The sequence below is a fragment of the Amblyraja radiata genome, chromosome 1, assembly GCF_010909765.2.
Source record: "Amblyraja radiata isolate CabotCenter1 chromosome 1, sAmbRad1.1.pri, whole genome shotgun sequence".
NCBI lineage: Eukaryota > Metazoa > Chordata > Chondrichthyes > Rajiformes > Rajidae > Amblyraja > Amblyraja radiata.
Window position 1 is genome coordinate 163,745,603 of NC_045956.1, and position 72,089 is coordinate 163,817,691.

Here is a 72,089-nt window from a genome sequence, read left to right on the forward strand (position 1 = left end):
TGGGAACATTTTTCCTGCATCTAGCTTGTCCAGTCCTTTTATAATTGTATATGTTTCTATAAGATTCCCCCTCATCCTTCTAAGCTCCAGTGAATACAAGCCTAGTCTATTCAATCTTTCCTCATATGGCAGTCCCGCCATCCCAGGGATCAATCTCGTGAACCTACGCTGTACTGCCTCAATCACAAGGATGTCCTTCCTCAAATTAGGAGACTAAAACTGTACACAATACTCCAGATGTGGTCTTACCAGAGCCCTATACAACTGCAGAAGAACCTCTTTACTCCTATACTGAAATCCTCTTGTTATGAAGGCCAACATTCCATTAGCTTTCTTCACTGCCTGTTGTACCTGCACGGCAACTTTCAGTGACCGGTGTACAAGGCCACCCAGGTCTCGCTGCACCTCCCCCTTATCTAACCTAACCCCATTGAGATAATAATCTGCCCCCTTGCTTTTGCCACCAAAGTGGATAACCTCACATTTATCCATATTATACTGCATCTGCCACACATCTGCCCACACATTCAACCTGTCCAGGTCACCCTGCAACCTCCTAACATCCTCTTTACAATTCACACTGCCACCCAGCTTTGTGTCATCCGCAAACTTGCTAGTGTTGCTCCTAATTCCCTCTTCCAAATCATTAATATATGGTAAACAGTTACAGCCCCAACACCGAGCCTTGCAGCACTCCACTCGCCACTGACTGCCATTCTGAAAAAGACCTGTTCACTCCTACTCATTACTTCCTGTCTGCCAACCAATTTTCTATCCACGTCAACACACTACCCGCAATACCATGTGCTCAAATTTTAGTCACCAGTCTCCCGTGCGGGACCTTATCAAAGGCTTTCTGAAAGTCTAGATACGCTACATCCACTGGCTCCCCTTCATCCATTTTACTTATCACATCCTCAAAAAATTCCAAAAGATTAGTCAAGCATGATTTTCCTTTCATAAATCCATGCTGACTTGGACTAATCCTTTTACTGCTATCCAAAATGGCCCATTATTATCTCTTTAATAATTGACTCCAGCATCTCCCCCACCATCGAAGTCAGGCTAACTGGTCTGTAATTCCCCGTTTTCTCTCTCGCTCATTTCTTGAAAAGTGGGATAACATTAGCCATCCTCCAATCCACAAGAACTGATCCTGAATCTATTGAACATTGGAAAATGATCACAAGTGCGTCCATTATTTCTAGAGCCACCTCCCTGAAGACATAGAAACATAGAAAATAAGTGCAGGAGTAGGCCATTCGGCCCTTCGAGCCTGCACCGCCATTCAATATGATCATAGCTGATCATCCAACTCAGTATCCTGTACCTGCCTTCTCTCCATGCCCCCTGATCCCTTTAGCCACAAGGGCCACATCTAACTCCCTCTTAAAATATAGCCAATGAACTGGCCTCAACTACCTTCTGTGGCAGAGAATTCCAGAGATTCACCACTCTCTGTGTGAAAAATGTTTTTCTCATCTCGGTCCTAAAAGATTTCTCCCTTATCCTTAAACTGTGACCCCTTGTTCTGGACTTCCCCTACATCGAGAACAATCTTCCTGCATCTAGCCTGTCCAACCCCTTAAGAATTTTGTAAGTTTCTATAAGATCTCCCCTCAATCTTCTAAATTCTAGCTAGTACAAGCCTTTCCAGTCTTTCTTCATATGAAAGTCCTGCTATCCCAGGAATCAGTCTGGTGAACCTTCTCTGTACTCCCTCTATTGCAAGAATGTCTTTCCACAGATTAGGAGACCAAAACTGTACGCAATACTCCAGGTGTGGTCTCACCAAGTCCCTGTACAACTGCAGTAGAACCTCCCTGCTCTTATACTCAAATCCTTTTGCTATGAATACTAACATACCATTCGCTTTCTTCACTGCCTGCTGCACCTGCATGCCTACTTTCAATGACTGGTGTACCATGATACCCAGGTCTCGTTGCATCTCACCTTTTCCTAATCGGCCACCATTCAGATAATAGTCTATTTTCCTGTTTTTGCCAACCTATCCAAGTCACCTTGCAGCCTCCTAGCATCCACCTCACAGCTAACACTGCCCCCCAGCTTTGAGTCATCCAACAAACTTGCATTCAATTCCCTCGTCCAAATCATTAATATATATTGTAAATAGCTGAATTACAGACCAGTTAGCCTAACATCGGTAGTGGGGAAACTGCTAGAGTCAGTTATTAAAGATGGGATAGCAGCACATTTGGAAAGTGGTGAAATCATTGGACAAAGTCAGCATGGATTTACAAAAGGTAAATCATGTCTGACGAATCTTATAGAATTTTTCGAGGATGTAACTAGTAGCGTGGATAGGGGAGAACCAGTGGATGTGGTGTATCTGGACTTCCAGAAGGCTTTCGACAAGGTCCCACATAAGAGATTAGTATACAAACTTAAAGCACACGGCATTGGGGGTTCAGTATTGATGTGGATAGAGAACTGGCTGGCAAACAGGAAGCAAAGAGTAGGAGTAAACGGGTCCTTTTCACAATGGCAGGCAGTGACTAGTGGGGTACCGCAAGGCTCAGTGCTGGGACCCCAGCTATTTACAATATATATTAATGATCTGGATGAGGGAATTGAAGGCAATAAGTTTGCGGATGACACTAAGCTGGGGGGCAGTGTTAGCTGTGAGGGGGATGCTAGGAGACTGCAAGGTGACTTGGATAGGCTGGGTGAGTGGGCAAATGTTTGGCAGATGCAGTATAATGTGGATAAATGTGAGGTTATCCATTTTGGTGGCAAAAACAGGAAAGCAGACTATTATCTAAATGGTGGCCGACTAGGAAAAGGGGAGATGCAGCGAGACCTGGGTGTCATGGTACATCAGTCATTGAAAGTGAGCATGCAGGTGCAGCAGGCAGTGAAGAAAGCTAATGGTATGTTAGCTTTCATAGCAAAAGGATTTGAGTATAGGAGCAGGGAAGTTCTACTGCAGTTGTACAGGGTCTTGGTGAGACCACACCTGGAGTATTGCATACAGTTTTGGTCTCCAAATCTGAGGAAGGACATTATTGCCATAGAGGGAGTGCAGAGAAGGTTCACCAGACTGATTCCTGAGATGTCAGGACTGTCTTATGAAGAAAGACTGGATAGACTTGGTTTATACTCTCTAGAATTTAGGAGATTGAGAGGGGATCTTATAGAAACTTACAAAATTCTTAAGGGGTTGGACAGGCTAGATGCAGGAAGATTGCTCCCGATGTTGGGGAAGTCCAGGACAAGGGGTCACAGCTTAAGGATAAGGGGGAAATCCTTTAAAACCGAGATGAGAAGAACGTTTTTCACACAGAGAGTGGTGAATCTCTGGAACTCTCTGCCACAGAGGGTAGTCGAGGCCAGTTCATTGGCTATATTTAAGAGGGAGTTAGATGTGGCCCTTGTGGCTAAGGGGATCAGAGGGTATGGAGAGAAGGCAGGTACGGGATACTGAGTTGGATGATCAGCCATGATCATATTGAATGGCGGTGCAGGCTCGAAGGGCCGAATGGCCTACTCCTACTCCTGCACCTAATTTCTATGTTTCTATTCTCTTCACTTATCTATAAAAACTTTTGCAGTCTGTTTTTATGTTCCCTGCCAGTTTTCTTTCATAATGTATTTTCCCTTTTCAAATTAAGCCCTTTGTCCTCCTCTGCTGGACTCTGAATTTCTCCCAGTCCTCTTGTAGGCTGCTTTTTCTGGCTAATTTGTATGCTTCATCATTTGTTTTGATAATATCCCTGATTTCCCTTGTTATCCACAGATGCACTACCTTCCCTGATTTATTATTTTGCCAAACTGGGATGAACAATTGGTGTAGTTCATTCATGCAGTCTTTAAATGCCTTCCATTGCATATCCACCGTCAACCCTTTAAGAATCAATTGCCAGTCTATCTGGGATGCAGACCATCAGGCCCAGGGGATTTATCATCCTTCAGTCCCATTAGCCTACCCAATGCTATTTCTCGCCTAATGATAATTTATTTCAGTTCCTCTACCCCCTTTGATCCTCTGTCCTCCAGTACTTCTGGGAGATTGTTTGTGTGTTCCTTAATGAAGACAGATCCAAAGTACCTGTTCCTCTGCCATTTCCTTGTTCCCCATAATAATTTCACCCGTGTCTGCCTTCAAGGGACCCACATCTGATTTTGCTACTCTTTTTCCCTTAACATATCTAAAAAAGCTTTTACTGTCCTTCTTTATATTCCTGGCCAGCTTTCCCTCGTACTTCATCTTTTCAGCCCGTATTGCCCGTTTTGTTTCCTTCTGTTGTCCTATGAAAGTTTCCCAATCCTCTGGCTTCTGGCTACTCTTTGCTGTGTTATACATATTTTCTTTTAATTTTATTCTATCCCTAACTTCTCTTGTCAGCCACGGTTGCCTCCTACTCCCCTTAGAATCTTTCTTCCTTTTTGGAATGAAATGATCATGTGTCTTCCGGATTATGCCCAGAAAATTCTGCCATTGGTGTTCCACCATCATTCCTGCTAGGATCCCTTTCCAGTCTACCTTGGCCAGCTCCCCTCTCATGCCTTCATAGTCCCCTTTGTTCAACTGCATCACTGCCACTTCCGATTTAACCTTCTCCTTCTCAAATTGCAGATTAATACTAATCATATTATGATCACTACCTCCGAGCAGCTCCTTTACCTCGAGTTCTCTTATCAAATCTGGTTCACCATTTCACCAAAACCACCATTCACTAAACAATGCCACTATTCCAAATCGATAGAGCATCCCACATTTGCAGGATTCTCTGCAAGCCCACAAGGTAAGCGGGTGTTCACAATCATCGATCACGTGCGCGCATATTATTAAATTCTGGTCGAGCCTGCCGATATTCCCAAGATAGCCGTGGTCACTCCGTTCGGGACACACAAAATTTCTACGGATCGACGAATATGGTATTGTCATTAACACTAACAAATGCGTTTGGCGCCTGAACTCACTTTCGTCGGGCATCACGTGACGGAGAACGACAGCCTGCCCGGCGAACCAAAGGTGCAGGAAATCCGAAACTACCCAGTGCCAAATTGGTTGATCCAATTACGGCAAATTTTTGGGGATGATGAATTTCTACCGCCGCTTTCTACCGAACGCCGCAGGTTCCCTATTACCCTTCACCAACTTACGCAAAGATTCAGACAAATCGTCTTCAAAGAAACCGAGGATGGAGTGCAAACCCTCGATGCCGCTAAGAGGACTCTCGCCGACGCAACTATGCTGGGCCATCAGAGGCCCAATGCCTTATTTTCACTCACTACTGATGCCTCCGTCAGCGCCGTGGGAGCCGTCATGGAGCAGTGAGTCTATGGCAGGTGGGAGTCTCTGGCATTCTTTTTGGAAAAATTATCACCCACTCAGATGAGGTACAGTACGATCGGGCAAGAACTTTTGGCTAGGTGCCCCGCCGTCAAGCATTTCCGCCATCTGTTGGAAGGCCGTCCCTTCACTATTTATACAGATCACCAAACGCTCACGTACACGACTCGTACAAGTGCGGGGACTTATTCACCATGGGAAATCCACCACTTGGACTTTGTTCTGCAATTCTCCAGTGACATCAGACACATTCAAAGAAAAGCAAATCCGGGTGCCGATGCCCTAAGACTGGAGGTGGATGCTCTGAATGTGGCCTCACTCATCGATTCTGATGCCATTGCTCATGCGCAGCATACTGATCCCGATCTTATCCATCACCAATGGACGCATACAGCCCTAAAATTGGAAGACGTACCTATCAGTGACATAAAATAAACCATCATATCTGACACTTCCACTGGCAAACCAAGCCCATTTGTGCCTACGATGATACGTCGAGAAGTTTTCAGCGCGCTGCACAACTTATCACATCTGGGCAATAAGGCTACAATAAAACTAATCTCCGAACATTTAATCTGGCCTTTCATCAAGCGTGACGATGGACTATGGGCAAAGACTTGTCTACCGTGTCAACAATCCAAGGTCCCCTTTCGGTGAGTTTCCTGTACCGAACACACGTTTCGAGAACATGCACCTGGACTTGGTCGGCCCACTCCCAGTCAAGAAACTACACATATCTGTTCACTTGTGAAGGCCGGTTCACAAGATGACAAGATGCTATCCAAGTCAGCAACATCAGCAGAAACAATAGCCCACGCTTTTGTTGACCGATGGATTTCAGTCTTTGGGGTCTCAGTACGATCACAACAGACCGATGACCGCAATTCGAGTCTGCGCTGTTTCAAATGCTAACCGACCTCTTGGGAACCGGATTCGAACAACCGCGATTCATCCACAAGTGATTGGCCTGATTGAACAGCTCCATCGCCAGTTCAAAGTCGCTCTGGCAGCGGGAAGAGACCCATTGAACTGGAGTGAACAGTTGCCTCTGGTTCTGCTTGGCATTCATACGGCGATGAAAGCAGACCTAAGATGTTCGTCAGTGGAAATGGTTTACGGCACAACTCTGAAGCTGCCCGGCAAATTTGTCGAACCAATTCCCACTAATAAATCCTATGATCCAAGCACGTATGTTGATCGATTAGGGCAAACTACGCAGCAACTCAGGCCAACAGACACAGCAAACATCTGCAATGGTCTACATGCCTGCTGACCTCCAAAGCTTCACATTTTTGGTCTGACAACACCGTTCGCCAACTTCTTCAGCAAACATGCCTTACGAAGTCATCCAATGCCTACCCAAATGTTGTGATCTAGCAGAACATAAAAACTGGCACCATATCCGCCAGACCCATACGGAAAAGGACAAAGCCAGGCGGTCGCCACCTTGTATGACTGTGGCTCAGGGGGGAGCTGTGGTGCCTTCCTGCCTACGTCAGTTTTGCATACAGCCTGTTACCGCTGGCAACTGACCGGCAGCCTCACGAGAAGGTCCAGCCACAGGAGCTCAATAACTCCAAGGTCAGACGCACTAATTGGCCTTATCTACACATGGGTTATGATTAGTGAGAATGAAGGTAAAAGAGGCTTCTGGAATAAACCAGACACAAGGAGCCTGGCTCAGTTAAGTGTCGCTTGTTCTTTACTTTGTTGTGGGATATAGTATATTCTACAAGACTGACTACTCTAAGAATTTAGTGTAAAGAAAGCGCAGAAACAGGCCCTTCAGCCCACCAAGTCCGCACTGACCAGCAAACCCATGCACATTAACAGTATCCTACACATACTGGGGACAATTTACACTTACGTCAAACCAATTAACTTACAAACCTGTATATGTCGAGTGTGGGAGGAAACCGAAGATATCGGAGAAAACCCACATGGTCACAGGGAGAACGTACAAACTCAATACAGACCATCCATAGTCAGGATCGAACTCGGGTCCCCTGTGCTGCAAGGCAGAAATTCCACCGCTGCACCACTGTGGCGCACACATCAATTCAGAATAGTAAAATAAATATTCTTACAGAGCTTGATGAGGGGGCTGCAGAATGGATGTCTCCCAAGACAAACTCCAAAAGCAGGGGTCACTGTGTGATGTCCGCTACCAAGTATAATCCAGGTGGAGTGAAATGTTTAGATGTTAAAGGAATGGCAGGATATGGGCTCACGCAGGAAAGAAATGCAAAGATGTAGCCATATTCACACTGAATGGGAGAGCAGACACAAGGGAGAAATTTGCTTTATTCCTAATTTTATTTATGATTCATAATATCACAAAAACCTCAGAAGAGTTTATACACAACTACAAATTTCAAGTATTTGAACTTTATTTTTAGTAATTTAGACAGATACAAAAGACAACATTTAAAAAATAGTGCAGGAGGTCGACACAGGATATTTACATCAAGGAAATCAGATTTTTTCCATCTTGGAAATTAGGTCATCACAGAGCTTTGATAGTTCTGCATTTTGTTTAGTCTGTGGGAGAAAAAAAAAAGCATTACAATTTACAAAACTGGTACTTGCACCAGAATTTAGTTCTACATTGCCCACATCTTATTATAAATCACAAGCAAAGCAGTTTTATTGACCATTCTTGTTGTCTATTAAGTGTGCCATCTTCAATTGCTTGCCAGCTTGCAAGACAGGTGGCAAAGAGAATATTATACAGTGCATGTTAATCTTTTCCCTCTACGATACAAATGGCCAATATTATAGGTTTAAGGTGAGAGGGGGACGTTTGTGATGTGCAAGGGATATTTTTTTTCAATGCAGTTGTAGGTGCCTGGAATTTGCTGTCCAGTGAGATGGCTGAAAAGAAATGATAGCACTCTTGAGGCATTTGGACAAACAAGAGCAGACAGTGGATGAAAAGATACAGATTATGTGCAGGCAGATAGAGTTAGTTTACAATCAGTGCAGTCGAGCCCATGTGAGAGACTGTTCTTATGCTGGACTAATATTCTACATTGGTCAGAATTCGCTATGGTTCAGTAGGCAGGTGTAATGATCTAGGAAACCAAAATGTAGCTCAAATCCTTTCAAAGAACAACAAGAAGTTTGCAGAGGGGTCCTGACCTGAAACATCACCTATCCATATTCTCTAGATGCTACCTGGCCCACCGGGTAACTCCAGCACTTTTTTTTTGTAAACCAGCACCTGCTGTTCCTTTTTTCAACAAAGATCAGGTGTGGGGAATACACATGCTCTAATCTGCCTTCAAGTATTAAAGTCACAAAGGTCCACACACTTGTTCAAAAGATTTGTATATGTGCCTTTTAACAATACTGGAGAGATTGAGGATTATTATTCAGGTTTTTACACCATTACACTGTTCTTAACAAAAATCACCCATCATGTGAAACCTTACAAATAATAGATATAAATTACATTACTTCAAGGCTGAAAGTCAAAAGCTTTTTCCATAACGGACAAATGATCATTGTTTTCCCACCATTGTGACACTAAAAACGTGACACTAAAAGCTCTGCCACATTTAGTCACAAATAATTAATTCATAAATAAACTTTATGTGGCCCCTCATGTATATACATAAAGATCTAGGGAAATATTTTCATCAATACCCAGAGAAAAATACAGTAACATGTCTGGAATTCTGCTTGGCAAAGTTTCCCGTAATGGTCATTGTGCCTGGTTTCCTTTGTCACAACGACCGTTATCGGGGTCGGTACGTCCGTAAGTTAAAACACGGAGACTCCACGAAGGAGGGCAGAGAGGGGGGGGGGGCAGAGACGGTGGGGGGGGAAGACAGGGAGGGAGGAGAGGATGTGAGAAGAGGAGGGGGGGGGGGGGAGGAGCTGGGGGGGGAGCTGGGGAGGGGGGGGGGGGGGGGGGAGGGGAATGAGTGGGCCTCCTCCACTGCCAAGACGAGGCTAAATGCAAACAAGAGGAACAGCACCTCTTTGGTTCCCACCAGGCGCTGGGCCCGAGCTAGGCTGCGGTAGGCGTGGACCAGAGCGAGGCCTGGAGTGATCTGAGGGTGGTGAAAAGCAGCGGGGGGGAGAGATGGGTGGGCCTAGAGCAAGGGTGCTTCAACTGCTCGCTATAGGATCTTTGGCTTAAGCACTCAAAAAGTTCTCGAAATGCTGCGCGCGAGTCTCATGCACAGCAGCACACACACAGCGGGGAGTGGCGTGACCACAACAGAAAGCAGGTGTCCTCGGGATCTGAAGAACATGCTCGTTCTTTCTGCGCCTTTTAAAGAACGGGACACGGTGGACGGACACGGGGAGGGACACAGAGAAACAATAAAATTCAATGCTATGAAAAAAGAAATGAACAATGCTTTAAACAGCAGGGGGGGGGGGGGGGGGGGGGAAAGCAGGAGGCCGGTGGGCCTCGATTGGTGGGCATTGTGACGTCAGCAGTTGGCAAGCGGCAATTATTTTTTTTTAGTGAGTTTCATGAACAATTTCATTCAAAATCTGGGGAAATAATTGACCAAATTTAGAGAGTGGATTTCCGAAATCATAAGGTAAATCCCAACTGAAATGTAAAACTTTAGTTTTTGCGTCTGGTTTTCGAGGAGATACATTTCAAAGGCAAAATGACACACACACACACACAAAGTTTTAAAAGTATATAGATATGATATGATGTGGTATTCATAAACATAAAAAGGAATAAGAAATACGTGTACTTACCAACCAGGTCACTGGTGGACATCAGGCAACAACCGTTACATAAAATGTAAATGTATTTGTGCATTCTGATGCCATTTTCAGAAACTTGCCAACAATATTATTTTTTCTTATATTTGTTGTTGATACTATGTTAGTCATGAACCCAATAAAGCGCTTGTCAACTTCTGAAGGAATTTGCAATTTGACCCCCTTCGTCATATGGTGTGCAATATTGTTTAAAAGACACATATGCAAATCTTTTGGCAGGGAAGGGGGGCGGGGTGGAAGAGAAATTGCACATTTAAAATAGTGCATGACTGGAAACCGCAAAAACGATCCAACAAGGCATTTGCTTCTTGTACACAGGCTGCAGCCTCCGCAAATTATATTGATTGCCTTCCTTAATTGAAGCATGCCTGCCATTCCTCATTCCAGTGTAGGGAGATTTATAATGATCTTAAATACAAATCCACAAAGTTTTTACAGTAAAGTGCACCTGTAAACACAGTGGAGAAGCAGTCTTCAACTAAAAAGTCACTCATCCTCCAAGAGATGATATTGTACCAAAATGTTGGCAGGACTAAACCTGCTTTGACATGGATCGGTGCAGATAAGCAGGGTGAAAGAGAGAAAACAATTATGGAGGATGGTTAAGTGCTGGGTTTAAAATCAGCCCCCTTTCAGATATCAGAGACAAGATTCAGTTTAAAATGTGGCCTGTGATAGAAAAAATTTGCTGCGACTGATAGGAAAAAAAGATAGCCTGAAGAGAAAGATTGCAGCATATTTTGGATTACCATATCTTCGAGACTGCTTTCCAAGGAATGGGCTTTCATTTGTTCCTTGCGCTGTAGAGCCTGGAGAGCGCCGACCTCTGCCTTGTATTTAGTGCGAACTAGTGCAATTTCTTCACTTGCTCTGCACAGAACAGGAACAATTGTTACTCAATATCTGTAATTATGCTGTTTAAATCTGGCTCGTTATTACAGCAGCATGCACATGTTTACACAACACCCAACCCTTTATATAGCTACTGATTTATGTTTGATTCTATACCATTTGGAGGTCAATTGATCTCAAATTTCAGTTGATCCAATGTTGCAGATTACAAATGTGCCTGCCATTTCACCCCTAAATGACGAGAGATCAAAGATTTAATAATTGGTCATGATTTCAACTTAATTCATATGATTTTAGATGCATCATCTATTCTCAATATTCTAAGAGGAATTAGTGTCAATTTCATCCAATCGTTTGTTCACAGGCAACAACGTGCCAGTAACAAAGTTAAATAGTGAAACTAGAGCTAGACGTGTTACTTACCGATTCAATTTTTCTTCAGCATGAGCTTTCAGCGCCTGATATCTCTGTTCTTCCTTCCCAATCCTTGCCAGATAATCCAGAGCACATTTCTTTAAACTCTCTTCATTCTAACCATTCAGAAAAAGACGTTAAAATATCCAGTTCTTTCTGGATTTCCCAGTCCAATTGGCAGAAGATACATTTACCACATTGTAACAAAATTTCAAAATGGAAGTTATTCTGGGGGGGGGGTAAAAAAAAAAAAAGGTTCGCAGATTCATAAAATGGGACTGCAAATAGACATAGAAAATAGGTGCAGGAGGCCATTCGGCCCTTGGAGCCTGCACCACCATTCAATATCATGGCTGATCATCCAACTCAGTATCCTGTACCTGCCTTCTCTCCATACCCCCTGATCCCTTTAGCCACATCTAATTCCCTCTTAAATATAGCCAATGAACTGGCCTCAACTACTTTCTGTGGCAGAGAATTCCAGAGATTCACCACTCTCTGTGTGAAAAATGTTTTTCTCATCTCGGTCCGAAAAGATTTCCCCCTTATCCTTAAACTGTGACCGCTTGCTCTGGACTTCCCCAACATCGGGAACAATCTTCCTGCATCTAGCCTGTCCAACCCCTTAAGAATTTTGTAAGTTTCTATAAGATAAATAAAAGAAATAAGATTGAATAAGCGAGTTCGGTATTCCGACCCCACATGCCCAGGTCATAGGTCACTCGCGATGAGCATTCTTGGTAGCTGTGCTGCTGTTGCTGGGCCGTTCCCATCCCGGGTGTCCCGTCCCTGTTCGGAGGTGGCCGGAAATGTCCGGGGTGGCCCAGGCTTGCAGCCGGTGCAGGGAAAAGGCTTCGCCTCTCGCCTTGTCCAGTGGCTGTCAGTTGGCCCGCTCGGTGCCGGCGGGGATGTACACAGGGTGTTGCGGTGGCTCAGGCAACATCTCTGGAGAAGAGTCTCAACCCGAAACATCTGCAGTATTTTGTGTGACCCCATTGATGGCTGGTGCTCAGCATTTGCAGGGGGTCCACATCAGGGGGCTGGTTTCTCGGTAGTTGAAGCAGGGTTGGGCTGGAGTCAGCGCTTCTCCGCACTGGCTGTGGGCCTGGGGTCACCCTGGGGGGACTGGGGGGGAGAAACACAGGGACGGTCCAGTGGCGGTTCCACAGCGCTTGCTGCGCCAGGATTTGATCCTGGCTGCGGATGAAGCACAGGTCTGTGTGCGTGCAGCTGCTGATAATGTCTCTCCGCTGCTCCAGTTTCTCCCAGTCTCTCGCTATTACACACCACTCTCCCGCTACCTGGCACCCATTTTTCTCAGATTAAATATATTTTTACACATTAATTATCAAAAGAGAAGAATTTATACAGTTTATACAGCCAGCACTTTGTTCGCTTTTACTTTATCGCGAATGACCTTTGACAAATCCCATGACTCCTTGTGTTTTGTTGGAATAGCGAACTCGCTTATTTACGTGAAGCATTGAATATAAATTAGGCTGGTCATAGTGCACATTGCTATCAAGGCTTGTGTATCCTCCACAAACAGAATTCCTTTAAAAGGCAATGTTTGCAGACATTTAGAAAATACCAATATTCCTAAACCTTCGAAAAATTCAGTGCTACAACTTCCAAGAGGGATGTTTTTGATTTAGTGACATGTTGGCAGGTTGAATAGAATGAAAGTGAAAGATCTTCAAGAAATTTCAGAGTTTTGATGCATGCGTTGATTGCTTGATCACACATGTAAAATAGGAAGTGATAACTGCATGTCTTTTAAATTTTCAAAGCTTACCATTATAGGGAACATTTGAAATCAGGACTGACCACTTTTATAATGGAAACCACAAGATTTCTTGCAAAAAATTAGACCATAGACAATAGGTGCAGGAGTAGGCCATTCGGAAGAAGGGTTTCGGCCCGAAACGTTCCCTATTTCCTTCACTCCATAGATGCTGCTGCACCCGCTAAGTTTCTCCAGCATTTTTGTGTACCCGCCATTCAAGGTGATCATCCACAATCAGTACCCCGTTCCTGCCGTCTCTCCATATCCCTTGACTCCGTTATCTCTAAGAGCTCTATCAAACTCTCTTGAAAACATCCAGAGAACCAACCTTAAATGCAAACTTAAAGCACACGGCATTGGGGGTTCAGTATTGATGTGGATAGAGAACTGGCTGGCAGATAGGAAGCAAAGAGTAGGAGTAAACGGGGCCTTTTCAGAATGGCAGGCAGTAACTAGTGGGGTACCGCAAGGACCCCACTAGTTACAATATATATTAATGATTTGGACGAGGGAATTGAATGCAACATCTCCAAGTTTGCGGATGACAAGAAGCTAGGGGGCAGTGTTAGCTGTGAGGAGGGTGCTAGGAGCCTGCAGGGTGACTTGGATAGGTTGGGTGAGTGGGAAAATGCATGGCAGATGCAGTATAATGTGGATAAATGTGAGGTTATCCACTTTGGTGGCAAGAACAGGAAAGTAGACTATTATCTGAATGATGGCCGATCAGGAAAATGGGAGACGCAACGAGACCTGGGCGTCATGGTACACCAGTCATTGAAAGTAGGCATGCAGGTACAGCAGGCAGTGAAGAAAGCGAATGGTATGTTAGCATTCATATCAAGGATTTGAGTATAGGAGCAGGGAGGTTCTACTGCAGTTGCACAGGGCCTTGGTGAGACCACACCTGGAGTATTGCGTACAGTTTTGGTCTCCTAATCTGAGGAAAGACATTCTTGCCATAGAGGGGGTACAGAGAAGGTTCACCAGACTGATTCCTCGGATGTCAGGACTTTCATATGAAGAAAGACTGGATAGACTCGGCTTGTACTCGCTAGAATTTAGAAGATTGAGGGGGGATCTTATAGAAACTTACAAAATTCTTAAGGGGTTGGACAGGCTAGATGCAGGAAGATTGTTCCCGATGTTGGGGAAGTCCAGAACAAGGGATCACAGTTTAAGGATAAGGGGGAAGTCTTTTAGGACAGATTTAAGAGGGAGAAATTTTTTCACACAGAGAGTGGTGAATCTGTGGAATTCTCTGCCACAGAAAGTAGTTGAGGCCAGTTCATTGGCTATATTTAAGAGGGATTTAGATGTGGCCCTTGTGGCTAAAGGGATCAGGGGGTATGGAGAGAAGGTAGGTACAGGATACTGAGTTGGATGATCAGCCATGATCATATTGTATGGCGGTGCAGGCTCGAAGGGCCGAATGGCCTACTCCTGCACCTATTTTCTGTTTCTAATCAGCCTCCACAGCCCTCCGAGGCAGAGAATTCCACACTCACAACTGTGTGAAAAAGTTTTTCCTCATATTCATTCAAAATGGCTTACCGCTTATACTTAAACTATGGTTCCAGGTTCTGGACTCCTCAACATTGGGAACATGTTTCCTGCCTCTAGTGTCCAAACTCTTAATAATTTTATATGTTTCAATAAGATCCCCTCTCACCGTCTAAATTCCAGAGTATACAAGCCCAGCTGCTCCATTCTATCAACATATGACAGTCCCGCCATCCCGGGAATTAACCTCGTGGACCTACGTTGCACTCCCGCAATAGCAAGAATGTCCTTCCTCAAATTGAGATAAACTGCACACAATACTCAAGGTGTGGTCTCACTAGGGCACTGTACAACTGCAGGAGGAGCTCTCTGCTCCTATACTCAACTCCTCTTGTTATAAAGGCCAACATGCCATTCACTTTCTTCAGTCTGCTGTACCTGCATGCTTACTTTCAGTGACTGATGAACAAGGACCCCTTGTTGTACTTCCCCTTTTCCCAACTCGACACAATTTAGATAATAATCTGCTTTCCTGTTTTTGCCACCAAAGTGGATAACCTCACATTTATCCTCATTACATCTTCACAGTTCACACTGCCACCCTTTGTGTCATCTGCAAATTTGCTATTGTTACTTATCTCTTCATCTAAATCATTAATGTATATTGTAAATAGCTGCGGTCCCAACACCGAGCCTTGCGGTACCTCATTAGTCACTGCCTGCCATTCTGAAAGGGACCCGTTAATTCCTACTCGTTGTTTCCTGTCTGCCAACCAATTTTCTATCCATGTCAGCACCCTACCCCCACAATACCATGTGCTCTAATTTTGCCCACTAATCTCCAATGTGGGGCCTTATCAAATGCTTTCTGAAAGTCCAGGTACACTACATCCACTGGCTCTCCCTTGTCCATTTTCCTAGTTACATCCTCAAAAAATTCCAGAAGATTAGTCAAGCACGATTTCCCCTTCGTAAATCCATGTCGACTCAGACCAAGTCTGCTATTGCTATTCAAATGTGCCGCCATTTAATCATTTATAATTGACTCCAGCATCTTCCCCACCACCGATGCCAGGCTAACTGGTTATAGAACGTTGGAAAAAGATCACCAATGTGTCCACGATTTCTAGAGCCACTTCCTTAAGTACCCTGGGATGCTGACTATCAGGCCCTGGGGATTTATCTGTCTTCAGTCCCATCAGTCTATCCAACACCATTTCTTGCCTAATGCGAATCTCCTTCAGTTCCTCTGGCCACTAGTACATCGGGAAGATTGTTTGGCTCTTGGCTCCAAAGTACCTGTTCAACTCATCTGCCATTTCCTTGTTCCCCCATAACAAATTCACCCTTTTCAGTTTTCAAGGGTCCAACTTTGACCTTTTAATTATCTTCTGTTGTTCTTTAAAAGTTACCCAATCCTCTGGCTTCCCACTCATCTTTGCTATGTTATATTTCTTCTCTTATTTTTATAATCTCCGTGACTTCTGTTGTCAGCCACGGTCGCCCCCTACTCCCGTTGCAATCTTTCTTCCTCTTTGGAACGAACGAATCCTGCACCTTCGGTTTTATTCCCAGAAATACCTGCCATTGTTGTTCCACTGTCATCCCTGCTAGGGTATCTTTCCAGTCAACTTTAGCCAACTCTTCCCTCATGGCTGCATAGTGCCCTTTGCTCAACTGCAATACCAACACCTCCGATTTACCCTTCTCCCTCAAATTGTAGATTAAAACATATTATGGTCACTACCTCCTAATGACTCATTTACCTCAAGTTCCCTCATCAAATCCGGTTCATTGCACAACACTAAATCCAGAATTGACGTTTCCCTGGTAGGTTCCAGTACAAGCTGCTCTAAGAATCCATCACGGAGGCACTCCACAAATTCCCTTTCTTGGGGGCCTGTTCCAACCTGATTTCCCCAGTCTACCTGCATGTTGAAATCTTCCATAATAACCGTAGCATTACCTTTGCAACATGCCAATTTTAACTCTTGATTCAATTTGCACCCTATATCCAGGCTACTGTTTGAGGGCCTGGAGACAACTCCCATTAGGGTCTTCTAACCCTTACAATTCCTCAGTTCTATTCATACTGACTCAACATCTCCTGATTACGTCACCCCTCACAAAACTCCAGTTAGACTGCATCTGAAATATTGCATAGGGATGAAATATATAGTAACCTAATTGATCTTCAGAATGTGGGTGGGGGGGGTTTGGACACCGTAGTTTTAATATTTGAACATTGTTAGCAACTTGCCAACTGTTCAGTCTTCAGAGATAGCAGTGGGGCACGATATATTGTTTCAAAGATCTAGAACCAGCACTCTAGTTAAACGTTGGGAAGGTGTGAAGCTTGAGGGGACCCTGAAAATCGTGTTTCCATGCACCTGCTGTTCTTGCCCTCCTTGGTGGCAAAGTCAGCGGGTTTGGGAGGCCCTGCTGGAGTTGACAACCCGAGTAGCAGCGGGGCATTGTTCCAGCCAGTACACTGGTGTTGGAAGGAATGTCTGGGATCGTTGGAGGACCAAGCAGCTATTTGGAAAGTGGAGAGAATGCCATCACACAATGGCACGTGGGGCCAGCACAGTGGCATAGCTGGTAGACCTGCTGCCCCACAGCACCAGAGACCTTGGCTCATTGCTGTCTATTTAGAGTTAGAACGCTCTCCCTGTGATCATGCGTTTCCTCCAGGTGATACGGTTTCTTCCTACATACCAAAGACTTGTAGGGTTTGTATGTTAATTGGCCTCCAAATTGTCCCTAATGTGGCAGTTGTGAATGTGAAAGTGGGATAACATTAAAGTGTTAATACGTGGGCCATCTGGCCAAATGACCAGTTTATCATTCTGTTTCTCTAAACTTGTGCATTGTAGATCAATTGAAAGATAGAGCATGAAAATAGGCCCTTCAGCCCAACAGGTCCAAACCAGCCATTGAACATCTGTTGACACAAATTCTGTTATCCCATTTTCCATTCACCCCCTCCCTACACACTAGGGGCAATTTAGAGAACTATTAACCTATAACCCCACATGTATTTGGAATTTGGGAGGAGACTAGAGATGGAAAAGATCTGCTTTCCTTGTCTTGCAAATATACCTGGTCATCCTCAACTATAATTAAACTTGTGTAATCGTCTAACGTGACAGAGGAAAATATAGTTCAAATACTTTAAATTTGCAGTCGTGTATGACATCTTCTGAAACTTGTGATATTTGGAATCATAAATAAAATCAGGAAAAGGGGCACTTGGTCGCTGGTGTCTGCTCTGCAGTGTGAATGAGGCCGATGTACATCTCTGCATTTCTTTCCTACACAAGCCCATATCCTGAGATTCCCAAAATATCTAAAAATTCCACTCCATCTAGAACATATTTGATGACAGCCTCGCCACAGTGACCCCTGCTTTTGGAGATTCTCTTGGGATCCTCTGCAGCTCCATCAAGCCTCTGGCAACAGCTTAACACCACTCTTAACTAGGTTTACACAATTGAAGAAACAAACTAATGCATTGTAATCTCCTCTCATCCTTTCTGCTATCAGAGACCCGTAGTGATAGCAAGTGAAAGTATATCTTCCATTTATGGCAACTGGCATCCCTCAACCACTGCTCAAAGGAGAAGCCCACCCAGTGGAAAGTCCCCCATGACTGAGATTAGTGACATTACAGGAAATTCCTTGAACCATTCAGAGATTCAACTAGTTTTAATCAAGCTGTTTATATATTCTTGACATTGCTCATAAACACTAGTGGTTTTTACCAATGTTAGTTGGCACCATATAAAAGTCAAAGATTGACCCCCATATTCAAGTGAATACCATAGGGAAAGAAAATTTACTGAAACTAGATGCTTCATTGCCACAGTGTCTAAAATTTTGTCTCCAACAGTAATGGCTGTCAATTTTAAAACCAAATACAAAATTCCAGAATGTCTTTAGAAAGAATTACTTACCTTTTTGTAACCCTCCAGTACTTCTTTCTGCTTCTCAAATCGTTTAAACAGTTCAGAAAACGACAGTTCGACTGAATTCAGTTCCTTTAAGGCCTGCAGCTTCTCCTCATTTACTTTCTCTTGCTCAGCCTTGGACGTTTGATTATTTTTGTCCGATGCCTCTGAAATATAGTTTCATAAGTGCCATTTCTAAATAACTTAAACAAAACATTCGAGAATACATTATAATTTCCAGGGGAAAATTGCAATGCCAGAATTTCCAGATTTCATAACATGAGAAACACCATACGATTCAAACTCACCCATCATTTGAAAAGTCATATCTGTATATTCATTAACAATGTTCCTAGAAAAAGTTAAAAGATGCAATGTTGAAATAGATTCTATTATTGAATATGATAAAACCATACACATGAAAAGAACTCTTACTTCATTTCTGCACACTGTGCAAGGCTTTCCTTGTGCTTCTGCTTCCATTCCAAAGTCAAAGCTTCCTGACGAACAAGCTACCAAAAATAAAACACTCCTCAGTAAATTCAAAGTCCCCAAACCTCAGCTGACAAAGCACTCTCAGCTTAAAAGGCAACATTTAAAAAGCACTGCAGAACATTTATACATCCAACAAATTTTCACAAAGGCTTTCAGAATTAGTCAAACTGCATGGGGGGGGGGGGGGGGGGGGGGGGGGGGAGAAAGAAGATAGACTACTTGCAAATACAACATTTAAAAACTTTTGGACAGATTCATGGATAATAAAAGATTGAGGAATATGGACCAAGTGCAATAAAGTGGGATTAGATTAGAATACCTTTGCACCTCAGACACGTTGGCCCAAAGTAAATGGTGATGTTGTATAATTTTACACTCTCGGTCTATAAATGTCAATGCAAATTGTACACTCAATGGTCTTCTTCAGATAGGACAATTGACAGGACATTGCAGAGGTGCTGCATAGCTGTACAGATCACAATGTCGTAGGTTCAAAATCTCAACTGGAACTATCTGCTCTTAAATTAATAACTTCAGTAAAGTGCCTTTTTTTAGATGGAAACTACCTAAATTTGAACCTTGGAAACAAAGACAAACAAGAATTAGTACTTGCCTCTTGTCTTACAGCCATGATGTTAGTATCTGCTTCTCGTTTTACAACTTGAATTGCAGCATCCAAGTCTTTTTGGCTGTATTTTAGCACTTCAACAATAGCACCCTCAGCAGGAACAGCAGATAAAAAATCAGCAACTGGATCATTAAGAATAGAGTACACACCAGGCACGAAGGCATTATCCTACAGAGAAAAAATATGGGTACAAATTTAAAGATTTATCTCAACTATGAAAAGTGCCAATATTAAGGTTTTACTAGATTGAGGCTTTAATACTGTTAAAATATAAAAAACATAATTTAAAAAAAGAGTAACAAAGTAACTCAGCAGGGCAGGCTGCATATCTGGAGGACAGGTATAATTTCAGGACCCTTTCAGACTGATGGATTCCAACCCAAAGCGCTGCCTATCCATAACCTCCAGAGATGCTGCCCGAGCCACTGAGTTACTCCAGCACTTCGCTCTTTTTTTGTAATTTGAGGATATGTACTTGGGCACCACGGCCAAGGTTGTCACGAGCAAAGTGTTCGAGATCCTCACGGGGGTCTTACAGGGAGACATGCTGGCTGCAGGCTGCTCTGCTGGAGAGGGGGAATACTTTGAAGTTGGAATATGGCAATTGCATGCAAAGCGACATCTAGAATGGTGGGATGCTTTTAAAAGTGCAACAGTGAGAGTTCAAAGTATGCATGTACCTGCTTGAGTGAAGGGCAAGGCAGGTCGGAGTAAATAATTCTGGATCACAAGAGAAATTGAGGTTCTGATCACAAAATTAGAAGCATGGTCAGGTATAGGCAGGTGGGATCAAGTGAATCCTTGGACAAATTTACGAGATTGGGTAGCACACAGAAGGAAGTTACATTGGTAAAAGGGGAGTATGAGATAGTTTCAGCAGATAAGATTAAAGGAGGATCCAAAGAGATGTGTATATAAAAGGGAAACGGGTAACTAGGTAGAGAATATGGCTCTTCAGAAACCAAAGGGTCATCTTGTGTTAATCCACAGGAGATGTGCAAGGACCATCTGTTTTTACAATGGGAAGACAATGAAAAACATTTCACAATGTTTTTACATGGAGAATGACAAAGTCTCAGGAATTTAATCCAATTATCAAGAATAGTCAGTTGAGGAGCTGCTGGACATCCGAAGACGTATGAAGGCAGATACATCTCACAGACCAGAGCATATGGATCATTGAAGACCATGGGAAGCTAGAGGCCAAGAATCATCATTATAAATGGATGAGTTGCAAGACGACTGGAGGGTGGCCATTGGCCAATGTTATGTTCTATTGAAGAAAGGCTGCAAAGGAAACCGGCAAACTAGCAAGCCTAATATCTGTGGTTGGACAATAGGAGGGGGAAATCAGAGGGATAAAGACAGGCTGATTCAGGATAGCCAGGAGGGTTGTGCTTGTGTATCAAATGTGATTGATGGTTTTGAAGTAACCAAGGAAATTTGTGGTTTAGATTAATAGTTTGGACGAGAATGTACAGTGCCCTCCATAATGTTTGGGACAAACATTGCTGCTGGATGCCTCAGTTTTGAAAAGTTTGCTTTTCATTGTTACCATGAGTCTGAAAACTCAGCCCTAACCAATTTTCCCCTAATGACAATTGTCTTTGAAACAAAATTTTCTATAACACAAGGTTTCTCAGGAACACTCAAACTACAACATAATGACCTGCAGTACCTTACTTGGGGGGGGGGGGGGGGGGGGGGGGGGGGGAGATACCAAAAACAAACAAAAAAAATTGCCACTTACCACAATTCCCTCATCTGGATGCACACCAGGAACAGATTCAAGATCTAAAATGTCAGAACTGTGACAAAAATAAAATTAAATAGCTTTCCACATTCAAGCACCACATTGTTATTCCCTCAAATAATACTGGTCAATGAGATGTTTAATATTGTATAAGCAATGGATGCTTTTAGAACCAAGAATGCAAAAATGTATACAAAAGATTTTCACTGTACCTCAGTACACCTGACAATAAAGCAAACAAAATAAAATGAATGGGTTTACCATCTGGACTTTGGTAAAGGCATGGGAATTCAAGTTAGCCAAGTATTTTGCCCAGAGTAGGGGAATCAAGAACAATCGGCCATAGATTCGAGGTGAAGGGGAAAAGTTTTAATAGGAATCCGAGGGATAACTTTTTCATGCAAAGGGTGGTGGGTGTATGGAACAAGCTGCCAGAGAAGGTAGTTGAGGCAGGGACTATCTCATCGTTTAATAAACAGTTAGATAGGCACATGGCTAGGACAGGTTTGGAGGGATATAGACAAGCACAGATAATGGGACGAGAGGGCCTGCTTCTACACTACATCACTCTATTTTTTTATTTTTTTTTAATGTATATTTATCATCGGTTTTAAAGCAGTAGCTGCTATAGCAAATCAAATAGTTACGCACAGTTAACAAAATGGCCAAAAAAGAAATGTCAAAAATTATCGGTGATGTTTTTTCCATTGAAACCCAACACTTCAACAATAAAAAACAAAAATGTCAGTCTACAATTTTTAGATCATATGACACAGAAGCAGAATTAGGTCATTTAGCGGATCAAGACCACTCTGCCATTCAATCATGGCCGATCCATTTTTCCCTCTCAACGCTATTCTCCTGCTTTCTCCACATAACCTTTGACACCCTTAGTAATGAAGAGCCTATCAATCTTTAAAAATAACAAGAATCTGGGCAAGTGAGCCTCGCGTCAGGGATAGACTTGATAGAAGTACGTTAGAAGAACAAAATTAGAGGCATAATGAGAGTGGTGGGGGCCTAGAACACACTGCCAGGCGGGGGGCGTGGTGGTGGTGGTGGAGGGGGATGAAAGTGCAGGGAAAAGAGGGACATGAATCATGTACAGGCAGTTCAGATCAGTTTACCTTGGTATCATGGGCAGCACAAACACAAAGGGCCCTTTCCTATGCTGTGCTGTTCTATGTACCCAATGTCTTGGCCTCCACAACATTGGCAATGAATTTCACCACCGGTTTAAATCGAAGGTAGACCCAAAATGCTGGAGTAATTCAGCGGAACAGGCAGTATCTCCAGAGAGAAGGAATGGGTGACATTTCGTGTCGAGACCCTTCTTTGGACTGATGTTTGGGGAGTGTGCGGAACAAAGATAGAATGTAGTCAGAGACAGCAAGACCGGTGAGAGAACTGGGAAGGGGGGTGGGGGGGAGAAAAGAGGGAAAGCAAGGGCTATTTGAAGTTAGATAAGTCAATGTTCATACCACGCTTCGCTGTGCTGTTCATCCAATTTGTGCTGGGTCTCACTCCGACAATGGAGAAGGCCCAGGACAGAAAGATCAGATTGGGAATGGGTGCGGGAATTAAAGTGCTAAGCAACTAGGAGATCAGATAGGTTAAGGCAGACTGAGTGGAGGTGTTCAGCGAAATGATCATCGAGCCTGCGCTTGGTCTCGCCGATGTACAGAAGTTGACACCTGGAACAGCGGATACAGTAGATAAGGTTGGAGGTGCAAGTGAGCCTCTGCCTCATCTGAAAGGACCGTTGGCATCCTTAGATGGAGTCGAGGAGGGAGGTAGAGGGATAGGTGTTGCAACACCTGCAAATGCAGGGTAAAGTACCAGGGGAGAGAGTGGTTTGGTTGGGATGGGATGAGTCAACCAAGGAGTTGCAGAGGGAACGGTCTCTGCGGAAAGCACAAAGGGGTAGAGATGGGAAGATGTGGCCAGTAGTGGGATCCTGTTGGAGGATTATATGCTGTATGCAACGGCTGATGGGGTGGAAGATGTGGACGGGTTGGGGGGCTCTACCATTGTTGCGAATGGGAGGGGGAGCAAGAGCGGAGCTGCGGGATATCGAGGAGACCCTAATGAGAGCCTCATCTATAATGGTAGATGGGAAACCCCGTTTCATAAAGAATGAGGACATTTCCGATCTAGTACGGAAAACCACCTTGGGCGCAGATGTAGCGTAAACAATGGAATTGGGAATAGAGGATAGTCTTTACAGGAATCAGGGTGGGAAGAAGTGTCGTCTAGATAGCTATGGGAGTCAGTAGGTTTGAAGTAGATGAAATGCCAATTTCCTTCGCTCCATAGATGCTGCTGCACCCGCTGAGTTTCCCCAGCAATTTTGTGTACCTTCGGTTTGAAGTAGATGTTGGGGTGGAAGATTGCAACGTTCACGTGGTCCGCCCTGTTTCGATGAATGCAATCAATCCGGCATGCACAATCAAATAAGATCAAATTGAACAAATTGTCCTACAATTTAGGCTGTGCACGCCATATGCAGGAAGAAGAAGTAGATGTTGGTCAATAATCTGTCTCCTGTATTGGAGATTGTGAGATCCAGAAACAGTAGAGAGATGTCAGAGATAGTCCAAGTGAATTTGAGTACAGGATGGAAATTAGTTTTGAAGTTGATGAAGTCAGCGAGTTCTGCATGGGTGCAGGAGGAAGCACTGATGCAGTCAATGTAGCGGAGTAGAGATCACGGATAGGGCCAGTGTATGCCAGGAACAATGATTGTTCAACATACCCTGCAGAGGCAGGCATAGCTGGAGCCCATGCGACTGCCCATAGCTACACCTTGGATTTGGAGGAAGTGGGAAGAGTCAAAGGAGAGGTTGTTGAGGGTAAGGACCAGATCTGCAAGGCGAGGAGGAAAGAGAGGGCTTTAAGACCTTCCTGATGGGGGATGGAGGTATCGAGTGACTGGACATCCATGGTGAAGATGAGTGGGGGCCTGGAAAACAAAAGTCATTGAAGAGACAAAGAGCATGCGGTGTCTTAGACATAGGTAGGGAGGGATTGGACCGGGGACGTACGGACAGGATCGAATCAAGGTATGTGGAAATTAATTTGGTGGGACATGAACAAGCAGAAACAATGGGTCTGCCGGGACAGTTCGTTTATGGGTTTTGTGAAGATAAAATCGGGCCGTGCGAGGCTGGGGAACGATAAGGTTGGAAGCTTGAGCGCAGAGAGCCGGAAGTTATAAAATTAGAAATGGTGTGTGATATTAAGTTCTGTTGCTTGTCTGTGGTGTGATATTGAGGCTGAGCCCTCTGGTTCGAGTGTGTATGAGGGAACTGCAGATTATTATATAAACAAAAATCTGGAGTAACTCAGTGGGGTTGTCCTGCTGAGTTACTCCAGCTTTGTGTCTACCCTCAGGTTCCAGACTCTCCACAGTATAATTTTTTTAATTTACATTATCCAAGCAAAGCTACATTGTGGCAATAACTACGCATTAGTGATCAGACAAACATGCAACAAAATTAGACAATCGATTTACATTCTGGTTGTTGGCTCTGCTGCATCAGGTTCATTCTCCAGGCGTTTAACGGACACCTTTGCAGGACTTTCTCTCAGCAAAGGATCAAACTTCAGGTACAGAGACTGCTTCCTCAAAGCAGACGCATGAAACTGAAACAAAATAATTACAATTTAGTAAAATATACTTTTGCTCAGTTAGTTTGATTTTGCCAAGACCACAAAAGTGTACTTTTGAGCTAACTTCGTAAACATTGAACGTTAACAGCAAAGAAACAACTGACAGATTAAAGAGTAAAAATTTAAGCCAAGGCATGAAATAAGGAAATCAAACAAAATAGCCTTGGAAAAAATGCAGGCATAGTGTGAATCTTTCTGCCACCAGGCAGATTGAGGGGAAAGTAGACTTAAATTCACCATTGCCCCTCCAATAACTTAAATCAATCTTTTCTAACCCCCCCCCCCCCAGTCCCTCCTGACCTACAGCAATATGTTCTCCAAAACTTTCCATCCTGGGGGGGGGGGGGGGGGGGGGGGGCATTGCCTCAGCTTTACCATGGTAGTCCAAACCCTGTACTCCATTCCCCCACCAGGAAGGTTATGGTCCTCCGGTGGTTCTTTGAACACAGACCCTTCTCAGTACCTTTGTTACTAATACTATTCCACCTGACCAAAAAAACATCCTCACTCTTAATGTTCTCTTGACTTATCCAACTTCAAATCATGCATACTGATCTCCCATTTCCCTTTTAACTCCCTCTTTTCCCTCCTGATCCCTTTAAACTCACATCCCCCATTATAGCTTTGTGGTTCACTCCTCCTCCGACATCTTTTGTCTTTACATCTAACCAGTCACTTACTCCATCCATATGCTAATGAACCATCACACCCCACCTCAGCTGTACTCACATGTCACTTTTTAGGCGTTGTCCCACCCCTGTTTTTCAGCTCCCTCCCCCCAATTGCTATCAATCGGAAGGGTCCCAACACAAATTGTCGTCTGCATTCCTCTAGCACTGTGCATTACTGTAGATTTTCTGGATGAAGACATTTCCACTCATCTCAGTATTGTATTTGGTCTCCTAATTTGAGGAAGGACATCCTTGTGATTGAGGCAGTGCAGCGTAGGTTCACGAGATTGATCCCTGGAATGGCAGGACTGTCATATGAGGAAAGATTGAAAAGACTAGGCTTGTATTCACTGGAGTTTAGAAGGATGAGGGGATATCTTATAGATACATATAAAATTATAAAAGGACTGGACAAGCTAGATGCAGGAAAAATGTTCCCAATGTTGAGCGAGACCAGAACCAGGGGCCAGTCTTAGAATAAAGGAGAGGTCATTTAAGACTGAGGTGAGAAAAAACTTTTTCACCATGAGAGTTGTGAATTTATGGAATTCCCTGCCACAGAGGGCAGTGGAAGCCAAATCACTGGATGGATTTAAGAGAGAGTTAGATAGAGCTCCAGGGGCTAGTGGAGTCAAGGGATATGGGGAGAAGGCAGGCACGGGTTATTGATAGGGGACGATCAGCCATGATCACAATGAATGGCGGTGCTGGCTCGAAGGGCCGAATGGCCTCCTCCTGCACCTATTTTCTATGTATGGCAAGTCTCCAAGAATCCCTTCATTCTTCTAAACTCACAAATACAAGCCAGGTGCTCTTATGTCGATCCTGCCATCTCAGCAATCAGTCTGGTGAACCTCTGCTGTACTCAATCCACTACATGAACCCAATCTCCTAATTTGTCCAAGTCTTATTGACAATGCATCAAGGTCATAATATATTCAAGATTAAAAATGATTTGAACCATAACATTTTTACTTACCAGTGAATGACCAAACTGTTCCAGGTAATCAACTTCAATTGGTTCGTTAAATGCTGGAACTGCAAGGAAAGTTGTCAATATTACACAATAACTTTTAAAATAAATATAACTGCAAATGGCTGGTGAACTAACAATAAAAATAGTTAAAATCCAACTATGACACTTGATTCAGCAAAATCTGGTATTCTTAGCAACCATAAAGCCATCTAAATAGATAAATCAAATAAATTGTTCCTACCCCAGCCTAGTCAGGATACACCACTCAAATCCCATAAAGGGAGACAATTAACCTATTAACCCGGCATCAGTAGGAAGGCAAAATGCTAAAATCTATGAAGTGGCAGCATGACACTTAAATTAATAACTGATCAGGCAGCAAAAACACAAATTCAAGGAAAATAAGAGAATTAAGTGCTGAGGGATTCACCCAATTAAGTTCAGCGACATAATAGCCATGATGTTATCGCATAGTACACAAGGGAAGCAGAATGGCCTCCTGTACTTCCTGTCCTGTGTTTCAATTATTGTTCAATTGCATTAGTAGTTCCATTGACGGAGGTCCCATACTCGAGGACAATAAATTGGGCTTTAGATATTACCGTATGTAGCAGCCATTTAGCTTAACTTAGTATGTTATAACTATAATCAGTTACCTTCAAATTTTACCTGCCTGTAATTATGTGGGCGGGATTTATACGTAGTCGGAGGCGTGTTTGCAGCTGGGATTCTCACGCAGACACCTTAGTAATTAGTTTAGTTTGAAGCATGGGGAGAGGTCACAGCTTTCGACCATGCACGAGTAAGATCAAAATGCACTTATACAAGAAGTTTGGATGAATATGTTACTGTTTTTACTACTACAATAAATAAACTATTAATTAAGAGTCTGTGTTTGGAAGATTTATCTTTCGATGGCATGGAATGCCTCGTGGAGAGCTCATGAATGAGTTTAGATTATCTCCTGAACCCCGGTCTTCAATCATAGTGACTAAAGGAAAGATTCCTTGAGCGATATCAAAATCTGTCACTATACCGTATGTCAAAAACAGGCGACTTGGAAGTTTCATTTCTACACTGCAGTTGACTATGTTACATAGAAACATAGAAAATAAGTGCAGGAGGAGGCCATTAGAGCCAGCACCGCCATTCATTGTGATCATGGCTGATCGTTCCTAATCAATAACCCGTGCCTGCCTTCTCCCCATATCCCTCGATTCCACCAGCCCCTAGAGCTCTAACTCTCTTAAATCCAATGTTGTCCAAGATGTACCTGACAGGCAACCCTGGGGCTCTTGTCTATATTTTCAACTCAATAATCATTAGGATAACACAGGAATGATACATGCGTCTGATGTTTGTGGTGGGGCTGGATATGAAATTGCAGTTGAATTGCACAAAGTTATGCATTTGCAGACATTCCCAGATCACCTTGATGTTGATCTTTCAACCTACCTCTGAGAACGCTGGACTCTTCCTCTAACTCTAACACTACTATGCTGTAAAACTATTCTGTGCACAGCTATTTTTTTTCTTTTTGCATTCCTTATTGTACTTGTGCATGATTGTACACATGAATAATATGGTATTTATCTGGATAGCACACAAATAAGTCTGTCACTGTATCTCAGTATATGCAACAAGAATACAACAATAACAATAATTTGAGGTTCGGCCCCACAAAGTCAGGAAACACATTTGTGCCAAGTTGGTTTCCACCTGCAGATGGGAGGGGTGGAGGGAGAAAGAGCACAATCCTGCAAATATTCAATCGCTGACAACAGGCAAATTGGCAGATTGATAAGCTTACGGCATAATAAGAAATTTAAGACCAATTGCATTAAGAGAACATGCTTTGAACTTTCTGCTACACATTAATTTGATCATCTTCAGCTTGATATATTTTTATCCATGTGAATTAACATTTCATATGCTAACTAACATCTTGTTTGAAAACTCAATTAAGACAATTACTGCAAGGAAATCAAATTAAGTTGATCCAAGTCACAAAAATAAGTAGGATTGACTAGGTAAACATCGTTTAGTATGAAAAAGACCAAATAACCCAATCTTACTTTGGTCAGCTGGCCTGAATTCTTCAGCGTCACCTTCCATGATACAATCAATAAAGTCAGAGGATCCAGCTATGAAATGATTATCCATGCCATGTGAAATTTGTACATTCCTCATGTGTAATAGCCCATCAGAAATTCTTTCAGAATTGGATACAGGTCTGGACTCAATTATATCTCCAACAGCAAAAACTTGAGAATCCTAAAGATGAACATTTTAAATTTTACACAAGTTTATAGTGACAATTATTTTAAGCAGGCATGGCAATGTTTAATTCTATAGACAGGGAAGCCCATCTATTAAATTTAAAACTCAATAATCTAACTTGGAAAGGTGTTTTGTTTGTTTTAATTCACTCCCTACTAATCTGATGAGAGGATAGAGTGCAAGGGCAAAAGGCACCAATTTCTTTGCCCATCTCACTTTACTCAGAAACTTGTTTCAAAAATAATGGAGCAAACTAATATCTGGAAATAAAATTCAGTTTATCAAAGCTAGAATACAGCAGGTGTTTAATGTGGTCAATGGGTTGATTGGGATTCAAAAGTTGCACATGCAAAGGTCAAATGGAACGTAATTAATACCACAACCTGCTTGGGAGGACATAATAATTTTATTTTTGAGCTAATCAAGACAACATGGTACTATCGGATAACCTGTAACATACTCTTCCCCCCAATTTGTACAAGTCAGCATGCACAGCAATCACTGCACATCCATACTATCCTCAAGTGCCCAGCATCAAATTACAGTGGACTTTGCATGTCTACAGTTGGACTATATACCCTGGCTTGTGCAATCACTGTCTGGTTTACCTAGAATACCCAATAATTGTGTGGGAAGGAACTGCAGATGCTAGTTTATACCAAGGATAGACATAAAATGCTGGAGTGACTTCATGGACAGGCAGCATCTCTGGAGAGAAGGAACAGGTGTGTTCCAGGTCGAGACCTGGCCCTATACATAAATAGGTGCAGGAGTAGGCCATTTGGCCCCTTGAGTCAGCACCGCCATTCAATGTGATCATGGCTGATCATCCACAATCAGTACCCCGTTCCTGCCTTCTCCCCATATCCCTTGATTCCACTAGTCCCAATATCTCTACCTAACTCTCTTCTGAATGCGTCCAGTGAATCGGCCTCTACTGCCTTCTGAGGCAGAGAATTCCACAAATTCACAACTCTCAGGGTGGAAAAAGTTTTTCGGCATCTCAGTTTTATATGGCCTATCCCTTATTCTTAAACTATGCCCCTGGTTCAGGAGTCCCCCAACATCGGGAACATGTTTCCTGCATCTAGCGTGTCCAATCCCTTAATAATTTTATATGTTTCTATACCTCCTCCCTCGACTTTGTTCAGATGAGGCAGAGGTTCACGTGCACCTTCGCTCAGTCCACCACGACCAACGTGATCTCCCAGTTGCTAAACACCAACCTCCCCTTTCTGACCAGGGCTTCCTCCACTGATTGGAGGAACAGCATCTCATTTCCTTTGGGCAGCTCACAAGCGGTATGAATATTTATTTCTCTAACTTCAAGTAACTCTTGATAAATATGACTATTAAACTCTCCTGACTCTTTTGCTGAACTACTAAGATAAAATAATCTGCAGATGCTGGATCATCAAAGTAAAAGTGCTGGGCTAACTCAGCAGGTCGGGCAGCATCTCGGGGGTGGGGGGGGGGGGGGAGGATATGAGAATCTAGGTGGGGCATAAGGAAGAGGGGGAATAAAAGGAAGGGGAGCTGTTGTTTGTATGTTAGTCACCAAAACAGAATCAAGATAGACATTTGACCTGTACTTTGTCAATGAACAGAGTGACAATGCTGGTATAAGCTGGTGAAGAAACATAGAAACATAGAAATTAGGTGCAGGAGTAGGCCATTCGGCCCTTCGAGCCTGCACCGCCATTCAATATGATCATGGCTGATCATCCAACTCAGTATCCTGTACCTGCCTTCTCTCCATACCCTCTGATCCCCTTAGCCACAAGGGCCACATCTAACTCCCTCTTAAATATAGCCAATGAACTGGCCTCGACTACCCTCTGTGGCAGGGAGTTCCAGAGATTCACCACTCTCTGTGTGAAAAAAATTCTCCTCATCTCGGTTTTAAAGGATTTCCCCCTTATCCTTAAGCTGTGACCCCTTGTCCTGGACTTCCCCAACATCGGGAGCAATCTTCCTGCATCTAGCCTGTCCAACCCCTTAAGAATTTTGTAAGTTTCTATAAGATCCCCTCTCAATCTCCTAAATTCTAGAGAGTATAAACCAAGTCTATCCAGTCTTTCTTCATAAGACAGTCCTGACATCCCAGGAATCAGTCTGGTGAACCTTCTCTGCACTCCCTCTATGGCAATAATGTCCTTCCTCAGATTTGGAGACCAAAACTGTACGCAATACTCCAGGTGTGGTCTCACCAAGACCCTGTACAACTGCAGTAGAACCTCCCTGCTCCTATACTCAAATCCTTTTGCTATGAAAGCTAACATACCATTCGCTTTCTTCACTGCCTGCTGCACCTGCATGCCCACTTTCAATGACTGGTGTACCATGACACCCAGGTCTCGCTGCATCTCCCCTTTTCCTAGTCGGCCACCATTTAGATAATAGTCTGCTTTCCTGTTTTTGCCACCAAAATGGATAACCTCACATTTATCCACATTATACTGCATCTGCCAAACATTTGCCCACTCACCCAGCCTATCCAAGTCACCTTGCAGTCTCCTAGCATCCTCCTCACAGCTAACACTGCCCCCCAGCTTGGTGTCATCCGCAAACTTGGAGATATTGCCTTCAATTCCCTCATCCAGATCATTAATATATATTGTAAATAGCTGGGGTCCCAGCACTGAGCCTTGCGGTACCCCACTAGTCACTGCCTGCCATTGTGAAAAGGACCCGTTTACTCCTACTCTTTGCTTCCTGTTTGCCAGCCAGTTCTCTATCCACATCAATACTGAACCCCCAATGCCGTGTGCTTTAAGTTTGTAAACTAATCTCTTATGTGGGACCTTGTCGAAAGCCTTCTGGAAGTCCAGATACACCACATCCACTGGTTCTCCCCTATCCACGCTACTAGTTACATCCTCGAAAAATTCTATAAGATTCGTCAGACATGATTTACCTTTTATAAATCCATGCTGACTTTGTCCAATGATTTCACCACTTTCCAAATGTGCTGCTATCCCATCTTTAATAACTGACTCTAGCAGTTTCCCCACTATTGGGCATCAATATCAAAAAACATATCGGGCTTATGATGGAATATTCCACCTGCTTGGATGCATGCAACGTCAATTTAGTAAGACAGAGTGTAGAATTTAGTTCAGAAATACAGTGCAGAAACAGGCCCTTCGGCCCACCAAGTCCTCATCGACCTGCAATTCCTGCACACACTAGGAATAATTTACAACTACACAAAGCCAATAAACCTACAAACCTGCATGTCTTTGGAGTGTGGGAGGAAACCAAAGACCTCTGAGAAATCACTCACAGGTCACGGGGAGAACGTACAAACCCCGTACAGACAGGAAACAAGGTCAGGATGGAACCCGGGGCTCTGGCACTGCAAGGCAAAGACCCGCTGCGCCACTGTACCGCCCAGTCACTCAAAGTAGGTCCTTAAATTTCCCCCACTAGCTTCCACATCCAACACATGCTCCAGCATTTCCTCCACCTCAACATAATCCCACCACCAGTTACATCTTCCCATCCCCACGTCTTTCCACATAGACTGCTTCCTCTGCAACTCCTGGGTTGGTTCACTCATCCCTTACACCCACCCCCCCCCCCCCTTCGCCAGGTACTGTTCCCAACAACCGCATGAGATGCAACACCTATCCAGATACCTAACTCGTCCATCCAGGGACCGATGCAATCTTTCCAGATGACAGGTTCACGTGCATCTCCTCTAATGTCATCTACAGCACTGCTGCGTACAGACTCCGGAGCTCGGAGGCTCCAGCCGCAGACCCGGTGGACGGTAACATTGGGAGCTCGCGGGTCCCTGGTGGGAGACCGCTTTTCGGAGCTCCCGCAACGGCAACTTCTCCCGCCCGAGTTGCAGAGTTGAAAATGACCTTACCTCGCCCGGCGCAGCCTTATCGGCCACGTGACTTGCCATCGCCCACCGGGGGCTTTAACATCGGGAGAAGAATGGAACACAGGGGAGAGACAAGACTTTGCCTTCCATCACAGTGAGGAAATTCACTGTGATGGATGTTTGTGTAAATTGTGTTGGTTGTGTGTCTTGGTTCTTTTCTTGTTGTATGACTGCAGAAACCAAATTTCCTTTGAACTTCATTTGAGGTTCAAATGACAATAATTGTATAATTGTATAAGTCCTCATCAGAAGCTCAATGTTCCTGATGAGGTCTCATTTACTTTGGCTCAGACCAATGTCTTGCTGAACATTTCAGGCACTTGTTCTTTCAAGGCTTTCTGGATCGCTGGGTTTGTTAACTATATCAATTCCCATACCAACCTTTCTGGCCTCCCCATTGCCAGAGTGAGACGCAAACTGGAGGAAAAGCACCTCATATTGGGTATTTCACAATCTAATGGTATGAACATTTAATTCTCCAGTATCGGTAACAAACCTACAAACAGCTCTGTCCTCCCCTACCGCCTGCCTTCTATACTCTTTTCTCTGGCTTCACAATTCACACTTCTTCAATCCATGCCTCAGTTTTTGCCCTTTTCCCTTGGCCCTTGTCCAATAATCTGCCCATCAACCCTTCCCCCCCCCACATCCACATATCACTTGCCAGGCTTTGTCCTCCCTCCACACACTAAGATGGTGGTGCATGCATCCAGCCAAGTCGGTCATACCATTATAAACCTGCATTTTGATGTTGAAAAGGTTGTAGTCAGTAAACAACTCACCCTATAGGATGCCCAATTTTTTGAACTGCCCAAGTAGTCAGCTTATTAATTGTCAGACTTCAAACAATTAAACGTTAAATACGACATTCTAAGAATCAAATTCCACAGGCAATACTGGATTGAATAAAGCTTTTTGAATTCAACATTTTACCCACCTGAAATAAAGGAATTGCTGAGACCTCCACCATGGGTTTAACCTTGCAAGTGTTCCTGTGAATAATATGTTTGGGCCGTTAAAACAAATTGGGAAAACGAAACCAATTTTATACAAAAATGTACAGTTGAGAAATAAACAAGAAAAATAAAAAGATCAAAACAGTTGCCCTTATTGCTTTGACCACATCGTACAATAAGCATCTGAAGGTGGGATTTTAGCACGATGGTAATGCAATTATACTTCTACATCATAGTCTCCATTAGACAAGGCCAGAGGTGAAAGTGAAAAATCTTGCACCATTCAGCAGTTTTGCACTCGTCATTGAATTTATGTTTTCTGTTTATATATAGGTTACTCAGTTTCATGTGAAAAAGGAATTTCATGCACTCTGTGTATACGCAAATTACCAAACTAGCTCAATTCTGGGATAAACGTCAAGAGGCTTCTGAAGCAGAATATATTTTTACTGTTCACACAACTTCATGTGTCTACATTTATATAACTAAAGACTAGAGAACAGAGATGGTTAAGAAACATATAATGGTCAGCAGCTTTCTGAATGCGATCTTATTCAGGGATTGGATTTATTATCACCATCAATCAGATTAACAATTGCACATAACTAAGCAAAAACAGCAAAGGTTTTCGAGTCTTACAGCACAGTAACAGGCACAACAGCCCATATTCCAAAGGTTTATGAAAGTCAGCAACAAAACTGGATGCTAAATGAATTACAGGAATTTGATCAAATATCTATGGCGTTTGAGCCATATAGCAGAATTAAGCCCTTCAGCCCAACTTGTGCATTATGCTCCATCCAAGCTAGTTCCATTTACCATTGTTTAACTAATACAGCTCTGAACCTTTCCCACCATGTCTCTGCCCAGCTGATCAAAATCCAGCTGTAATTCTTGATAAGCATCGTTACTGTCTATAGACACAAAAGCTGGAGTAACTCAGCAGGAAGGCCAACATCTCCGGAGAGAAGGAATGGGTGACGTTTCGGGTCGAGACCCTTCTTAAGACTGCACTGTCTATGATATCTGTACACAAGTAAAGCCCAGGTCTTATGGGTGCAGCAGCATCTATGGAGCGAAGGAAATAGGCGACGTTTCGGGCCGAAACCCTTCTTCAGACTGAAGAAGGGTTTCGGCTCGAAACGTCGCCTATTCCTTCGCTCCATAGATGCTGCTGCACCCACTGAGTTTCTCCAGCATTTTTGTGTACCTTCGATCTTCCAGCATCTGCAGTTCCTTCTTAAACACAGAAAGCTCAGGTCTTATACTCTTCCAGTTTGCACGTTTTTTCTATTTGCACAAAAACATTACGCGACAGCGCCACGATTTTTCACCAGCTCACTCGCTGTTCTCCTGAGCTGCGAATGCAACAAGTTTCGTGGTATATTGTAAAAATTAACAAGGTTTAAAAATCTTAAAAACCGCACGTGCGCAAATCGATCTGCCCTTCAGCGCCGCACGGATTAGTCTCTTCTCCTGTCACTCCCCAACACAGCCCTTCCCTTCCTGTGCCATTGCGCCTTTACTCGAGCAGAGTGACGCAGTGGGTGGTGGCCGGCCGAGGTCACCAACCGGACAGAATTTTCGGAGGGACCGGAAGCTGTGCGGCGATGTTGCCAAACGGAAAGTGGCGATTCTGATCCCAGTGGAGGAGAGCGTCCAGCACCCACTGCGAGTCCCAAACGGACCGCCATCGCAATGCCCCGCAGCTCTAGCACATTCCCCTCTGGCCCCCTCGCTGGCTCCTGCCCCCTCCCCCATGATACTCCCCTCTCCCCTATGGTTCTTCCCCACTCTTTTCTCTGAGCTCTCCCTCCCCTCTCGCCCCCCACACGGCACGGCCGTAGCTGCTTGTGCTTCTGGGCCGAGCCGAGGATCCGCGCCGACGGCTGATGCTCTTCCGGGGCACGCAAGGAGGGAGAGGAGCAGCAACCTCGAGATAATGGGGAGGAAGAGTGGAGGAGGAGAGGGGTAAGAGTGACAGAGGGTAAGGGAAAGGAGAGGTGAGGGAGGGAGAGTGGGGGAGGAGGGAGTGTGGAATAGAGGGAAAGGAGGGCAGTGGGGGTGGTGAGGAGGGATAGTGGGAGGTGAGGAGTGGGGGAGGAGTTATGGACGGAAGGAGTGACTGAGGGTAGGGGAAAGGAGAGGGAGTCGGAGGGATTGGGGAGGGGAGGAGGAGAGGAGAAAGAGGGAGAGTGCAGAGGAGAGGAGAGTGTGCTAGGGATGAGGGGAAATGAGCTGCGCCTATGCAATTGGGGGCCGTGGGTGAGTGGTGGAATATTGCGTTGGGGGACCAAGCCTCCTGTTTGACAGGGACCCAATGGGTCCCACTTAGTCTAGTGTAATGATATGATCTATCATGGTAGTTCATGCAAGCTTAGGCATGCCTTTTCAAATTACTATATTCTAACCCATATAGTAACCACTAAAGCCCTCATGAGGGTACTGCAGTAAGTGATTTAAAAAAGATCCATCAATGCATCAAAAAGCTAAGAGGCCGCTAGCATACAAGTACTTTGCTATATCTAAAAATGGAAAAAGTCCGGCAACTTTCCACTTAAATTATTAGGTTGGCCCACTTACTTCTTAACAGGTTGTTTTTGAAACTCCTTAGTTTTTCCACTGAAGTTGCTTGGTCCTGGAATGTTTTCTGGCTTCTGAAATCCTTCCAATTTGTTTGGAGTAGGCTCACCATTCTCTTTCTTATCTTGCAATGCATGTGGTGCAGAGTCAGCAGCTGGCAGCTTAACAGAACTGGGAGAATTGCAAACTTTTGACATGCCACCAAAAGGGTTGACATTCAGATCCTCCAGTTTGTCCCAGGCAACTTCGTAGTTTGGCTCTCGCAAGGGATCCACAGGGCCAGTTTCTTCCAACTTTCCAACTTCCTTGTTCTGTTTTAGTGCAATCTTCTGTTCTTTGCCATTTTTTATTTTGCTAGGTGCGGTTCTCTCTTTCGTGCCACCAGATTTCTTACGCTGTAACTGGCTTCCAAGTCTTTCCCCCAACTTTTTTGGGGGAGGCTTCTTCTTCCTGTCACCATCAAATTCAATCTCCAATTTCAAAGGTTGTAAAGAATCAGCAACATCTTTCTGAGACGTTTCAGACACAAGATCTTTATCAAGTACTGGAGGATTAGGAAGATTTTGCCCTCCCATTTGGAGTGAGCTGTCAGTGTCTGTATTGTCGCTGTTGAGATTGGACAGGTTTTCTGCAGGAGACAGTGAAATTTCCACTTTCATCTGATTTCCACAAGGATCAATCTTCTCAGGACAATCCACGTCAAAGCTGCACAGCGTCTGTGATATGATCACCTCAGGATCCTGGTCCATGTCATTGTTTTGATTTTCTACTTGTAAAAGGATGTCATTTGAGATAATCATTCTCTGATCTGTGTTAATGTTATAGGGAGGGGTTATTGACATTTTCTCAGTTTTCTTTGCAAGCACTTGATTATTCACTGGGATAATTTTGAGACATTGCTCCAGAGAGTCAAGTTCGTTGTCACTCTGGTCTGGCGAATTCATGACTTTTGAATTACTTGTAAATGGATTCATCACATCAAGCATGTCAAGATCAAGCGTATAAGCTCCATGAGATGAACCTTGCTCCTCGTTGCCAGGACCAACTTCATTGGCAGATCGGTTAGTCTCTGTCACTGAAGATGAATGGGAAAAAAAAATCACATCTAAAAGTTAATGAATAACCACCACTGAGGCACATTTTATTTGGTGGAGGATTTTTCTTCCCTTCACCGTCAACAAATTCAATCTCCAGCTTCACTGGTTGCAAAGAATCAGCATCAGCTTTCTGAATATTTTCAAGTGCTGAGGGAGCTTTATCAAGCCTTCAATTTTTGCCCTCCCATTTGGAGGGAGTGATCAACACCCGTATTGTTTACACACATGCAATTGTTTGGAAAACAGTCTGCATTGGCAAAAGGCTTTACTTCCCTTCCAAAATGCAATTTGGATGTCTTGCAAATCATAATGCAAACTAATGAGCAGTCAGACCACAGTAAATGTTCAGTATAAAATGCACTTTTTCAACCTGCCTTTGACAACTTAAGCTTTTATACAAAAACAAACTGCCTTCAATTACCGTGCAAACATAAAATCCAAAATTCATAATATTGTGCTGTTATCTTTTCATGACTATATTTTGTCAAAATTCTGCTTCAAATTGATTTCTAATCTCAAATAAATAAATTCATCATTTTCTTAAGATCTTTTGTATATAGCAATGCAAGCTTCAACTGAAATGAGTCTCTTTATAGTTGTACCTGTAACCAAATACACTTGCCTTGCTTAAGTCGTTCTTCAAATTCCAAATTAGACATTTCGGAACTACGTCTGGAATCTTTGTGCCTGCAATTGGAAAATGAATTTAAGAGAACATATGCAATGCAAGATTAAAATTAGTAGCTCATGCCTATTGCAATTTTCATCCTGCACTCAAATTTACTTGGATCATCTCCGACACCTCCCTCCACTTTCTTGATCTCAGTCTCCATCACAAGAAACAGACTAGTGACTGACGTCAATTACAAACCCACTGACTCCCACAACTATCTCGACTATATCTCTTCCCACCATGCTTCCTGCACTATCCCCATCTCCCAATTCTTCCACCTACACCGCATCTGCACACAAGATGAGGTGTTCCATACTAGAACATCAGAGATGGCCTCATTCTTTACGGAACGGGGGTCTCCTCTCCCATTATAAATGAAGCCCTCACTCATCTGCCCTTGCCTCCCCTCCCCCTAATCGCAACAGAGACAGAGTCCCCCAGTCCTTACATTCCACCCCATCAGCCGTCGCATACAACACAATCCTCCGAAATTTCCCGCCACCTCCAATGGGGTGCCAGCACTAGCCACATTTTCTATCTCCACACCTTTCCGCCTACTGCAGAGACCGTTCCCTCCGCAACTCCCTGGTTAACTCATCCCTTCCCCCAAACCACCACCTCCCCATGTACCTTCCCCAACAACCACAGAAGATGCAACAGCCAGACAGTCCTTTCAGATTAGGCAGAGGTTCACTTGCACCTCCTCCAACCTCATCTACTGCATCCGTTGTTCAAGGTGTGGAATATTATACATCAGCGAGATCAAACACAGACTGGTAGATCGTTTCGTGGAACACCTTCGGTCAGCCCGCAAGAACCAACCTGATCTCCCAGTTGCTGGACATTAATTCTCCTTCCCATTCTTACAGACCTTTCTGGCCTCGGTCTCCTCCATTGTCAGAGCGAGGCTACATGCAAATTGGAGGAACAGCATATTTCGCTTGGGCAACTTGCAGCCCAGAGGTATGAATATTGATTTCTCTCACTTCAGGTAGCCCCGGCATTCCCTCGCTCTCTTTTCCTCCCCCACCAAGTTGTACTAGCTTCTCATTTTCACCTTACAAAAAGCTTGCAATAGCCTGTTTCCATTATCATCGTTACTTTTTTGCATATCTTTCAATCATTGTTATCTTTCCACATCGATGTCTGTATCTCTTGTTTCCCTTATCTCTAACCAGTCTGAAGAAGGGTCTCGACCCAAAACGTCACCCATTCCTTCTCTCCATAGATGCTGCCTGGCCTGCTGAGTTACTCCAGCTTTGTCCCCATGGCAATTAACCTTACAAGCAAATGAAAGGACAAGTTGCAGTTAGTGACCACTGCCTATTGAAATTAACCCTTCTTGCAGTTCCTAGTAATGATTCCGATGTTAGGAAAACATTGTTCTGTCAGAATTTGACTAGAGTCATCACTCAGTTTGAAAAACACGGATCCAAGGGCAGCACGGTGGCACAGCGGTAGAATTGCTGCCTTACAGCGCCAGGGATTTGATCCCGACTACGGGTGCTTGCATGTAGCAGTCCGTATGTCCTCCCCGTGACCACACGGTGAACCGAGATCCTCACTTTCCTCCCATACTATAAAGATGTAGATGTCTGTAGGTTAACTGGCTTCGTATAAATGTAAATTGGCCCTTAGTGTATGTAGGGTAGTGTTAGTGCACGGGGATTGCTGGTCAGGGCAGACTCAGTGGGCTGAAGGGCCTGTTTCCACGCTGTATCTCTAACAAAGTTCTGTGTTGATTTTTCCCTGTAGGAAAATATCCATAACATTGGAACATTAAATTCTGTGACAGCATCAACCCACTAATTGTGCTGATAGGGTTAAATACGGTTTGATGATGGGCAGTGCAACGGTTATGGAACATACTTGTTGAGCTGAATGGACCCAATCTGTGCAGCAACGCAAGTATTTCAACTTGCTTGAGTTTTATTTATTATTTAAACGGTCTATATTTAGTAGGCTTGCTAGAGCTGGCTTCAGTACCTAGAGAGAACTGTCCAAATTTCCAAAGACTTACAAATGATTGAAAATGTGCAATTAGGCCTGGTATCCTCCCAAACTCCACTCATTCACAAAAATGCCATGCACTTGAAAGTTAAGGGAATCAACATCACCAATTGATACATTAAAACCCCTCAAGATAAATGCTTAAATGTAGCCCAAAAGATTAGAATATGCTTTAACAAAAATAGTTCTTGTATATTTAACTTTGGCCATGCTGTCATTTATTTATGAGTTTATTCTCCTTTCTCCAAAATGATTTTTAAAGACTTCCCATATGAGGCTTGTAGAGGTTTGGTTTCTATTTGCACCCCATGCTTCTAGAAAGAGTTGAAATAATAGCCAAGATAAGTTACAAACTGGATATGGATCAGAGAAAACATTTAGTCTTGGAGATTTTAGTATGAAGTTTTAGCTCATTGTAAAAGTACATTTGCTCCTACCATTTATCCTCAAGCCTTCCTGGAGCCTCAGTATTCCACAAACTTTGTTCATTTTCCCCAACTTTCGGAGACAAAATGTTGGTGAGCTGTGGACTCAGCACTTTGCGGGTAACAGGATCTCTTGCAGGGGTTTGGAAGGACACCTACATTATGAAAAGACTGTTCAAAATGTTGTTGCATTGCTAAAATGGGATATACTATAAACATCAGTAAAATGTTGAAGGTAGTCACAAAATGCTGGAGTAACTAAGCAGAACAGGCATCATCTCTGGTCTGCAGTCTGAAGAAGGGTCTCGACCCACAACGTTACAGATTCATTCCCATTTAGAGTATTGTGTTCAGTTCTGGGCAGCATGTTATATAAAAGATGTTGTCAAGCTGTAAAGGACAGAGAAAATTTACGAGGATGTTGCCAAGGCTGGAGTGTCTGACCTATAGGGAGAGGTTGAGTAGTCTGGGACTCCATTTCTTGGAGTGCAGGAGGATGAAGGGCGATCTTATTGAGGTGTATAACCATATAACAATTACAGCACGGAAACAGGCCATCTCGACCCTTCGAGTCCGTGCCGAACACGTATTCTCCCCAGTCCCATATACCTGCGCTCAGACCATAACCCTCCATTCCTTTCCCGTCCATATAACTATCCAATTTATTTTTAAATGATAAAAACGAACCTGCCTCCACCACCTTCACTGGAAGCTCATTCCACACAGCCACCACTCTCTGAGTAAAGAAGTTCCTCCTCATGTTACCCCTAAACCTCTGTCCCTTAATTCTCAAGTCATGTCCCCATAAATTCATGAGAGGAATAGATCAGGTAGATGCAGAGTTACTTGCCCAGAGTAAGTGAATCGAGGACCAGAGGACATAGGTTTAAGATGAAGGGGAAAAGATTTAATAGGAATCCGAGGGGTAACTTTTTTTTTTACACAAGGGGTGGTGGGTGTATGGAACAAGCACAGGCAGGTCGGATGTGTAGCTGGGACATGTTGGGCTGAAGGGCCCATTTCCACACTATCACTCCATGACTCCAGAGATGCTGCCTGTCCTGCTGAGTTACTCAAGCATTTTCGGTTTATCTTTGGTATAAACCAGCATCTGTAGATCCTTAGACAAGCTATTACTTTGCAATTTAACTTAAAAATAAAACAACAAAATAGAAACAATCTTTTTCCACAGTTAATCTCCACAACACCTTTACATACATGGCACCAAATTTTGGCAGCAAAATGTGGTCTGGAGTTCAAACCAGAGACAGGAATCAGTATCAATCGTTTACCAGACATTTGCTTCCCTCTACTGGTGCAGAAATTATGAAGTTTCAATGCAGAGACCCCCAATGAGGAAACTAAATGTGGTAAGTCAAGAAGAACATACTATTAATACAACAAATGGTAAAATGCACCTTGGAAAGTTTTGTTGCATTTTTAGGAGGGAAATTTTCCTTTTCTGTAGATCGAAAAGTTGATGTCCCCGTGGTCATAACCAGTGTCGATGGGTTGCACTGTTCATCCATTATAGTGGAACTTTGAAGATCCATACAATTATTTTCATCCAAATGCAAACTCAACGAAATAGGCTGAGAAAGATGCAAAGCAAGAATAACCATTTAAAAAGCTGTACATTAAATATTTATTGGGCCTAATATCTGCATAAATAAGGCCACTAATTTTCAGAATACATCACAATTTCAGATTTCATTACACTGCCGATAAGACTGATTTTACATCACAGGTAGCACTTTTATATTCTTACATGGGATGGGTATTTTACCATCGATAATTATAGTCCATCTAAACTTGCATTTTTCAATTCAATCAGCTAAGTAACAAACTCCAGATCTACACCCATATCTATTCAGTTAGAGGTGATCGGTGGAATTCATTGCCACAGATTGTGGAGGCCAAGTCAATGGATATATCTACGGCAGAGATTGACAGATTCTTGATTAGTACGGTGTCATGGGGAGAAGCCAGCATAACAGGGTTGAGGGGGAAAGAGATCAGCCATGATTAAATGGTGAAGTAGATTTGATGGGCCAAATGGCCTAATTCTGTAACTATAACTTATGAATTTGCCTACACACATTTAATGCAGTATAAACAAGTTAACTACAGTACTGCAGACCGACCTGCGATTCGATAACAAATACACACCCTGTTGGATGGGACTAATAGTTAAATAGAGGAGAGCAATACAGCACAATGGTGTACTGCACTGTGTAGTTCGATCCACAATGAATGTTCACACCAAGCACGAAGCTCCTCTGCCTGCACACGATCCATGTCCCTCGATTCCCCGTACATGCATGTGCCTATCTAAAAGCCTCTGATATGCCACCAGTGTGTCTGCCTCCAGACTTCGTTCTTCATCCCCCCCCCCCTCACCGCCTCTGGAGAAAAGAGATACCTTTTACATCCTCTCCTTTTTCTCCAGAGATGCTCCATGGCCCACTGAGTTACTCCAACGGTTTGTGTCTATCTTCGGTGTAAACCAGCATCAGCGGTTCCTAGTTTCTACCCGTGGCTGCTTAATATCGAGCTCCCGATAGCAAGTTAAAACTAGCCTCCCTTAATTCACTAATTGCCACAAAATTCGCAGTATTCTGCATTGGAATGAGTGGGGGAGCAACAACTAGAAGTCAAAAGAAACATGATGGACGAGAAAGAAAGAATTCACCGGAGATGGACAAAGCTCAAAGCTCAAACGATGACTCGGCAGAAACCATGCGCTCAATGCTCCACAATATCAGTAAGGAAATACATGACTTCAGGGCTGAATATAAAGTGGACTTAAATAAACTTAAAGGACTCAAAGAAGACATGAAAGCCAAACTCAAAGATCTGAAACAAGAAATTTACCAAATATTTCTGCTAACACCAAACAAATCCACGCCCACGAAACTAGACTAAACAAAGCAGATGCTCAAATCGAAGAGGCCGAGACAATTAGCATGGCTATGAAAAATGTGCTGATTAAATCGATGAAAAAACAGAAAAACTAGATGAAATAACATTTGCATCTACAGCGTGCAACTCCATGTCTGAATTTGTGGATCAACTTTTGAAAACTGAACTCGCAATAATGGACACCAACGTACGGATCCAATGCACGCACAGAGCTTTGCCTCGCAAACCGGAACGTAACGCACCACCTAGGTCCATAGCGGTAAATTTCCTGGAGTTTAATACTAAAGAAATGGTGTTGAAAAAGGCCTGGGGGAAGAAGATAATGATTGACGGGCGACGTCTATCATTTGACTACAACTATGCAACGGATGTTGTCCAGAAGCGCAAGCCATACAAGGGAATAAAGAGGACCCTGAAGGAGAGAGGTGTCAGCTTCCAGTCCCCGCTGGACAAGATGCGCATTCACTGGGACTCAGGAACATGCACTTACCATAGTGCACAAGACACAGCGCAGGAGCTGAGGAGAGGCTACTCCGTGGAGACACCAGATTACAGCGCTGAGGAGCCGGCGGACCCAGAGATGGAGCGTCTTCTCCAGGCTATGACATGGCAGAGAGTTGGACAGATGAGTGAAGACGGGAGTGAGACTGCGTATTGAGCAAGAGAGCGACCACAGGAGTCTGCAACTAGCTTTTATTGTGTCACGACTTCTTTTGGACAAGAAAATAAATGCTACCGGATGACATTGGACGATACTAGGATGCGTGAAATGGAGTGTCTCAACTCTAGTGAGGGGCCCGCCGGGAGGATTGCCCCGCTACCTGCCAAAGGGGACTCAGGGTGGCAAGGAATCACCCTTACTTGGAAGTTAACTGTTTTCTCTTTTTTTTTTTTTTTTTTTTTTGGCACATGTTGTCCAGATGTTCAGACCTGCACAGTTCCAAGTTATCTGGAGATTTATGAATGCAAGACAGGATCAGGTAAATTACATGTCACATAATACTATCAAATTGGTGTCACTCAATGTAAATGGGATGAATAATCCAGTTAAAAGGAGCGTCCTGGCTAAACTGAAAAAAGAAAAGGCTCAGGTACTATTTTTACAAGAAACCCACCTGCCTCAACAAGAACATGAGAAATTAAAACACTTTGGCTTTAGAAATGCATTGTATAGTTCCTACAAAACTAGCCAAAAGAGGGGAGTGGCTATCCTTATCACAAATGCAGTCCAATTTGAATGCCATAAAGAAGTCAGGGACAAAGAGGGAAAGTATGTATTAGTTAAAGGAAAGCTGGAAAACAATGTAGTGACACTGATCAATGTATATGCCCCCACTAAAGAGAACCAGATGCTTTTTCAAAACTCTGTTTGACATTATTGCTTTAGAGACTGAAGGTGTTTTGATATGTGGAGGGGACTTCAATGTGGTCATGAATCATAATTTGGATACAACAAGCCTAAAAAAAAAAAACAAGATGCATCTGATCAAGTTTATTAACACACCAGTGCAGGAAATGTTTGGAGAGAACTTCACCCTTTAGAAAGGGACTATACACTATTCAGTACCTCACTCAGTCTACTCCAGGATTGACTACTTTTTAATGAATAGGGGTGAAAGCCACAGGATCACAGAGTGTAAAATCGGGGTGGCAGGTATATCTGATCACAGTGCGATCAGCTTGACAATACACCTGAATAGTAGAAAAATAAATACTGCTCAATGTGGGTATTTTGAATAGTAAGGCAAATGTGGAACAAATAAGGGAGGAGATAAAAAGGTACATAAAAGAGAATGATAATGGGGATGTGGATCCTGTAATACTGTGGGATGCTATGAAGGCAGTTATACGTGGAAAGCTGATCGTCCTGACATCATCGCAAAAAAAAGCCCAGCTAGCTATGTATGAACATAAAGTAGAAAAATTGAAAGAATGGGAGAAAAAACATAAAAACACACGGGACCAGTTGGTACTAAAACAGATTAAGGAAATATGGGGGGAGATCCTCAGGGGAGATAGGGGAAAAAAGGGTTAGATTTGTAAAGCAGACCTATTATGAAGCAGGTCCAAAAGCAACTAGACTCCTGGCCAGACTCCTGTGCAAACATCAGGCCTCCAATACAATTCAGAAAATAAGAGATCCTAAAACCAATCAATTATCACATGAGCCAGATGAGATAGAAAGAATATTTGAAGAGTACTATAAGAAACTCTATTCCAAACCACCATCAACTGACTAAATGACAATGAGCAGTTTTCTTAACTCACTCGACCTGCCATCCATTGGTGAAATACAAAATAATACCATTACGTCACAATTTACTGTTAAGGAGCTGGAAGCTGCAATCAGTAGGCTTAAGGCTAGTAAATCACCAGGCAGCGATGGGTTTCCACCAGAATGAAACAAGGCCTTTAAGAAAGAGCTAACACCTCTGTTCCTGTCTTGCTTTAACTGGACCCTTAAAGAGGGCAGGGGCTCCCCCATTATGGAAGGAAGCAATTATTAACATTTTACCCAAGGAAGGCAAAGACAAAGAGCAATGTAAACATTTCAGGCCAATCTCAATTTTAAATGTAGACTATAAACTATTTACGTCAATCATTTGCATAAGACTAGAGACTTTTATACCAGATCTGATTCACGAAGACCAAACTGGATTTATTAGGGGGCGCCAAACACAGAACAATATTAGAAGAACCCTCCACATTGTGGATAATGCTCAAAAAAAGGATACAAATATCGTCCTGGTTAGTTTGGATGCAGAAAAAACGTTTGATAGAGTTAGTTGGGTATTTTTATATGAAGCACTAAGGAGATTTGGTTTCAATGAAGATGCAATTCGGTGTATTAAAACAATATACCAGGAGCCTACAGCTAGGATTATGGTAAATGGAAACCTAATGGAGACACATAGAAACATAGAAAATAGGTGCAGGAGTAGGCCATTCGGCCCTTCGAGCCTGCACCGCCATTCAATATGATCATGGCTGATCATCCAACTCAGTATCCCATCCCTGCCTTCTCTCCATACCCCCTGATCCCTTTAGCCACAAGGGCCACATCTAACTCCCTCTTAAATATAGCCAATGAACTGGCCTCAACTACCTTCTGTGGCAGAGAATTCCAGATTCACCACTGTGTAAAAAATGATTTTCTCATCTCGGTCCTAAAAGACTTCCCTCTTATCCTTAAACCCCCTAGTTCTGGACTTCCCCAACATCGGGAATAATCTTCCTGCATCTAGCCTGTCCAATCCCTTAAGAATTTTGTAAGTTTCTGTAAGATCCCCCCTCAATCTTCTGAATTCTAGCGTGCACCTTTTTCATTCTCTCCTTTTTCTCCAGAGATGCTCCCTGACCCACTGAGTTACTGCAACGGCTTGTGTCTATCTTCGGTGGAAGCATCTGCGCTTCCTAGTTTCTACCCCCTTCGCTACCTGTCCTGTTCCCTACTATCTCCTCCCTGTCGCCGCAGTCAAGCCTCCTCCACCGCTACTTGTCCACCGCCCTGCTCCTCCCATTCCCCACCTGCAGCACGACTCCGGTCACCGTTCCCCACCACTGCCCCAGTCCCCTCACCCCCAACAACACTAGCCAACCGCCCCGCTCTTCCCCTCCCCTTCCCCACCTGCAGCACGTCCCCGGTCCCCACCAGTCGCCCCCCCCCCACCTACAAATCTAGCCCACCGCCCCGCCCCTCTCCCTGACGTTCCTCCTCTTTCTCCCCCTCCCTCCTCTCCCTCCCTCCTCTCCTCTCCTTCCTCCCCCCCCCTCCTTCCTCCCTCCTTCCTCACTCCCCCATCGCCGCGGCCGCGGTCCCGTCCCCTGTACCTACTGGGCCGCTCCTCCGCCCTAACGCTCCGCCGGTCCCCGGTCCCACCTGTAGCCGCTCTGCTCTGGTGTAGTCGCCGCTGCTGCTGCTGCGGCCGCCGGTCCCCGCGCTCGCTCGCGCTCGCTCGCGCTCACACAGACGGCAGCAAAGACCCTATAGCGGCAGCGAGTTCTCTGCTCGCGCTCCTCTATAAGCTTCACTCGCGCTCACACAGACGGCAGCGAGATCTCTGCCCGCGCTCGCTCAGATTTAAACATGCGACCGTTTGCCGCTCCGTCCAATAGGAGGCGTCCGCCGCCCGAGGTCACAGTTCAGCCGGTTACAAACCGACCAATCAGCAGCGGGGGAGCTGGAGGGCGAGGCTGCACTGGTCGTGGTGGGCGTGGGGACTAAAAGGGATCAGCTCCACCCTGTGATGCACTCTGCTCTCTCCCACACCCAACCACCCACCCACCCACAGGTTGCCAGGGAGCTCAATGACATTTGCAACATTCACAACGTTTTTTTTTTGCAAACAAACTAAACCTTTGGGGTATTGTGAGCAATTTTGTGGGCTTGTATTCGCTGGAATTTAGAAGGATGAGAGTCAGATCTTATAGAAACATAACATTCTTAGAGCATTAGACAGGCTAGATGCAGGAAAAATGTTCCCAGTGTTGGGGGAGTCCAGGAACAGGGGCCGCAGTTTTAAGATTAAGGGGTAGTCCATTTAGGACTGAGATGAGGAAAAACTTTTTCACCCAGTGTTGTGAATCCGTGGAATTCTCTGCCACAGAAGGAAGTGGAGGCCAATTCACTGGATATTTTCAAGAAAGTTAGATTTAGCTCTTAGGGCTAAGGGATATGGGGGAAAAGCCAGACCGGGGTACTGATTTTGGATGATCAGCCATGATCATATTGAATGGCGGTCCTGGCTCTAGGGGCCGAATGGCCTACTCCTGCACCCATTTTCTATGTTTATAATTTTGGGCCCCATATCTGAGGAAAGATGACACAAAATGCTGGAGTAACAAGTACACAAATTGCTGAACAGGTTTGGACAAGAGGCTCAACCCAAAACTACACCTATTCCTTCTCTCCAGAGATGCTGCCTGTCCTGCTGAGTTACTCCAGCATTTTGCATCTATCTTCGGTTTAAACCAGCATCTCTGCAGTTCCTTCCTACACATTTCAGCTGAGGAAGGGTGTGATGGCCCTGGAGGGTCCAGAGGAGGTTTACAAGTTTTCCTGATCGAGGTTTCTTGATCCCAGGAATGAGTGGGTTAACATATGATGAGCATTTGACGGCACTGGGCCTATTACTCGCTGGAATTTAGAAGGGTGAGGGGGAAACCTCATTGAAACTTATCGAATAGTGAACGGCTTGTGATGCAATGAATGTGGTGAGGATGTTTTCACTAGAGGGAGAGCTTAGGACCAGAGGTCATAGCCTCAGAATTGAAGAATGTTCCTTTAGATTGGAGATGAGGAGCAATTTCTTAAGTCAGACGGTGGTGAATCTGTGGAATTCTTTGCCACAGAAGGCTGTGGAGGCCAAGTTAATGGATGTTTTTAAGGCAGAGATAGATAGATTCTTGATAAATAGGGATCTCAGGAGTTATGGGGAGAAGGAAGGAGAATGGGGTTAGGAGGGAGAAATAGATCAGCCATGATTGAATGGTGGAGCAGACTTAATGGGCCGAATGGCCTAATTATTCTCCTATCACATGAACTTAAAGGAGTTTATAGAAACCATAAGCCTCTATTCCACCCTACCCCCCCCCCCCCCCCCACCTTGTCCAATCCTTTAAAAGACTCTTTAAAGTTTTTTTTAATGTCTGAGAAAAGGTTCCCAGTTGAAACATCATCACCTATTCTTTCTCTCCAGAAATGCTGCCTGACCTGCCGAGTTACTCCAGCAAAGATAGACGCAAAATGCTGGAGTAACTCAGTGGACACACAACATCGCTGGCATAAAATTCAGCATCTGCAGTTACTAACCTTAAAGGAGGATTGTGGGTGTTACTAGCGTTTTATATCGAATTGTGCTCAATGATATTCTAGTCACTTCCACGTCACCAAACTAAAAGGATCTTAAAGAAATATATAAGAAACATATAAAATTCTTAAAGGATTGGACAGGCTAGATGCAGGAAAAATGTTCCCGATGTTGGGGGAGGCAAGAACCAGGGGTCAGTTTAAGAATAAGGAGTAGGCCATTTAGGACTGAGATGAGGAAACATTTTTTCACTCAGAGAGTTGTGAATCTGTGGAATTCTCTGCCACAGTAGGCAGTGAGGGCCAATTCACTGGATGTTTTCAAGAGAGTTAGATTTAGCTCTTACGACTAAAGGAATCAAGGGATATGGGAAAAGGCAGGAACGGGGTACTGATTTTGGATGATCAGTCATGATCATATTGAATGGCGGCACAAAGGTCCGAAGGGCATACTCCTTCACTTATTTTTCTATGTTTCTATACATGTTCTCCAGAGATGCTGCCTGATCTGCTGAGTTACTCCAACACTTAATCTTTTTTTACACATAATTTTAACATGGAAGGTTGTAACAAGTCCGTTGAGTCCATATAGGCTCCATGCAACAGCAATCTGCTCGACCTATTTAACCATGCTGCAAATTTTTACAAAGTAATGTATTGCACATAAGTTACTGTTTAGAAACTGGATGTCCTCCCTGAAGTTACGTGGCATAACCCAGGTACTTGTATCCAATTCAACACATTTAGTTTTATTTGTTTTTTCTCCAACATTTTTAACAAATGAACAACATTAACACATCCTTTAAAGCTTGCTGTGATATTATCTTAGGCTGGTTGCATAGTGAGCAAGTCAATCATTTTTTAAACAACAATTCTGAGAAGTTAGGAACTTTCAAGTCAAGCTATTCAGTTCAATGTAGTAACAAGGAACTGCAGATGCCGAATTTAAAAAGAAAAGCAAAATGCTGGAGTAACTCCGTGGTTCAGGCAGCACCTGTGGAGAACATGGACAGGTGATGCTTCTGGTTAGCGTCCGTCTTCAGACTGGTCTATTCAGTTCAATTTGTTTGTACAGGTGTTAATACTTTAGACAGGACTACTTATACTTTAATTTCCAACCGATCTAGTCCCATTTGCTCTTGTTTGGCCCTTTCTTATCCATGTACCTGCCCAAAGGTCTTGTAAATGTTGTATATTAATACTCTCCATCCTCCATGTATAGTTTCTTCCTCACATCATATGAATTTCAGAATACAATTATAGTATCTTGTATCCAAAAAAAAAGTTTTTTTAAAGAATTCTGAAGGAGGCTCCTAACATGAAATGTCACCAGGCTGAGGAAGTTTTCCAACCTGAAACATCACCTACCTGAAGAAGGATCCCAACCTGAAATATCACTGTCCATTCACTCCTCAGATGCTGCCTGACCCGTTGAGTTCATCCAGCAATTTGTGTTTTGCCCAAGATTTCACCATTTTGCAGTTCCTTGTGTCTAAGCTTTTCTAAAGTTTTCTCTGTCGACTAACCTCCTTCCATCAGTGAACAAGGGTCTCGACCCAAATTGTCACCTATCTATGTTCTCCGGAGATGCTGCTTGAGCTGCTGAATTACTCCAACACTTTTTGTCCTTTTGCCTCCATCAATTTCTACTTCTCTTGACGCTTTATGCTAACTGAATACAGATGCCGAGGTCATCATGGATAGCATACTTATTGGTATACTCAGTAGCATACTCAGTCTGAAGAAGGGTCTCGACCTGAAACGTCATCTACTACTTCGCTCCATAGATGCTGCTTCACCCGCTGAGTTTCTCCAGCATTTTTGTCTACCTTCATACTTATTGGACTGGTCACGATAAAATTATTAGCGGTACGGGCAGTAATATGGTGAGTGATCACCAGGTGGAGCAGTGAACGAAGGCGGGTCGTTCCCTGTGATCTCACACTTCTCAAATATATTGTTTTAGATACTGTTGTGGAAGGGGCAACATCCTTCCAGTGAAAGCAACAATCAAGTTCTGACAGCATGTCTTTCGACTGATTAAAGTGGTAGTAGTTAGAAGTCTTGCTGCTAAAATTAAATGTCAGTGTAGATGTTAGCTGCCTATCGATATGAATTGCTTTGGGCTGCTTTCCTAATAATAATAAATTTTATTTATGGGTGCCTTTCAAGAGTCTCAAGGACACCTTACAAAAATTTAGCAGGTAGAGGAAAAACATGTAAGGGGAATGAAATAAATAGTAGAGACATGACTAGTACACAAAGTAAAGACAGAATTCAATACAAAACACAATATGAGGCAATTAATGCACAGATGAAAAGGGAGGGGGACGTGGGGCTAAGGATAGGCAGAGGTGAAGAGATGGGTCTTGAGGCGGGACTGGAAGATGGTGAGGGACACAGAATTGTGGATCAGTTGGGGGAGGGAGTTCCAGAGCCTGGGAGCTGCCCTGGAGAAGGCTCTGTCCCCAAAACTGCGGAGGTTGGACTTGTGGATGGAGAGGAGACCGGCTGATGTGGATCTGAGGGACCGTGAGGGTTGGTAGGGGGAGAGGAGGTCAGTGAGATATGGGGGGGCCAGATGGTGGAGGGCTTTGTAGGTGAGGATCAGGATTTTGTAGTTGATCCAGTGGGAGATGGGAAGCCAGTGAAGTTGTTTGAGGACTGGAGTGATGTGATGCCAGGATTTGGTGTGGGTGATGAGTTGGGCTGCTGCGTTCTGGACCAGTTGGAGTCGGTTGATGTAGGTGGAGCTGATGCCAAGGAGAAGTGAGTTGCAGTAGTCCAGTCGGGAGGAGATGAAGGCATGGATGAGTCTTTCAGCAGCGGGAGGTGTGAGAGAGGGTCTGAGTTTGGCGATGTTGCAGAGATGAAAGAAGGAGGTTTTAATGACATGCCTTTCCTAGGCATATTGTCGTTGTTGTTGTTTGTCCTTCGAGGTCGAAGACCATGACTTAAGTGTTTTTGTTTTTGTTTGTGGGTCCGGGAGTGACTGGTGAGACTGATCCCTAGGCATATAAATGAAGGATGGATGTACAGACAAGTAATTGCAGAAGCTGGTTTATACCACAACATGCTGGAGTGACTCAGTGCGTCAGGTAGCATCTTTGGAGAAAAAGGAATAGGTGACCATCTATAGGTGAAGTGTTGTCAAGCCTTCCATTCACATCATCATGTTACGTTTTCGCGAAATCTTATTTTACTGCTTTATTCAGACAATATGTTTCATATGTTTCTATGTTCATATCTATATCTTTCATATCATATCATGTCTTTCATAAGACAATATCTTTCATATGTTCATATAATTTTCTATGTTTCTAAACTCATCTTGGTCTATTATCGCATCTGGAGATGCGCTTTAAGATAATGCATCCAAATTGTATTTTTTTTTTAAAGCGCAAGAGAAGATAATTTCAATCAATCTTTTTAATCAATCAACCTTTATTGTCATCTTGCAAAGCAACAATTGTACAGTGCAAAATGAGAAGACGTTTCCCAGGGAATACCGGAGCATCGCACATGAAACCTAAAACATTTCACACATAATAACAGTAAAAACAATCCAGATGTCCAAAGTTTACTCCCGGGCATGGGCATGGGCATGGACATGATGGACACTGCGCTCCGGGTCATCCAAGCGCTCGATGGACCGGGCCAGTAGAACCGGAACTGACGCGTTTCCACGGTGACAGTAGAACCGGAACTGACGCGTTTCCACGGTGACAGTAGAACCGGAACTGACCGCGTTTCCACGGCGACGGGACCGGTAGAACCGGAACTGACCGCGTTTCCACGGCGACGGGACCGGTAGAACCGGAACTGACCGCGTTTCCAGGGCGACGGGACCGGGCCTGCGGAGCGGGGATCGTTGCGCTGGACGATGAACAACCCCGAGGCGGTGTTCACGCTGCTCTATGTCGTCCTGTCCTTCTGCTTCGTCTTCACCCCGACCGAGTTTCGGTCTGCGGGGCTGACGGTGCAGGACCTGCTGGCTGATCAGCTGGGCAGCGAGCAGCTGGCCTTCGTGCACTATCACATCCGCAGGACGGCCGCCACGTTGGTGGCTCACTCGCTGCTGCCGCTAGGTCAGCCGGGCCGGGCGGGACGGGCGGGCCGGGCGGGCCGGGCGGGCGGTCGGGCGGGGGACTGGGGACTGGTTGTTGGGGACGATCTGGGGGCCGGGGGACTGGGGGTCGAACGGCCAGGACCCGGGAGAGGGTGACAGACCATCTACTGGACATTCAGGGCCATGTGAACCCGGGTCGTTGCCCAAAGCCCACATCTCGCCCGTTTGAAGTTCAGAAGGATACTTACCGAATAGTAAAAGAGTTACTCCATCAGCGTGTTTATGTCAAGGGTTATTTTGGAGAGAAGGCGAGGTCACAGAGTGAAATGTGGAGGATTATTGGTTTTTTAAATTCTGACATCAGCTGTATAAATAGTATTTAATCATTCTTTTTTTAATGTTTACTTTACCTGTTGTGAATTTACATTTTACCACTTGTTTGTTTATTGCAGGCTATTATGCAGGAATGTGTTTTGCATCTTCTGATGAAAATAACTACTTTCTTGTGAGCTGGGGATGGATTATTTACTTGCTGGTAGCTGTGCTAACTCCTGCCGTTGTTAGTCTCATCGTGTTGTACTGGTCCTCAAAGAATTGGAGCAATCATCCAATAGCCCGGAGCCTTGCATACTATGCCCTTCCCCAATCCAGTTGGAGAGCTGTGGCATCCTCTATTAATATAGAGTTCCGAAGGATTGATAAATTTGCCTCTGGTGCACCAGGAGCGCGAGTTATTGTCACCGACACCTGGGTGATGAAGGTGACTACTTATCATGTTCACGTGGCACAGCAACAGGACATTCACCTCACACTGACTGAATCAAGGCAACACGAACTGTGTCCCGACCTAAGTACTCCAGTACAATTTCTAACCATCCAAGTGGGCGTCATCAATCCACGCATCACACCATTTGACATTAGGTAGGTGATGGAGTCTAGTCTACATGCAGAAAACCAATTTAATTAAAAAAAACACACAAAATCCTGGAGTAACTCAGTGGGTGATGCAGCATCTCTGGAGAACAATGAGAGGAACACCTATCCATGTTCTCCAATGATGATGCCTGGCCCGCTGAGTTACTCTAGGATTTTGTCTTTTTTTGTAAACCAGAATCTGCAGTTCCTTTTGTCACCAATTTATTTATCCAACTTAAAGCTGCTTAAAAGTTGAAACTATAGGGTAGCACGGTGGCGCAGTAGTAGAGTTGTTGCCTTACAGCGCCAGAGACCCAGGTGTGATCTTGACTATGGGTGCTGTCTGTACAGAGTTTGTACATTCTCCCTGTGACCTGCATGGGAGCTCCAGTTTCCTCCCACACTCCAACGATGTACAGATTTGTAGGCTAATTGGCTTGGTATGATTGTAAATTATCCCTTGTGAAAATAAGATCTTAAATAGGGCATTAGAATGTGGGGGTCGCTGGTCAGCATGGACTTGGTGGGCCGAGGGGCCTATTTCTGTGTTGTATCTCTAAATTAAACTAATATCCCTTTTAAGATGATTTTCTAATGTCCTTTGGTTAATCCCTGTTAAGTCATCTGGAGGCATTATCTATAAGGAGAGATTGGGCAAACTTGGACTGTTTTCTCTGGAGCATCGGAGGCCGAGGGAAGACCTGATTGAAGTATATAAAATTATGAGGCATAGTCATAGAGTGATACAGTAATGAAACAGACCCTTCGGCCCAACTTGCCCACAACGGCCAACATGTCCCAGCTACAATAGTCCCACCTGCCTGCGCATGGTCCATATCCCTCCAAACTTGTCCTATCCATGTACCTGTTTAACTTTCTTGAACGATCGGATAGTCCCAGCCTCAACTACCTCCTCTGGCAGCCATAAATCCACCACTCTTTGTGTTAAAAAGTTACCCCTCGCGTTCCTATTAAATCTTTTCCCCTTCACCTTGAACTTATGTCCTCTGGTCCTCGATTTCCCTACTCTAGGCAAGTGACTTTGCAGAAAGGCCTGTTCCTGTGCTGTACTGTTCTATGTTCTCTCCCTTCAGCCCACAACAACAAAACCATAACAAGTGGGATGCAAATGAAAGGAAAAAAAAGCTAAGATTATTTCTCATCACAAACTGAAGCTCATGTTTGTTTTGTTCTGTTTGCAGGCTGAATTCAACAGAATATGGTGAACTGCGTGAGAAGCTCCATACAACAATACGGAATGCCCATAATGTGGTCATCCATCAGTCCCTGAGTGACATGTTTCTTGACACATTCAAAATCCAAGTGGAGCTGAATCAACGTTATCATCTTCCTGGCAACCAGGTATGGTATCTCAATGAAACGGTACTCTTTGCCAATATCGCAGTAAGACCATTCGACAACATAAAAATCTGAAAAGGTGTAAATATTTAGAGTTGACTAGACCAAGTGCACACCCATTGTAAAAATGGGAAGGCTGTGGCCTAGCGTTTGGAACAAAATAGGAATCAACCAGATACACATACACACACACACACACCATCTCCAGCTGTCAGCTCGGCCGCCGCCTGGGCTCCAGTGCAGGCCCCGACTTCATCTCCGGGCTCATCTCTGATCCCGGACCCAGGCTTATCCTTGGTTCCAGCGGCGGCGTCTTTCACGGCCCCATCTCAAGCCCCGGGCTTAGCCCTCACTCCAGCTCCAGCACTACCCTCCCCACCAGGGGCCGGGCGCCGGCAGCCGCTGACGCTCCTTGTTCACTGCGAGCGCTGGAGTGCCCCTCCCTCCCGGAGTGTCCAGTCCTACCTTGCGAGTACATTGTGACATCACTCGGGGTTTTTTCGGAATTGGGTGAGTTTTTGCAGCTGCTTTTAAAACTTACTTATTAATAACTTCAGAAATATAGGTGGGACTGCGACGGGAAGATGTTTATCGCCGTGATGGGAAAAATGTGAGTAGGATGTGTGAAAATGGGAAGGCTGTGGGAAGAAAATAGGAATTAACCAGATTCTCTCTCACACACACACACACGACAAAGACTTTTAGTTATATAAGATAATCTTTCTTGATTAGTACGGGGTCAGGGGTATGGGGAGAAGGCCGGAGAATGAGGTTAGGAGGGAGAGATAGATCCGCCATGATTGAATGACGGAGACGACTTGATGGGCCCAATGACCTAATTTTGCTTGTGACATGACCTTCATCAGAAGTGGAGAACTATTGAAGATGTAACAGGTTTTAAATACAGGTGGGAAAGTTGGAGAATATGTTTGAAATTATGGGAAGCAGAACATGTTAAATGAAAAAAGGATAAAGGGACAAATCAAATGTGGACAGAAATGGGAAAATAAATAAACATTCCTAAGGAAATGACTGGAAATAACATGATTGCCATGCAAAGGTAATGGTGGACACAGTTACTTCAAAAACGAGATCATATGAATCAGCAAAAGCTGTGAATCAGTCACTAATCTTTGCCTTTATAGTGTAGAATAAGGGGTCACAGTTTAAGGATAAGGGGGAAATCTTTTAGGACCGAGATGAGGAAAACATTTTTCACACAGACAGTGGTGAATCTCTGGAATTCTCTGCCACAGAAGGTAGTTGAGGCCAGTTCATTGGCTATATTTAAGAGGGAGTTAGATGTGGCCCTTGTGGCTAAAGGGATCAGGGGGTATGGAGAGAAGGCAGGTACAGGATACTGAGTTGGATGATCAGCCATGATCATATTGAATGGCAGTGCAGGCTCGAAGGGCCGAATGGCCTACTGCACCTATTTTCTATGTTTCTATGTACACAAGGTACATGAGCTTATAATTTGCTGCCTTTCCCTACTTTCATCAGATTTCATTACTTTTGTGTTTTCATTTTGGCTTCAGATCTAGCTATAACAGATCTCGCATGCACCATCTCTAACCTTATATGCTGCATTTGATGCTCTCAATGTAGCCTTCTTTACATCGGTGAGACCAAGTGTACACGAGGTAGTTATTTCACTGATCACTTGCCCTTGTTCTGTCAAGGCCTGCTGGATTTCCTGTTTGTTAACCATTTTAACTCCCCTTCCCATTTCCTTAACAGCCTCTCAGTCCTGGATCTGTTCCATTGTTTAAGTGAGACCACACTCAAACTGGAGGAACAGCACCTCATATTCTGCTTGGGCAGCTTTCAACCTATCACTTGAAGGGCGTGGTCCCACCCCCACCTCTATTCCAGCTTTCTCCCCCTGCTAAGTTTTTTTGGCCTTCCATCACAGCAATGTGATGGATGCTTATGTAAATTATGTTGTGTCTTGGGTCTATTTGTTTGTAATGTATGGCTGCAGAAACGTCATTTCGTTTGGACCTCAAGGGGTCAAAATGACAAATAAATTGTATCGTATCGTTGTATCGTGCTGCCATCCGTCTGAAGAAGGGTCCCGACCCAAAACGTTGCCTATCTATGTCCTCTAAAGATGCTACCTGACCTGCTGAGTTACTCCAGCACTTTGTGACCTATGCAAGATTCTAGTAACTGCAGTTCCTTGTGTCCACTCAGATTTCACTCTTTTTTTGCGTTCTTTCTAGGCTTCAATCTATCTTTATTCTTTAGTCCTACAACCCTCTGAAATTTCTCTGCCTCAACATTTTTCCTTGATTCTCTATTCACGACTTTGCCTTCAGCTTCCTGGGCTGGAAGATCTGCAATCTCCTCAATAGCTCCATCCTACTACTTCTGTTCTCCCTCTAATCTTTCTCACACTCTTTCAAACCAACCTCCTTAGCCAGGTTATCAATCCCCCTTCTAGCTTCTACGTCCTTCAATTACATTTTTTTGGGTCAAATTCGATTTTTGAAGTCACTGAGTTATTCAGCATGGAGAAAGATTCTTCAATCCAACTGGTCCATGCCTAAATAAATTAGTCCTATTTGTTAGTAAGTTGTTTGACTTCGCAAATGAAAAAACTGTCATTTTCCAGCACAATAAAAAGCTAATACAAGGAAGAGTGCAGCATCGAGAAAATACTAAAGCTATAAAGTAAATGAAACAGGGTGTGTAATTAGATGTAAGGCAACAGAAAACAAAATGCAAGCAATGTAAAATCAAGCAGCAAATGTTTAATTAAAATAAAAGTGGCAATGATGAATTTTGCGCCCATAAAGACTCTCGCTGGCTGGCCTATAATTGACATTAAAGAAATTTTGCAGTCTGCTGTGGAAAGATTTTACTGCATTAATAATTTTTCCTTGTGAACGTTTCCTAAAAAATGTCCTTGTGGGCCTCATTCTGGCTGAAAGAATTGGGATCTGACCCCATTTTCCTCTCTTCAACATCATCATAAGGGTTCCCAGACATCCCAAGGCAAAATAGAAACCGTGCTCTTTGTAATTATAATTGTCGCTGTCACCTGCAATTGGATTTGCTGTTGTCTGAGGGAGCTGGGTAGTGAGACCAAATTGGGTGCTATGCTAATTGATGCTCCTGTGACCATACTTTAAAATGGTAATAATAAGCCCATGTCAAGAAGGAAAATGTATTGTCTTGACCAAGTGTTGTAACAAATGTTAATATTATTAAAACTATTATGAATATACCAATGAAGAAACACAGGAAACAGAGGACAGCTAGATGGGTTCAGCTTATTGCATCTGGAAAAAAACCCATGTGGTCGCAGTGATGTCAGGATCTCTCTGGCAGTGTAAGGCAGCAGCTCTACCGCTGCACCACTGTGCCATTCAACACAAGTGTTTAAAAGAGAGAAGGGGAATTTTTTTTTAAAGAGTCATGCTCTTCAGCCACACTCGTCCATGCAGACCAAGATGCCCCATCTTAGGTAGTCCCATTTGCCTGTGTTTGGCCCAGATCCCTCTAAATCTTTCCTATCCATGTATCTGTCCAAGTGTCTTAAATGTTGTAGGTGTATTGTACCGTATGTGTTGATTGTTGTCGTTGTCACCTGCAATTGGATTTGCTGTTTGTGGGAGTTGGGGAGTGAGACCAAATTGGGTGCTATGTTAATTGATGGTGCTCCTGTGACCATACTTTAAAATGGTAATCTTTTGACTATTAGACCCTAGCAAACACCAAGGTTGTAAAAGATGCATGTATATTAAGGTTTTTTATTGTTCAAAAGAGGATAGGTTTTCACTTTTTAAATGAAAGCAAGTTCAAATTGAAGCCACCTCGCATGACAATGATTTGATTCCACCAGTGGTGCTGTCAGCAAATAAAAGATGGCATTGATCTTGAATGAATGAATAAGTTTATTGGCAAAGTATTCACATACAAGGAATTTGCCTTGGTGCTCCGCACGCAAGTGACAACATGACATACAGTGACAGCTAGGAATGACGCATAAAACATTCCTAGCTTGAAGATGCAGTTGTGCCAGTTCCAATCAAAACAAGCGTGGCAGAATTAAATATATTATTGGAGGAATAATTCTGTACGAATGGGAACTTTGTAAATTTACAGAATCACAAAGATGTCACAGAATCCTAATGGGCCTGTCCCACTTAGGCGATTTTTTGACTTGACAGTCGCCTGAGAAAACGGCGATTGTCGGAGTGGAGCGCACGCGCGCGCACACACACACGCACACACACACACACACACACACACACACCCCGGGGGTAGCGCTGTCTTGAGTGAAATTCACACGGTGCAAAGCCAATGCGATACAAACACACACCGCGATAAACAGGAAGGTTGGCGCTGTAATTAAGACGGTGAAACCACAGTGTAGGGGAAGGGTCACGTAAGTCCTTTAAAAGAGGAGGGGGGGGGGGGGAGAAGGAGTGGAGACAACTTTTAAGAAGCCAGAGATACACGGCTGTGAAGCTCGGCGGACATTTAACATTACCGGTCGGTTATCCTGGTTTCTGAAAACTACTGCTTACGGTTTTTTTCCCCAATGAGCCAATGAAATTCACCGGTCAGCACCGGCTACAACCTACAAGAACCTTCGACCTCCTGGCAACCCACTAGTTCCTCCTGGCGACCCACCTACGGCACGAGAATTCTCGCTACTCTCCACGACGGCTTCATTCTGGTCGCCGCTAATTTTTCAACATGTTGAAAAATTCATGGCAACCATAATGAGGCCGCGACTAGTTCCCAGAATGCGGGAACTCCTCACGACCATGAAGGCGACTCCCCGGCAACCACCCGCGAACATGTAGCGACCGCATAGTCTCCTGCAGTAGCGTAAGTGGGACAGGCCCATTAGGATACATGTTTTATTTAAATGTACTTAATTTCTTTGATACAGGAATTGGAATCGTGTATTGGCTGCATGCAGACAGCTGCGAACATCAAACTTGTCAAATTCTGCATGGAGCCAAATGATGGTGAATGTCAGCAATGTTACTGCCGTCCGATGTGGTGCCTGACCTGCATGGGGAAATGGTTTGCCAGCCGCCAGGACCAGCAGCATCCAGAAACGTGGCTTTCAAATCGGGTGCCTTGTCCTACCTGTCGATCTAAATTCTGCATACTTGATATCTCCATTGTTTGCTGAAAATAACCTGAATATGATAATTGAACTAGTTAACATCGACAAAATTCATATTTGTAAGTTATAGAAGCAGAATTAAGCCATTTGGCCTATCAAGTCTATTCCGCCATTCAATCATGGCTGATCTATCTTTCCCTCTCAACCGCATTCTCCTGCCTTCTCCCCATAACCCCATGACACCCGTTTTAATCAAGAATCCATCAATCTCCAAGCAAGATTTTATTTCTGGCCTCTTGCATCTTGTCACTCTAACCGCAATGAATTTTCTTTTTTGGTGGATTTGAATGCCCCTGAAATGTTTTTTATTTTTCTTGTTAAAACTTGTGTCTGCTTCAATCTAATAGAGTCTGGAGGACTTTCTGTAACCAAAGTTCCAAAATGGTCACTTGTCTCTTTATCGCCTTCATAGGTTGACACACAGTGGTGTACCAGTTAACACTGTCTCCCAGCTCTAGAGCTGCATGTTCAATTCTGCCGGTGACTGCCATCCGCGTGGACTTTGCACATTCTCCATCTTTGCACGCACGCACTTCCAGGTCTTCCAATTTTCTCCCACGTCCCAAAGAAGTACTGCTCGGTTAATTGGCTATTGTAAATTGACTCCTTAAAGAATCAAATAATTTGTTATTGGGAGAGAATCAATGGCGGGACTACAGGGGAATGAGAAGAATGGAATGAGACTGGGATTTTCTGGATGCCGCGTGGATTCAATGGTCCAAATGACTTCTTACTCTGTAGTTAGTAGGTAACGTGCATTAAACCTAAACTTGAAACCAGTATATACACTTGGTGGAAAGGATGAGAACTAATGGATTTTGTCACAGAAGCAGGCGGATTCAGAATTGCCTGGAACTCATCACAACAGCTGGGTGGTGCATCTTGTTGAGCTGCCGACATAACACCAGAGACCCAGTGTGCTGATTGTATGGAGCTTGCACGTTCTCCCTGTAACCGCGTAGGTTTTCCCCCTCCCATCCCAAAGACTTGCAGGTTGAGAGGCTAATTGCCCACTGTAAATTGCGCCTTGTGTCTAGATGAGCAGTAAATCTAGGGGGAATTGGGAAGAATGTATCGAGAAAAAAAATGGGATTAATGTAGGCTTCGTGTAAATGGATGGTCAATGCGCTGGCATGGATTCGGTGTACCAAAGTGCCTGTTTCCATGCTGTGTGACCCTGTGACAACTTATAGGAATCACAAGTTATTTTAAATATCTTGAACTGAATTTGAATTTCAGTCTTGTATATCTTTTTATATTTCAAAGCTGTCTTTTGGCTTTATACTTCAGATGCAATTGTTACGTATTTTTATACCTCCAAATGTCCACATGATCACTACAAACCTGTACATGATTACACAAAAACAACAATCAGATGGCAATTATTTACAATAGAATGGAGATGTGAATTATTTTTATTTACTTTGCTTCTGATGCACTGCTTTAATAGCCCATCTCCTTAATGAACAATTTCTGAAGCCTGTTGATATAGGGATAGCATTTTCCATTTCCTACTCAAAAATGCTATTGGTGTTATAGTTTGTTGGATTTTCTGGGATGGTATTCTTAAACAGCACTTTGTAGTTGATTTGTTCTCTGACCTAGAGTGACATTTGGAAGTCTGGATTCATTACCCTGATGGAGATACTGATAACGGACCTTATTGAAATACAGTAGTCTGTCGGATGATGATACTTCCACAATGATGCTCTGACTGCCTTTGCTCCAAATGAGAGAAGGAAATGGTGCCACTTTTTATGAATAGTTATGTTAAATATTGTTTATATATAATATAAAATTAATAAATAAAAAGAATGATGCAGTGCAATTTTCTTTTAAACACTTGTGTTGTTTAGTTTATTGCCACGTGTACTGAGGTACAGTGAAAAGCTTTGTGGACTAACAGACAACACGTTGTTCTGATTCACGCTGAATTTAGCACAATTTCTGCACTCAAACATCAGTAAAGCCCAATATAATCAATTCCATTTGGTGATATATTAACCAATTATACTTCAGTTTTTAGACGATAGCAACTAACTTTCAGAACATAACTTGTAAATACCGAATACTATTACAAAAAATGATCAAATTGGGCCTGATTAAGGTACAGAAATGGATTTTGTAGACTTAAAGATAATGGAAAACTGCATTAAAAAAAGAAAAAGTCCTATTTGCACTGAGGAGATCTGGTAGCAATACAGTGCCCTCCATAATGTTTGGGACCAAGGCCCATCATTTATTTATTTGCCTCTGTACTCCACAATTTGAGATTTGTAGAAGAGAAAACTGAAGGGGACTAGCCCCCAAAACAAGCATAAGTTAAAGATGGCTGCAATACAGGCCTGGCAGAGCATCACCAGAACACCCAGCAACTGGTGAAGTCCATGAATCGTAGACTTCAAGCAGTCAATCTCCCAAATGATTAATCATTACAACTTACTAACATTGTACTCTCCCGTGACAAGGGTAATATCTTTGTACTCTCTGGGTAGCTTTTTTCCCCTAAATTAAATAATGATCCATAGTTAGATAAGCAAACACATTTTTAAAGATGATGTTCAAACTGATTTTTAGTTGGAGAAACCATAATCGTCAAGGATTATTGTCCTCTTACATTCTTTGCTTGTCTGTGGTGAATTACCCTACTTATCTAACTTAGGAGCAGATTCCATGCAGGAACTGAAGCCCAGACAGAGCCCAGAACACAAAAATGCTGGAGTGCATAAATACCAGAGAGAATCAACATTTTATGGGCATTTATAAAATTACAGTTACAAAAGAGAATATTTGGCCCATTATGTCATACTGACCAAGGAATATTAAACTAATCCCATTTTCCACATTATGCATTTATTCATCTATATTACTAAAACTCTTCTCTTGTTTGTGTATATGTGTGTGTGTGTGAGATCTGGGCACAATCTGGTTAATTTCTATTTTGTTCCAAACGCTAGGCCACAGCCTTCCTTTTTTCAAAGGTCGAGACCCTTCTTCAGACTGAGGGTTAGCGTAGAGGGAACCGAGAGATATGAAAAGTTACATCAAACAAATTGATGAAAGATATGCAAAAAGACAGATCAAAGCCAGCAATAATGATCAAGGTAAAATGGAGCCCACAATGGTCCATTGTTGGGTGTAGGGAAGGTGATAATGAGTAATACATTTCACTGTTTACTCCAGAAATAGTTTAGTTTAGAGATGCAGTGTGGAAACAGGCTCTCCCACCGAGTCCACGCCGACCAGCAATCCCCGCACATTAACACAAGTCTACACACACTAGGGACAATTTACACTTAAACCAAGTGTACAAACCCAAATCAATTAACCTACAAATCTGTACGTCTGGAGTGTGGGAGGAAACTGAAGATCTCGGAGAAAACCCATGCGATCAACAGACAATAGACAATAGGTACAGGAGTAGGCCATTCGACCCTTCGAGCCAGCACCGCCATTCAATGTGATCATGTCACGCGAAGAGCGTACAAACTCCCTACAGACAGCAGCTGTAATCAAGATCGAATCCAGATCTCTGGCACTGTAAGGTAGCAACTCTACCACTACCGTGCTGCCCTTTACTGAATCCACAGGATCTTCCTGGTAGCCCAAAGTGTTATGTGAAATATTTACATGATCAGCCAACAAAGTTATGGTAAAAGGTAATTGATCTGAAATATTTACCATATTTTTCCATCCATGCTGCTGAATATCTCCAGTTTCCCCAAGTTTAGGGTTAGGTTTATTATTGTCACATGTACTGAGGTACAGCAGAATTATTTGTTTTTTGTGCTATCAGATCAAATAATGCCATACACAGATATAATCAACCCAAACTTAAGTACAGAGACAGAGCAACGAGGAAAGATGCAGAGTGTAGAATATAGTTCTCAGCATTATAGCACATCAATAATGCACTGTGAAGTATTCTATTAATGTCTGGCTGTAGATATATATATATACTAGACCAAGTGCAGGCCCGTTGGGTCTGTTTCCCCGACGCGATTTGCGGGGGGGGGGGGGGGGGGCTGCGGCATCACACTCACGCTAACCACCCCCCAAACACACAGATGGGGGAGGGGGGGAGGGGGGGTGGGGAGAGGGGAGGGTGAGAAGAGGGGAGAGGGGGAGGAGGAAACGGGAGAGATTTGGGAGAGGAGAGCGGGGTAGGGGGAGAGAGGGGGATGGGAAGGGGGAGGAAAGTGGGGAGTGGGAGGAGAGCGGGGAGGGCAGGAAGTGGAGAGGGGTAGGAGAGGGGTAGGGGGAGTGGTGGAAGAGGCAAAGATGGGTAGGGGGAGAGAGCGGTGGGGGTTGGCGTGGGAGGGGAGGAGAGAGGGGTGAGGAGAGAGAGGGGAGGGGAAAGGGAGGAGGAGAGGGGTGCGGGAGGGGGTGAGAGGGAGGGGAGGATGGAGAGGGGGAAGAGTGTGGAGGGAGGGGAGAGGGGTAGGGGGAGAGAGGGGGAAGAGTGTGGAGGGGGAGAGCGGAGAGAGGGGGAAGAGTGGGGAGGGAGAGGGAAGGGAGGGGGGAGAGAGAGGGGTGGGGGAGGGAGATGGGGAGGGATGGGGGGTGGGGGGAGATAAGTGGAAGAATGGGGAGGGAGGGGGAGAGGTATAGGGGGGAGTGGTGGAAGTGGGAGAGAGGGAGGAGGAGAGGGGTAGGGGGAGTGGTGGAAGAGGGACAGAGGGGTAGGGGAAAGGGGCGGGGGAGGGAGGAATGGAGGTGGGAGGAGGAGGGGGAGGAGAGGGAGAGAGGTGAGGAGATGGAGAGGGGGAGGAGTGTGGGGGAGGGGGAGGAGAGAGGGTTGGGGGAGGGGGAGAGAGGTGTGGGGGAGGGGGGAGAGGAGGGAGATGGGGTATGGGAGGGAGGGGGAGAGGGGTGGGGGGAGAGAGGGGAAATAGTGGGGAGGGAGAGTGGAAGGGGGAGGGGTAGGGACAGTCCATCTGTTCCCCATTCCCTATCACCCCCAATCCTCTTTCTCTATTCCCACACACGTGATGACGCGCTTCGACACAGGCTGCGGGGGTGGGGGGGAGGGGGAGGGGCTGGTGCAAAGGTATATGTAAATTGATCCATTCCGATTGGACATCTGTGAGCATTGGGCATTGTGACATCACACGATTGAACGTTCACCAACATTCTGTGGCTGAGGGCTGGTTTTTTTTTGAAATTTTTGGGGGGGGTGGGGGGAGAAGGATTTTATTAAAAATGTGTACATAAACACGATGAAATTTAATCAGGAGTGGATACTTGGAATGAAAAGTGAAATCTCTACCGAAATGGAAAACATCTCGGCGATTCTGCGTCTGGTGTTGGCGTAGCAACGAATTAAAGGCTGGCAGCCACAAGTCAGGCAGACACACACACACACACACACACACACACACAAACACACACACACACACACACACACACACACACACACACACACACACACACACACACACACACACACACACACTCAATTTTATAAGATAGATAGATAGATAGATAGATAGATAGATAGATAGATAGATAGATAGATAGATAGATAGATAGATAGATAGATAGATAGATAGATAGATAGATAGATAGATAGATAGATAGATAGATGATAGATATATATATAAACGGTAAGTTATTGTAGCTGTAAATTATGAAAATTGCAGCAAAATTCTCAATTGTAATGAACTCCAAGCTGCAACGTCAGTCATTTGACACAATCAGTGTGCTTCAAAGCTGCCACAAAGTTTTGTTTCCATGACATTTTAGTATGAAGTTGTGGGAAACATAGCCTTCAGCACAACCAAAATGAGTGGGACGTAAGTTTGGTTTGTCCCCCACAGTTAATGTGTGTAGTTTGTGTGAGGGAAGCAGCCCGGTCCATCTCACAAACCTGCCTCAACCCCTCCTCATTGTATTCTGTACTGCTTTGATTACACTGCTATTAAGCTGGAAGGAGTCCATCGAAGATCAACAAGAATGTTGCTTGGACTCGTGGGCATTGCTACAGGGAAAGGTTGGGTAGGTTAGGATTATCTTTCTTGGAGTGTAGGAGTCTGATGGCACCGTGGCCTTACAGAGGTATATAAAAAATCGACGGGCATAGATAGTGTGAAGACATAATCATTTTCCTAGGGTTAGGGAATGAAAACCTGCAGTGTAAAGGTTTCAGGTGAGAGAGGCAAAGATTTAAAAAGGGACCTAACTTCTTTACACACAGGAGATGGAAAGAGCTGTCAAAGAAAGTGGTTGAGGCAGGCACAATAACAACTTTTAAAAGACATTCAAACAGGTAACATGGATAGGAAAGATTTAGAGGGACATGGGCCTAATGCGAGTAAACGACATCAGCTTAGATTGGTTTATTTGTTGTCTTGAACATGTTGGGGGAAGAGCCCTCTTCCATACTATCTGGCTCTCTGATCAAAGTATTTATTTAAAGCTTTAAAAAAAAAACAAAGTGCTGGGGGAACTCAGTAGACCAGGCAGCATCTGTGGGTGGCACAGTGGCGCAGCGGTAGATTTGCTGCCTTACAGCGCTTACAGCGCCAGAGACCCGGGTTCGATCTCGCCTACGAGTGCTGTCTGCACAGAGTTTGTACGTTCTCCCCGTGACTGGTTTCCTTCCACATTCCAAAGACATACAGGTTTGTAGGTTAATTGGCTTGGTATAAATGTCAATTGTCCCTAGTGCGTTAATGCACGGGGATCGCTGCTCGGTGCGGATTCGGTGGGCCGAAGGGCCCGTTTCTGCGCTGCTTCTCTAAACTAAACTAACTAAAAATGGACGTCCTCGTTTCTGTTTGGGACATTTCTTCAAACCTATGGAGTAGAGGGACAGTAGCTGGTAGAGAGAGATGCGAGGAAGAGGTAGATACATGGAATCAGGTGAGGTGGGTGATTGGCGGAGGGGTGGAGATAGTAACAGTGAAATGGAGACAAAAAGATGCAGATGTGTAATCAGATATCTATTTAAATTCTAAGCAGGAAACTTGTGGCTGGTCGCATGCATTGTCTCTGTTTGACTATCATAAGGTATAGTTGAACAGGAAGCAACAGAGCTTGAATGCATGGCTTAAGATAAAAGAAACACCACATCTCGGTTTCTGAGAAGCTTTTACACTGTCAGGCGATGGAGCTGGGATGCACGAGTCCTCACAATAAACTCTTGCTCTTAATTCAACACTTGCTACTTCTATCTCACATGGCTACTGCAGGTAAGAACCCGGTGGATGAAATGTTTTTAGAGTTTGTAATGTATCTTCTTAATGCTAATAAATACAAATTATCATAGCTTGCCATTATCTTTGATTTAAGGAGTCAATTCTCGTTGGCTCAAACTGAAGGTACAGTTCTATTCCTCTACATCTAAAATAAAAACAGAACTGCAGTTAAAAGAGCAAAGATAGACACAAAGGTACACAAAAATGCTGGAGAAACTCAGCGGGTGCAGCAGCATCTATGGAGTGAAGGAAATAGGTGACGTTTCGGGCCGAAACCCTTCTTCAGACTGATAGGGGGTGGGGGGGGGGAGAAGGAAGGAAAGATAGACACAAAGTGGTGGAATAACTCAGCGGGTCAGGCAGCATCTCAGCAGAAAAAGAATGGGCGACATTTCGGGTCCAGACTCTTCATCACACTGAGAGCATCTGTGCAGTAAATAATAGTTAATGATCAATGACTAGAATACTGAGAAAATAAGCATGTTTAATGTTATAGAGAAGGGGAGCAATGGAGAGCAAAGTAAAGGAGAACAACAGTTAGCCCAAAAGAGAGATCAGAAAAAACTTCTTGATGGCCTGCTGAATATCATCAGGCTCTTTCTGTTTTCATTTGAGATTTATTGTAGGTAGATTTTTTCTTATACTATTGTGTTACAATTCACAACTGATAGCACGCAGCCAAAAGATTTTCACTGTATCTTGGTCCGCGTGAATATAATAAACCTAAACTTAAACTTGGCTGCTGTGCTGCATGGATAGGACAAGTTTGGAAGGGTCTGCGTCTGGAAGACCAAACGCAGACAGGTGGGATTAGTGTAGCTGGGACATGTTGGCTGGTGTGGGCCCATTGGGCTGAAGGGCCTGTTTCCACAATGTATCACTCTATGACTCTATGACAGGACTATGTAGATTGTTTGTTGATATCCCATGGAATCCCAACTGGGATTCTGGTTTTGATTCACCGACATTCTGGTTCTTCAAACGTGCAGGTTTAATAAATAATAATAAAAAGTCCACCACTTTTAATATAAAACTTTTATATTAAAAGTGGTGGACTTTTTTTATTATATAATTTTCAAGATGCAGGCTAAGTAGACATGTCCGGCACACTGCCCATACCTGACTGCTCATGAGAAGGTGCTGGTGAGCTGCCTCCTTGAGTAGATTATTGAAGTCCCTAAAAATATCTTAAAAAGGGTAAGCTCGGTGTAGTCAAATGCAAGCCTTCAGCAGCCAAGAATGGGAGAAATCATAATGGTAAACAAGGAAATGGCAAAGCAATTCAATAGACAATAGACAATAGGTGCAAGAGTAGACTATTCAGCCCTTCGAGCCAGCACCGCCATTCAATGTGATCATGGCTAATCATCCCCAATCAATACCCCGTTACTGCCTTCTCCCCATATCCCCTGACTCCGCTATTTTTAAGAGCCCTATCTAGCTCTCTCTTGAAAACATCCAGGAACCTGTCTCCACTGCCCTCTGAGGCAGAGAATTCCACAGACTCACCACTTTCTGTGAGAAAAAATGTTTCCTCGTCTCCGTTCTAAATGGCTTACTCCTTATTCTTAAACTGTGGCCCCTGGTTCTGGACTACCCCAACCTCGGGAACATGTTTCCTGCCTCTAGCGTGTCCAAGCCCTTAACAATCTTATATGTTTCAAATTCAACAGATGTTTTACATCTGACTTCACAAAGGAGGATACTGTTGAAGAACTATAATGTAAGAGTACACATATGAGGGAAATCAGGACAGGAGCTAGCTTTGCCAAATAAAATAATCATACGAGAGTCTACAAGTAACTTGGGAAAGAAAGGTCCACTCAATGTGGTCGTCTAGGTATGGAGCCACAGGAGATGCACAAAGTTTTAATTAATATTTCTCATCTGTATTTACCATGGGAAAGGTCAGGGAAACTAAGGAATTAAGGGAACAGTGATGCACTGAAACATATCCACATTATAAACTGGAGGTGCTGGCAGTCGTAAGGCATACTGAAGGAGATAAATGTTCTCCTTCATCATCAAGGGACATCATCAAGTATATGCTAGGAAAGAAATTGAAGGGATCTCCTGGCAGAGATACCATTTTTAGCCACAGGTGAGGTAGCGGAAGACTGAAGGTGGCTACTGTTGTGTATTTCTTTGGGAAGGGCTGCAAAAATAAGCCAGGGAACTACAGGCCGGTAATCCTTCCCATATCAGTGGTGGGAAGGTTACTGAGTGGATCCTGAGGGACAGGGTCCATAGGCATTTGGAAAGGCAAGGATTATTCGGCATAGTCAGCGTGGCTTTGTACATGGGAGATGGGAGACAGCATCCCACAAATTTGATTGAGTTTTTAAAGAGATGATGGGGGATTGACAATATTGGGCGGTGGACATTGGCTACATGGACTTTAGCAAGGCTTTGACAAGATCCCACATAGTAGGCTAGTCGGGAAGGATAGATCATATGGAGACACAAATGGCTTGGTTGAACTTTTAGGCTGCCATTAATCGGGTGAAGAGACTATTATACAGTAAAATAACTGCTGTGTTACAATGCTGAGAGCTATAGTCTGCACTCTGTATCTTCCCAATTGCTCTATCTATTGTACTTGAATTTGACAATTGAATTTATGTATAGTTTTGTCTGATCTGACTGGATAGCATGCAAGACATGGCACGGTGGCGTAGCGGTAGAGTTTCTGCCTTACAGCGCCGGAGACATGAGTTTTAACCTGACCATGTATGAATTGTGTACCTTCTCCCCAGAAACTGCATGGGTTTTCACTCGGTGCTCCAGTTTCCTCCCACACTCTAAAGGCGTACCGGTTTGCAGGCTAATTGGCTTCTGTAAAATTGTAATTTGTCCCTCGTGTGTGTAGGATAGTGTACTGTAAAGCCCCTGTCCCACTTAAGAGACCTAAACAGAAACCTCTGGAGACCTTGCTCGCCACCCAAAAAAAAATCAAGATCGAGGTGACCTGCAACCTCCTACCACTTCCCACGCATATGTTGAAAACCTTCCTCGACTATGAAGAAAACCGACTTCGACTAGACCTGCGACTAAATAAGTATCTATTTTTAAAACGGCAACCTATTTTAAGTCGAGGCCGGTTTTAATCATGATGAAAAAATAGCAGCAACCTAGATGAAGCCTTGACCACGCAGAAACCATTTTCGACCATCAGGGAGAGTGACCAAAACCTCCGGTGACCTCATGGAAACCTTGGGAGGCGGGCAAGGTCACCAGAGGTTGCTGTTTAGGTCTCCTAAGTGGGACAGGGGCTATAGTGTGCGGGGATCGCTGGTCATTGTGGACTCGCTGGGATGAAGGGCCTGTTTCCACGCTGTATCTCCAAACTAAACTAAATAAAGCTTTTACACTATACTTTGCTACAAATTATAAGAATAAACCTAAACCATTGTATGATCCAGCTAAATTTCAGGATGTTTATAATAGGAGATTTGATGATGATAATGCCATTGATTATTAAGATTTGGTTAGGTTCTCTCTATAAAGATGGCTGTTGTCAGCCACTTGTATGTGCAAATGTTATTTGGCACTTCACGGTCCATCCCTGGATGTTATTGCGTGTAGGCATAGACTGCTTCATTTACTGAGGAGTTGAGAATGAAATTGAATATTGTGCATTCATCAGTGAACGATCTCACCACCTGGACTTATGATGACAGGACAGTTTGTTGATGAAGTAGCTGTAGATGTTAGAGTCTAGGATATTGCCCTGAGGAACACCTTCAAAGATCTGTAGGAAGGAACTGCAGATGCTGGTTTTCACCGAAGATAGACACAAAATACTGGAGTAACTCAGTGGGTCAGACAGCATCTCTGGATAGAGGGAAGGAGAGGTTGAGTTGCTGCCTTACAGCGCTTGCAGCTCTGGAGACCCGGATTTGATCCAAAATACGGGTGCTGTCTGTACGGAATTTGTACGCTCTCCCCGTGACCGCCTGGGTTTTCTCAGAGTTCT

At 43.9% G+C, this 72,089-nt stretch overlaps 2 protein-coding genes across 2 annotated transcripts; one reads left to right on the forward strand and one right to left on the reverse strand.

Annotated features, from left to right (window-relative positions):
* Positions 1 to 7,614: 7,614 nt before the first annotated feature.
* tacc3 (transforming acidic coiled-coil containing protein 3) lies at positions 7,615 to 47,658 on the reverse strand. Its single transcript, XM_033034585.1, has 17 exons — positions 47,491 to 47,658; positions 42,107 to 42,280; positions 40,701 to 40,843; positions 38,203 to 38,267; positions 36,484 to 37,558; positions 33,882 to 33,936; positions 28,845 to 29,043; positions 26,773 to 26,831; positions 24,965 to 25,095; positions 21,448 to 21,505; positions 19,683 to 19,865; positions 19,010 to 19,086; positions 18,883 to 18,926; positions 18,581 to 18,741; positions 11,348 to 11,454; positions 10,822 to 10,942; positions 7,615 to 7,858 (listed from the first exon to the last, which is right to left on the reverse strand). The coding sequence occupies exons 2-17, from the start codon at positions 42,239 to 42,241 to the stop codon at positions 7,793 to 7,795; spliced, it is 2,679 nt and encodes an 892-aa protein (XP_032890476.1). The 5' UTR covers positions 42,242 to 42,280; positions 47,491 to 47,658; the 3' UTR covers positions 7,615 to 7,792.
* A 5,553-nt stretch (positions 47,659 to 53,211) lies between these two features.
* Positions 53,212 to 62,754, forward strand: tmem129 (transmembrane protein 129, E3 ubiquitin ligase). Its single transcript, XM_033034598.1, has 4 exons — positions 53,212 to 53,507; positions 53,941 to 54,409; positions 55,606 to 55,765; positions 60,672 to 62,754. The coding sequence occupies exons 1-4, from the start codon at positions 53,303 to 53,305 to the stop codon at positions 60,918 to 60,920; spliced, it is 1,083 nt and encodes a 360-aa protein (XP_032890489.1). The 5' UTR covers positions 53,212 to 53,302; the 3' UTR covers positions 60,921 to 62,754.
* Positions 62,755 to 72,089: the final 9,335 nt, after the last annotated feature.

What these genes read in the sequence shown, in the direction of transcription:
- tacc3 (XM_033034585.1), bottom strand. Translation starts at nt 42,241, where the DNA reads ATGGATCTTCAAAGTTCCACTATAATGGATGAACAGTGCAACCCATCG. An exon ending in TGAAGAACGACTTAAGCAAG is followed by an intron (nt 37,559 to 38,202) that starts GCAAGTGTATTT and finishes ATTCATCTTCAG; the next exon opens with TGACAGAGACTAACCGATCT. An exon ending in CAAAAACAACCTGTTAAGAA is followed by an intron (nt 33,937 to 36,483) that starts GTAAGTGGGCCA and finishes TATTATTCACAG; the next exon opens with GAACACTTGCAAGGTTAAAC.
- tmem129 (XM_033034598.1), top strand. Translation starts at nt 53,303, where the DNA reads ATGAACAACCCCGAGGCGGTGTTCACGCTGCTCTATGTCGTCCTGTCC. An exon ending in TCACTCGCTGCTGCCGCTAG is followed by an intron (nt 53,508 to 53,940) that starts GTCAGCCGGGCC and finishes TGTTTATTGCAG; the next exon opens with GCTATTATGCAGGAATGTGT. An exon ending in ATCATCTTCCTGGCAACCAG is followed by an intron (nt 55,766 to 60,671) that starts GTATGGTATCTC and finishes TCTTTGATACAG; the next exon opens with GAATTGGAATCGTGTATTGG.